Raw genomic sequence first — 60,948 nt, forward strand, 5'->3', positions numbered from 1 at the left:
GATGACGATGATGAAGATAATTTAAGTGAGGATGATGATGACGGTGGTGGTTATGATGACGATGATGGTGATCGTAATAATGGTGGCAGGGGCCGCGGAACAATTTTGAAATGGGGGCTGACCATGCATAAAATCACAATCGGATTGTCGTTTTATACGTATTTGTACACGGTTTTGAAAAAAAGTGAGGGGCTGAAGCCCGCCCCCCCCCCGTTTCCCCGGCCCCTGAGTGGTGGCGGAGATGAACATGATGATCATGGTGATAATGATGATGATGATCATCATCATCATGGTGGTGGTGATGAAGATAATGATAATGATGATGATGAGGATGGTGGTGGTGGTGGTGATGATGATTATGAGGATGGCGGAGGGGTGGTGGTGGTGATGATGATGAGGATGATGATGATGATAATGATGATGATTATGATGATGGTGGTGGTGGTGGTGAAGGAGGAGGATGATATACACTTTTATCCTCGTTCCTCCCTCTCATTACCAGTTCAGTTCATTTTATTTCAAATTCCATATAAAAAATAACATTAAGATAAATACATATATCTATACACAACAGAAAACAAAGATTAAACAATAATTCGGTAAACATGGTATATACGAATAATGTTAACATATTGTAGTTTACATGAATTAGGGGAAAGCCACAAAAGGCCAGATGGCTTGTCGAGCAGGCTACCCTAGTAGGGGGAAATAAATTATTGTCAATATTGAAATAAAACCAGATATAAAACTATATTGAAATTAAATTAACGGAAGAATAGGACAGATACCACACAATCCTATACAAAGCAGCATATCTGAAATATTTAAGATGTCAGCAAATATTTCTTAAGTTTCCTTTTACTTGAACAAGTTATCAGTCATCATCAGGAATGAAATGTCTGCCAATTCATTCAATTCAATTCAAAATTTAATTCAGTCAATCATAAAAATACAGGTATATAAATTAGATAGAAACATGGGATTGGGAGCCCCTGAAAGTTATCATTTAAAAAACTTGTTGGTGGGCACCACCATGATACAATTGAATACAAACAAATATAAGACATACACAAAGAGTGAACAACAAATAACATTGAACTACAATTTTTTTAAGAGAGAAAAAGGAAACAATGGGATAATATATGGGAAATAAACAAACAAACAAACAAGCAAACTAGAAGTAATAATTATAAATCATAGTAACCTACAGTGTGCTATTAAAATGAGTGTCTATACTGAGAGAAAATTTCAACTTTCAAAAGATTTATAAACTTATTTAGGGTTTTACTTTGTTTTAATGTCATTATTTAAATCATTCCACAGCTTGATTCCTCTACAACGTAGATAATTTTTGGTAATTTTAGGTTTTGGAAGATGCTGGTGAAGATCTGCTCAATGACACGTTAAGTATGAATGGTTCATTACTTGAACAAGCTATCATTCATCATCAGGAATAACATTTCTGTCAATTTAATGAAAGACCGATCCCTCAAGACTGTTTCATTACGCCCACACAAATTTGCGTCAAAATCAAATTGAAACTCCATAGACTATTCATGCTCGTAAGATATTTTGCTTTAAACGTTAAAACATTATTGCATCTTTCCGTTTTAAGTGTTTCATGTCTATTGTTTCATTGATTTTAAATGAAGTTTGTCACGGTGCCAAGAGCTTTGTTTTCTTGATATATTATTTCATTTGAAACCGAATGAGACACGATGAAATCATCCTAGTCCATGCTGGGATTCTGGGACGGCCTCAGCGGGTACAACCTCCGTTACCAAACCACATTACATCGCAGTCTGTTCAATACACACACGCAAACACCCTCACCCCACAACCCACCCTATGCACTAATATACACAAACACTCTCTAGAGCTCCCCCTCTCTCCTCCATAGTCCGGCAGCCCAGGAGGTTTATTCAACCGAAAGCCGGACAAGCAAATGACCCCATAGCTGGATGGCATGGACCTTGAAGTTTACAAAAATGCATTGCTGCCGGGTTCTATGCGTGGTCTTCCCTCCGAAATGACGTAATATATGACGTCACTACAAAATGGCCCTATTTCACCATTTTTCAGACATTCTACACATAGCATGAAGTCAAGGGAGAATATCTCAGCCAAATCATGCTTGTTTTGTATGAAACTTTCAAAATATATTGTTCAAGTAGTGCACAAGAGATTTGCAAAATTTCACAAACAGAAATTATTGTTTACATATGCAAATTACGTAATGAAATTTGCATATCATTAGTTTTGGAGATTTCTTGCATAAAAAATTGTCGAAAATCGATTCAGAAATTTATTTTCTTTTTTAGTGTACTTTATTTCATATTTTTCCTCTCAAGCATAATATCATTGTCTTCATCTATATCTCTACTTTAAGAAAATATATGTCAGTAATTGGAAATGACATTATAGACTGTGATTTCAGCCCCCTTTCCAATATGGTGCGCACATAGAAATCGTGCGTTTTGGGCCTATTTTCACCATATGGCTGAGGTGGGCGACCGATATGCCTACTTTATTAGTGCTTCTTGCATTTTGCATGATATTATATCTTCCAAACAACAGATTTTCATCTTCATTTTGATTCTGGTGATATATCAATGATTTCAGCACAGATTGATTGCCCATTGGGCAGTCTATAGGCTACGTTTTCAGCCTAGTTTTCAACAACGAACCTATACCATGTAAGACTGCATCGTTGTAGTCGAGTCGGATAAGAGGTTCCTGTGTACCATCAAAATATTTTCACTCATTTTTTCATCTCAACGTTTTGGTATTTGTCTAAAGTGTCTCGTTAATGAATCTTGATGTTCCCTTCCCAAAATCGTGTCCAACGGGGTTCAAAATTGATATCTTTGGCGGCCCTCTTTGACTTTTTAAAAATGAAAATCAATTATTTTCATATTTTATTGCACAGAGTCTGACAATGGGACAATCTTTTAATCAATACGCATTTCTCTATGATTGGGATAGTAGAAATCGATTTTATTCGTTTTCTGATGATATATTTTGAAATAAAATTTATCCCGAAATGGGCATGATTTTGGGTCAAAAATTTGCATGTGCATTGATATCTATCTGTTCAATCATTAACATCAACAACTATTTCAAAATATCAGCATTCGACACGAAAGAGGATAATATACCGATAATACTGTGAGGCTTCATGACAGTATGTATAGCATTATTACCCATTTTATTGGAAAATATGCCACTTTGGAGCCCATATTAAGGCAAAAAACGTTTCTGATATGGAATAAAGCCACTTTCATTCTTTTTAAACTACATGGAGATAAGAAGTGTAGAGTTCCCTCTATCTGCTACTAGCATACTAAAGCATACCCCCTTCAGGGAGCGTCGAAATCACCCACCCTTTTTCATATTTTACCTATTGGTGGGAAAATATGCTTTTTCAAGCCCCCATTGAGGCAAAAAGTGTTGCTGCTATGTAGTACGGCCACTTTCATTGTTTTTAAACTATGTGGAGACAAGAGTAGAGTTTCCTCTATCTGCTACAAAAAAGGTGCGATGGTACAGCAAAGCCTACCCCCTCTGAGGACTGCTGAAGTTACCCGATAATTATACGTATTTTGCCCATTAATGGGAAAATATGCTATTTTCGAGCCCCCATTGGGGCAAAAAGTGCTTCTGCTATTTAGTAAAACCACGTTAATATTTTCAAACTATATGGAGACAAAAGAGTAGACTTTCCTCTATCTGCTACATATAAAGAAGTGCTGGTACAGTAAAGCCTACCACCTTTGGGAACTGCCAAAGTGACCCGCCCCTTTTACGTAATTTGCAAATTCATGGGAAAATGTGCTATTTTCGAGCCCCCATTGAGGCAAAAGGTGTTTCTGCTATGTAGTAAAACAACTCTTATTGCTTTTAAACTATATGGAGACGAAAGAGTAGAGTTTCCTCTATCTGCTACATATAAAGAGGTGTTGGCATATTGGAACATACCCCCCTTAGGGGGTCACCAAAATCACCTACCCTATTTCATATTTTGATTATTTATGGGAAAATATGCTATTTTCGAGCCCCCATTGAGACAAAAGGTGTTTCTCGCTGTGTAGTAAAACTACTCTTATTGCTTTAAACTATATGGAGACGAAAGAGTAGAGCTTCTTCTATCTGCTAAATATAAGGAGGTGTTGGCATATTGGAACATACCCCCTTAGGGGTCACCAAAATCACCTACCCTATTTCATATTTTAATTATTTATTGGAAAATATGCTATTTTCGAGCCCCCATTGAGGCAAAAGGTGTTTCTGCTATGTGGTTAAACTACTCTTATTGCTTTTAAACTATATGGAGACGAAAGAGTAGACTTTCCTCTATCTGCTACATATAAAGAAGTGTTGGTATATTGGAACATACCCCCCTTGGGGGGTCGCCAAATTCACCTAACCTTTTTCCATATTTACCTATTTATGGGAAAACATGCTATTTTCGAGCCCCCATTGAGGCAAAAGGTGTTTCTGCTATGTAGTAAAACTACTCTTATTGCTTTTAAACTATATGGAGACGAAAGAGTAGACTTTCCTCTATCTGCTACATATAAAGAAGTGCTGGTACAGTAAAGCCTACCCCCTTTTGGAACTGCCAAATTTACCCGCCCCTTTTACGTAATTTGCAAAATCATGGGAAAATGTGCTATTTTCGAGCCCCCATTGAGGCAAAAGGTGTTTCTGCTATGTAGTAAAACTACTCTTATTGCTTTTAAACTATATGGAGACGAAAGAGTAGAGTTTCCTCTATCTGCTACATATAAAGAGGTGTTGGCATATTGGAACGTACCCCCTTAGGGGGTCACCAGAATCACCTACCCTATTTCATAATTTAACTATTTTTGGGGAAAATATGCTATTTTCGAGCCCCCATTGAGGCAAAAGGTGTTTCTGCTATGTAGTAAAACTACTCTTATTGCTTTTAAACTATATGGAGACGAAAAAGTAGTTTGTTCTATGTGCTACATATAAAGAGGTGTTGGCATATTGGAACATACCCCCCTTATGGGGTCGCCGAAATCACCTACCCTTTTTCCATACTTTACCTGTTTATGGGAAAAATTAATGTGCTATTTTCGAGCCCCCATTCAGGCAAAAAGCGTTTCTGCTATATGGTGAAGCCAGTTTCATTCTTTTGAAACTACGTGGAATTAAAGGCGTAGACTTTCTTCAATCTGCTGCTAATAAGTGGTTGCACAGCAAAGTCTATCCCTCCGGGGGTTCCGAAAGTCACCCACCCCTTTTCCATATTTTTTCCAATATGGGGAAAATCTGCCAATCTTGGAGCCTCTGAAGAAGGTAGCAGTCGATGTGCCAGCACTTTTTTTTTACATGTAGCTGATAGAAAAAAATGCCTTTTTTTTATTTCCAAGTGGTTTCCAAAATCAAAGCTAGCTTTACTTTATAGCAGAAATGCCCTCTTGTCTGAATGGGGGCTCAAACATTGCCTTTTTTTCAATAAAGAATGAAAATAGACAAAAGAAGATCCTACTTTGTCATCTTTATGTGGTTACAAAACAAAAACAAGGGCTTTACTGCAAGGCAGAAACACAGTTTGCCTCAAAATGACTAATTTTCCGAGAAACTGGCAAGATACGAAAAAAAGATTGGGTGACTTTGGCAGCCCCCTGAGGGGTAGGCTTTGCTATGCCCCAATTTCTTTATATGTAGCTGATAGAGAAAAGTGATTTAAAGGAAAAAAATACTCAAAACAAAATTTTACCACATTGGGGGCTCCGAAAAGCACGATATCATAATAGTCAAGCTATGGATAATGGTATGGTTCTGTATGTAACATTTTACTGGTTCTTGTGGGACTATGCTTTAAGGTGCCCGAGAGTAATTGCATGCAAAATGAAAATGCAGAGCAATGCCTCGAACTTCTATCTTTTTCAAGAGATTTAATTATCATAAAAATTGCTTTGTGTAGAAAATGCCTTTTACCCTCATACACATGATACAAGTAATACATACCTTTCTATCGATCGCTAAGTACGTTATTTTCTGCATGTTAGGCACATCAACAAAGGCGATCGGATGCAAGATGAAACAGATAGATGTCAATGCACATTAACATTTTGGTTCAAAATTTTTGATGAATTCTTTTTTTAATATATTAACTGGACTTTCAGAAAACAATTTCAACCGATTTCTACTATCCAAATCCTAGTGAAATGCGCATTGATTTAAAATTTCCCATTGTCAGACTTTGTTGTGCAATAAAATATGAAAATAATGATTTTCATTAAAAACAGTCCAAGAGGGCCGCCAAAGATATCAATTTTGAACTCCGTTGGACACGATTTTGGGAAGGAAACATCAAGATTCATTAACTAGACACTTTAGGCAAATGCCAAAACATTGAGTGAAAAATATTTTGATGGTACATGAAACCCCCTCATCCGACTCGACTACAACGATGCAGTCATACATGGTATAGGTTCGTTGTTGAAAACTAGGCTGAAAACGTAGCCTATAGACTGCCCAGTGGGCAATCAATTTTTGCTGAAATCATTGATTGATCACCAGAGACATAATGAAGAAGAAAATATGTTGTTTGGAAGATTTAATATCATGCAAAATGCAGGAAACATCAATAAAGTAGGCATATCGTTCGCACACCTCAGCCATATGGTGAAAATAGGCCAAAAACGCACGATTTCTACGTGCGCACCATATTGAAAAGGGGGCTGAAATCACAGTCTATAATGTCTTTTTCAATTACTGTTATATATTTTATTAAATTAGAGATATAGATGAAGACAATGATATTATGCTTGAGAGGAAAAATATCAAATAAAGTACACTAAAAAAGAAAATAAATTTCTGAATCGATTTTTGACAATTTTTTATGCAAGAAATCTCAAAAACTAATGATATGCAAATTTCATTACGTAATTTGCATATGTAAACAATAATTTCTGTTTGTAAAATTTTGCAAATCTCTTGTGCACTACTTGAACAATATATTTTGAAAGTTTCATACAAAACAAGCATGATTTGGCTGAGATATTCTCCCTTGACTTCATGCTATGTGTACAATGTCTGCAAAATGGTAAAATAGGGCCATTTTGTAGTGACGTCATATATTACGTCATTTCGGAGGGAAGACCACGCATAGAACCCGGCAGCAATGCATTTTTGTATACTTCAAGGTCCATGCCATCCAGCTATGGGGTCATTTGCTTGTCCGGCTTTCGGTTGAATAAACCTCCTGGGCTGCCGGACTACCATCTCTGCACAGTTTCTGTATACTATGTCTCTCACAGTTTCGGTATATCTCTCTCCCTCTCTCTGAAGACCTAGGAAATGGGCCATCTGCAATATTTTTTATGATTTGTTAAATTTGAACACGTATATTTTATCATTTTATACGGAAATAATACAAACAGCCAAACATCTTTTCTCTGCGCTTTGTCCGGGCGTTTTATCACTTGACGTATATACCTCTCTACCCCTGGCCATCCATTTTTTTCTGGCAAATTCCTTTCGTTTTTATAGCTCCCCCCCTCTCTCTCTCTTCCTTTCTTTCTTTCTTTCTTTCATTCTTTATTTATATACTTCTTTCTTCTTTCTTTCTTTCTTTATTTTTATCTTATTTCTTCGTACATTTCTTTCTCTCTCCCTTTCTCCTTATCTCACACCCACCCACACACTCTCTCCCTATACCAGTCTGTATCCCCTTCCTTTCTTTCTATTGCAGTGCATGCATCCGATTTTTTTTCTTCTCAAAGGTGGTGACGATTTAACCGTTGACTATTTATTTTCCTTCAATCGTAAAATAAAATAATTTTAAAAGGGCAATTTTAGAGAGAGTTTTTATCTAAATTCAACCATTTTTTCGAGGTATTAGTTCAATACAGAATAGTGAAAGATGTTTGTTTTTCTGATACAATAAGACCCATACGATATACATTGAAATAAAAGGAGAGTAGCAAACATTTTCACACGGAGTGGAAAACGTGCATTTTACTCTCATTTTGGATAAGCGGCATGCCCGAGTAATCCATAAGGTCATCTCACAAATTAATTCCAAATTCACTCTTATTGTCATTCTTATTTCAAAACTCATTCTATGGGTATATCTTACGATTATTTTGAATAAATATAGTTATGGAATGAAAAGGGAATAGCGACCATTGTTTAAAATGGCCAAAATGTAGAACTTTGTTTATTTGGTAAAGCAGCGTTTATTATACATTCAAATTGTTAAGCTGATGATGTCGTATGCCTAGTTTTGTTTCCTTTTTAATTTTTTTTCAAAGATGAGCACGAATAAGCTTTTCATTACAATCTCGCACCAGAAAGTGACCTACCCATGGATATCATATTTTATATACATGTACTGTATATACTTTCATATCGAAAAAAAATTGTTTCTATTCAAACTTTCAATAATTCACACAAAAGTTGGTTAAAAGATCATGACCTTTGACTGTGTCTCTGCCATTTTCCCTGACCTATTGCATAAATCATATTTAATAATATTTCTCCTATTTTTTATATTTATCATTCTCATTTTGGGGGGATATAGACCCCAAAACGAGGTACGTCGAGTTGGTTGCCGGACTGAATTCTTTGTAGGTCCAAGGACCAACAGAATGATTGGACTTTGTCTGATTTTTCTTTTCTTTATCTCTTAAAATCGTATTATTTCAGCCTGGAGTACCACGTTAAGTACTTGTCCCCACCACTACCCAATTGTCCGATTTCTTTCAAACTTTCACCATTCTGTTCCTACTTATATTTTTGTCCATTCTCACACAACATTTTAAGGCGAAGATTGGATTCTTCTTTAAAACAGAAACAGTGTCCGCCCTATTTCAGTGAAAATGGGGTTCGAATTCCGTTATAGGTTCAGGGATTCCAGTCAATGTTACCGGGAAGAATGGTTCATTCTACCATCAAGCTAAGGACATGGTAATCTTTGCCTATGCATCTCAGTGTGTTTCAAGAATAGCAATGACAAGGAAGACAAGAAATGCTCTTATTTGATGTGGGAACAATGGACGCTCTCTAACCCAAACAATTGAGATAAACTGTCCCTTTGGAAAGTAGAAAACCGGGCAGCTATATAGACACCTGACCCTGGCGTATACAGCTGGGGGATAGGGGCGGGGGCAGAGGCGTCGATTATGGGGGGCAGGGGGGCGATCGCCCCACCAATGAAAATATGGGGGGGGGGGCAAACATATCGTTTTGCCCCCCCCCCCAATAATTCCGCATGTGCTAAAAATAAAATAAGATTGTAATGTTACACAGAAATCAGCAAGCGAGGTTGAAATACACAACTCGTTCTTCGTCTAAAATCGTGCTCAAAATGTCCACTTTTCAGATTGGAATATCAAAAATTTCAGCTCGCGCTTCGCGCTCGCATCATTTCTGTAACAAAAACCCATACTTTCCATGATTAAATAGGTGAATATGGTCCCGTATTCAGTTCTAAACCTCAAAAGAACTCCCACTTCGATTTGCAATAATCTTTTGTTGGATATCTATCTTGTTCTTTATTAAAAACGTCCATTAAACTCATTTTTTTCATATCGAAATATCAAAATTTTCAGCTCGCGCTTCGCGCTCGCATTAATCTGCTGTTGATATTATATATATATTAATGTGTGTGTGTGTGTATATATATATATATATATATATATATATATATATATATATATACACATATATATAGGCATATGTGTGTGTACGTTTGATTGTTTGTTTTGTGTGATCGAGCTCCTTTGGAAAATTGATTCCTGATTTTGCCTCCCCCCATCTGAAAAATGGATCGACGCCCCTGGGCGGGGGAGAGAGAAAAAGAAAGAACATTAACGGAAAAAAATGTGGAAAGAGATTTTATTTATTGGACTATGTGTTATGATTGCACGAAATTAGAATTTTACTTGAAAAAGGTCAGGAATTTTCGCTTGCTCGAGACTTTTTAGAAATTTTCTTTCAGTCGCCATGTTATGTCGCCCTCAATTTTTTTTGGGGGGGCTCATTAATTCCTAAAACCTGACATATTGAATATTCCATACGACATTAATTTTCATTATATATTCAAATTATGCAGTGGAGTATTGTCTCATAATAATCAAGGGCATCAATGCATCAGAACGAGCATATAATATTATAAAAATACAAATAAAAAAATACATCGTAGTATTAGCATCCAATTTAACAATTTTGACACTAAATAGCATGAAGTATCTAGGATGAATTTGCATGTATCTACATATCTAATTGTACCAAATCACTTCGTATAGTTAATGGTAATATCAAATCTACTATCATTTTGAAGGAGAAAAAAATGTTGTTTTTGTGATACATACTGTAATATAACCTTTGACTGAATGTATTCAAACTCTTAACCATTAATGTTAGAAAAAAACAGTAGTATTGAATATGCAGATTGATAAAAAAAATTAAGGTATGTATATATATCTAGCATCCTCTACCATGGACACCAAAAATAACTTTATTCTTAGTGCTGAAATCGAATCCTTTCACTTTATATACATGATAGTCTCCGTTATTTTTAAGTACCAAACCACTCTGTGCCCCAGCGTTTTCGCAAACAAAGAAATCGGATCAAATAGGGAAGAGGTCCTGGGTATATTTGACGAGACTTTATTAGTTCAACATGTTATGAATGGGAACGGGTCACGGAGAGAATTTTGGGTGTACGCCCTTGTCAACTATCGGAGCTCAACCTACCAGCATGACCAACGTGGTTAGTATGGCAGGTCGGAACATCCAGTGAACGGTTTCGTGCCACGGTTTTTCGTATCACCGGGCAAAGTTTCATGGGATGCATGATGCCTATGGACTATTCGATTTGAGGAATCGAGACTGTTAGCACATCGCTGTTGACTAAATAAAAAAAAGAAAGCGTTGAAAATCGGATTGTTTGAGGAGTAAACAAACCTTTTGAAAACACCATTGAGAAGGTGCTATTGTGATTTAGCTAGAATGTTGGAAAGAGACAATTTGGTATAATATCAGTGAATCACAGTACTGGGATAACATCTTTTCATACCAGGTACTGACTGATTGTGATTCTTTGATTCGCCTAACTCTTATTTTTGGATCGTTGTTAAGGTGTTATAGGCTAGAAAGGAAATTGAAATTCTCTTGGTTCATCTGAATGCTAGTTGGAAAAGAGGCAGACGGTTGAATCGGAAGTATGCGATCACATTTCCAAGGAAGTCTTGTCAGATTAATGTAAAGCGATATTCAGAACATCGGACAAACCCCAAACGGAAGAGTGGCGATCTGCGTAGGTTGCAGGAACGACCGGGTCCCGCTGCGCCCATCATCTCAGTTTTAACCGACCCAAATCTGCATCAGGAAGGTTTAACGTGTGGGAATGTATACCAAGCACGCACGATCATGAAAAGTCATGCGGGAAATATCAGCATCAGATGACTAACATCGACTGATGACCATCTAAAATATTAAACAACAAAAATGCAAAAAGCTCACTCGCGGAAACAGAACTTTGCATGATTCTAACGATCCGATTCGTCGCTCTGTGGACGAACATTAGGCCTGCTATTGAATTTATCACCTTTGGTGAAAGTATATTGATCCTAAATAAACCATTCGTTAAATAATTTTTGCATATTCACTTTTGGTGAATGTATAATTTTTCGTTTCTTCGTAAGCCATTTGTCAGATAATTTGTTATATCCTTTTCCTGAAGTTACGATTAAGTGGTGTATAGCGAGAATACACCGAGCTCCTTTCGGGATTGGTCTGCATGCGCACGTCTTGCAATTTAATATTTTGGCATCTTGAGATTTGGAGCCATCACTAATAAAGCGACCTTGGTCATAACCCCGGATCATAATAATTTCTTTGAATGCTGACGTTCGGATTTCCGCTTATGAGATGGATAATTAAATTCGTCAATGAACCGCTTGTCTTGGACGGTTTCATTTCAATTAGAGGGCGACAGAACGTCATACGGAAAAAAAAAAACAAGATTTCCAAGATCTTTCAATCTCAGGTGAGTTTTTAATTAATCAAATAATTTATTAATTTAATTATTTATTCATGTATATTTTCTACCAATTCATGCATGTTTACAATGTCACAATGTGAATGCAATGTATGAGGTTACATAGACAATATGTATAAGTAAAACCTATATAACACGAGTATATAGTTTCATGTGCTATACTGTACGCTGACATAATTCTATCAATTTTAATTAATTTCCTTAAAATCGTGTTTCTCTCTTTCATGTCCCGTGAGACATGACCAATTTTACGATTCGCTTTCATTCTCTTTTTTTAATTCAATCACCAGTAACAACGAATGCGATGGCAGATATTCGAACATAATTATGTCCGATGTTACAATGTGATTATGTGTAAAATATGTTGTTTTTTTTTGCGGTTAGGTTTATTATGAATTGAGGTTAATGTTGATAAATACAGACCGCTGATAATCTCCTCTGGATTTTGGTATTAACCCCTAATTTATTCAAATATAATAATCTTTTCATTAATTTTATAGCAATTGTTATTACTTCAACAAGCCCATGCGTGATACATTCATGAATATGTATATACATTGTGTTTTTCTTTGCACCTGGTTATTATCTGCATTGAAGCTGGTGGTCTGTAATCATCTTTACCAAATTTCCGCCCTTGCCCTAGATAATCAGAGGATACCTGACATATCAACATGCATGATTGCACATACTTAATAATAAAACAATTGCAAACCAAATTGAGCCCAACCAACCCATCTGTTATTTTTGCTGACATTTGGGAAGAGCTTGAACCAAAGAACTTAAAATAATTTCATTTTTTGAAAAAATAAAGAAGCGTCAACGATATACCAACGTGTACGTAATTCGCATACATTCGTAATTCCGAAGCTTCGTTATTCCGAAGGTTCGGATATTCCGACGGTTCGTTATTCCGAAGGTTCGTATTTCCGAAGGTTCGTTGTTTCGAAGGTTCTTTAGTCCGAAAACAAAATGAGTAACGAACGTTATTTCATTTTCGGACTAACGAACCTTATTTCGTTTTCGGATTAACGAACCTTCGGAACATCGAACCTTGTTTCGTCTTCGGATTATCGAATCTTCGGAATTACGAACCTTCGGAATAACGCCACAAATGTTCAGATTAACGAACCCTTTTACGTTTTCGGATTAACGAACATCGAGGTATAGGCAATTTACTTGTTTCGGAATTACGAACCTTCGGAATTACGGAGTGTAACCATGTAACTGATCTTTTCTAAAATAATTATAATTGTTCTGCATAACATAGGTTAGTTACCAAATACGCAAACTTATACATTCTAGACTCTTTGGGAGGGAGTCTCATGCTTAATAAGATTTTTCTTTTTCCATATTGTGCGTTCGATATACGGAAATACATGATGATGATAGCTAGTCGAGTTTCATAGCCCGATTTTATTTATGTTTTATAATTTCAGTGTCAAAATGTGTTTAAAGTGTAATATATGGGCGACTGTTTTGCCCTATTAAAATACTTCTATATAATCATGCCATCTCTTATTATCACTTTTCCTTGTTTGTTTGTTATTTGCTCCATTACGCAAATAGATTTCATCAATATGGACACCAACATATTCATCAAAATCACTTTCTCATGGATCATCACCTTCGTCATTATGACGTCATCAGTACAAGGTAAGATCCGCAATTTAATGCTATTGTTGTGGTGTTTAAGGCGCTTCTTGATAATACTTTGTTAAGCATGAGAACAAAAGACAAGGAAATAGCTGATATTCAGATTCTGATTGGAAAGTGGAAACGATTCTGAAACGAGACGAGATTTGGTTAACCAACAAAACTCAATTCCCTGCTCGGAATGTAAGAATAATCTAGGAAATAATGCAGACATAGGTGAAATATAAGAAAGCATGCCAATTGCAATATGATTTTTAATGACTTATGTCAACGGTATCTGAACTTTTGACATGCATTGTCGCTCTCAATTACTTTATGGGCTTGATTGTTTGTCCCATAGACAATCATTTTGTGATAAAAAAAAAGTTTTTATGTTTTACGTACATACACTGTGTAGTAACATCGATTTAAGGTGCCTAGTCGAGACTTTCGTATAGGTTTTTTTTTCACAACGAACACGGTGATCTAATTTCTGATCAGAACATGGGTGGTTAGCTCGCTCGCGATTTATATTATTCATATTTTTCTAATGTACAGTAAGTATATTCCCACGCCTCTGAGGGTTTATTTTCCTTATCGAATTTCGTTCTCGTTGCCAACAATATCATAGTTTTCTTCTGAGCAACCTGACAAGCCTCTCCCAAAAGTTATTACTTAAAAAAAATCATTATTTTCTTCCCTCCAAGTTTTGAAATGTCCAAAGCCCTGGTTCATAAGACGTATCGGACGATCGGCACAAAACATACGTCAGCATTATATACAGTGCCACCCCTCCTGAGAAAATTTTAACAGATTGGTCTGACCATCAAGCAAATTGTATTACTCCCATGGAAGATTCCATGTTACCTAACTAGATGCAGTAAAAGGGCAAAATGTTTTCTTCGTTTAGACCCTACTAATAAAACCCACCCATTCAATTCACTCCCCAGCCTTTACACAAGCAGGTTGGCTAAGAATACAGCTGTTCACTCTATATACATGTAGTTACTGGTATATGAACACCAGTCAATATTTCTATGAAGGTCAAGTTTACCTCAGAAAAACATTGATTTGAATAAATAGAGAAAATCAAACTAGCATACCACTAAAAAAATCATCAAAATCGGACATAAAAAAAAAAAAAAAATATATATATATACATGATATCAAAGTTTCGCTTGGTTTTCACAAATCAGTGATATGCACAACTCATTGACATGCAAATGAGACAGACGATGATGTCCCTCACTCACAATTTCTTTTGTTTTTATTGTTTTTGAATTATACAATATTTCATTTTTTGCAGATTTGACAATGTAAGGACCAACTTGTCTGAACCATATAATAATAACAATAATAATAGTGTATATTTGTAGAGCGCACACACCGTCAGTAGACGCTAATGGCGCTAGCCGAGCAACAGTTCTCTTTTACAATGGAAAAATTAGATTTTATAGAAATTCATATAAATACTACACAAGAACCATGAACAAGTACAATGTAAGAATAATAGTATTAAACAATGCTAGTTCCACACATTCAGGGAGGAATTAATCAATGTTTCACTTGACAATTGAGAAAATTAGAATATTTTATTTAATGAAATACAAAAAAAATAGTGAATGGATGACGTCATCAGTCTCCTCATTTGCATACCGACCAGGATGAGCATATAAATGTTTTGTTAAATAAAGCGAAACTTTAAAATGTAATAACTTATTTTACATCCGATTTTGATGAAATTTTCAGTGTTATGTTTCTTGGATTTTTATGTTTTTTATTGAAATGGACTTTCTGTTGGGGTGGACTTTTCCTTTAAATTTCGTTAACCCCTGGTGAGATTTATCAAGTGCAGCTATTGCGCACTTGATTATCATGTCTCATAACACTTAAAATACACCTTGTTTAGTAAAGTTAAAATGTAATGGGTACCGGTAGACACCAGTGTACTTGGATGACCTGTGAGTGTGGTCCAAGCTCAATTGAAATACACGTAGATCCTATCCCAGAACCACTGTACTATCAAAGGCCACCATGGCCACCGCACACCTTACGACTGTTCGCGATCCGATTTTGGAACAATTCGCATTTTGCTCATTTTCTGAAAATGCGTATGGAACATATCATTTTATTTGAGGTTAAAATTAATTGCAAGAATACTAATATAAACATTTTGAAAGACTGCAAGCCTTTATTTTGGAGTAAAGGCCAACTTAGTTTCAAATCGTAGCCAATCATACGACTGCTATGACGTCATTACGACTAGATATTAAATTCGCATTTATTTTAAGAAGGATGGTAGCATAGTCACAGATTTGAACATAGGTATTCGCACGATGATTTAGAACATTACACAGTAAGATATTCCAAGTGTAAATATTAGCATCAAATTCTACCACATTTTATTCTGAAATCGGGTCGCAGACCAATCGTAAGGTGTGCGGTCGCCTTAAGTTATGTTTATTCACAACTTCACAGACACGAAGTTGTAATGATCTGTTTCATAAAAAATCTCATAAATACAGAACCTCGAGGGGGGGGGGTTCAAGAAGACATAGAGATGATGTCATATATTTGTCAATTTGAATATAGGGGCATGTGGGAATTAAGACGCCCCAAGTTTCTTCTTTTGTAATCTACTTTTTTTCTTTTCTCATTTTTTTCTCCCATTCCTTTTGCATTTCTTGACAAAAAATAAGGAGGGGGCCCTCATTCCGTTATGTCGATACCATGTCGTGATGTAAAATGATTATGAAAATTATTTTTGTAAGAGGTAATACATTTTCGAATATAATAGAACAACAGTCAACAATATGTATTGTTTTGTTTTACATTTCTGATTTTACCACAGGAAATGGGGCTTTATAAAGGAAGACCGCCACATCCAAAACAAAAAGTTGACGTGGCTAATTTGGATAGAAATGAAGAGAGAAACAAAACATAGAGCCTTCCATACTGAAACCTTCATAAAAAATCGGATGTAAAATAAAAATGTTATGAAATTTCAAAGATGTTCATATTTTTACAGTCATATGCACAAAACGGGTGATAATTAAACAGTCGAAGATGTCATTCTTTGTGTTATCATTATTATTTTGATCATAACAATTAAAGAATATTCAAATTTTTGCATATGACAATAAGGAGACTCTTTATTTTACTACAATGCAGCGGTAATTCTACATGTCCAGAGAAAAATCCAACTTGGTCTCACAAATGAGTATCCTATATTTACTACAAAATTAAATATAAATACATAGCTAGTTAAGTGACGATGACTCCGTCATTTGCAAACTGTGGATATACCGTTTGGAGAAAATGGGGGAAACTTTGAAATGTAGTAATATACTCTTGATTCTACATCAAAATTTTATTTCCCCAGCACTATGATTGCTTGTGTTTTTCACGATTTGTCCAAATCGACGTTTTGGGGTTGGACGTCTGATCCTTTAGGTCCTGTTCGGAGAAGGAAGGGATGAATACTCATCTGCAGGGCGATGATTATTGATTTGTCATTGTTATCATTCAGAGTATATTGACCGCTCATTACTGGAACACTCCCCAGGGAGTGGAAATAGTGCATACATTGTACGCGCGAATGCCAGAATCTCATGACCGGGGGATCAGAGCGCTTTTTAGAGACAATATCGTAATCATCATGTTTTCGTATTTCAAATATATACCATTACCTACAATGCAACGAATGAATTGTGTAGATGTATATGATATTTTGATGAAAATTTTCCCGAACCGAAAGTAAAGAGATAAAGTGAAAGTACAATATAGGCTGTTGCAGTCGTAGAATCTGCTCGACAGTGAGTCACGTCTCTCGCATGGGTGCAATAAAATGTATTTAGATCACCAGACGAAAATTCTTGTAGTCATACATCCATGTTAAGTGCGTAAATCCTAAATATTTTTTTTCGCTTTTTTAAAGCCTTTATTCGGATACTATCACATTTTCCATACATGCAAAGGTAATGAATCAAATACATGTATACAAATTAAAGTGAAGTACACGTATACAGCAATATAACAAATGAAATATTATACATTTTGATATAAATTTTTCGAACAAATATTATCATAACCCATAGTACCAAAAACAAAAACCACATAATTTCACATGTATTTACTTATAATAATACCGTATTGTATGATGAAAAATCAAAAGTAAAGACTTTTTAAGTGAAGAGGTTATCCCATAAAAATAAAAGAAAGTATTTATACATGTATATCCATGCCTCCAACTTTTGTAAGACAATACAAAAAAAGTCTGTTTATTCTTAAAAAATGTAAAAAATTCTGAATAAAGATTTTATATATAAAACACACACGAAAACAAAACACAACATCAACAAAACAAAACCCTTCCACACCCCCAAGCAAAATATTATCTCTTTTTTTACACACACACACACACACCCTCCCTCACGCACGCTTGCCCTCTTACATTATACTAGCCTTAATCATGGGCGGCGTTACCTGAGAGGTAGGGGCCGACCGCGCCCTCTATGATTTTTCAAGTATTAAAAAAGCGAAAGAGGAGACAAAAAGAAGAAAAGATGAAAAGTGAGAAGAAAGAAGAGCATAGAAAATAGAGGTTTATGTACCCTCACTGGCAATGTCCTGTATATTGTCCCACTTACATTGTTTGTACCGTTTTGTTGTGAGTCATTAAAAATTAAAAATTAATATCGGTATATTAAAAGGTGATGGATACTAACTCTTCCATGTCCCCGCCCCCGGTATTCTTAATTCTTATCTCTTAATTCTAACAAAACGAAAAAAAAACGAATCATACAGTACACCATAGTTGATGCAATCAGTTTAGCAAATTAAAATCTGCGCTGATAAATGATCATGATTAATTTCTCTACAAGAGGTGGAATTCAATAAAAATGGGTTTGCCCTTAAGCTCACAATCAAAGACAATTGATTAAGAACACTGTTTATGTTATTAAAACGTGACTTCCTCATTGATATTGCCTTCGAACACATCCCTTCACTGTTTGGACAGGGGGAAACAAAAATCGTTATCAAACGTTATTATTCAATTGTTTTAATAATTCATGTCGGGTTGCTGAGTGCTGTCCAAACAGGATTCCAGACACCATATCAATAGACTGTCATTGTAACACCTCTTTCATCCGTCCACGGCCCCTCCCCTTTTCCAGTTTTTTTTTAAATATATACCGTCATTGTAACATATCTTTTATCCACAACCTGGCACCCCCCTCACCTTTCTCTCTCTCTCTCTCCCTCTCTCTCTCTCTACTCTACTCTCTCCACCAGTGCGCTCTTCTCAGATATATGCTCCTGTGACATTAGCTCCGGTCTTAGAGGTAATAGAAGTTGTTGGGATTTTTGTTCGGAATAATGTCAAGATAAGGATTAGGGTTTGTTTAAATTTGGAGGGTATAGGTTTTATGATTTTCCATCGGAGCAACTGTCGCTGGAGTACATACATTTCAGTATCTAATTGCATTTATGGTTCCATTGCCCTGTTCATCACATGAAAGTTTCCCGTGCCTTGTGCACGTTACAAATTTAATTTGAACACATGCCAACGGCACCATCGGGATTTGTCCTCCCTCAATTCACTAGTTTTTGTAATTGAAACGGAAGTATACTGCGATGATTTTCATCCTAATAAAGTCTCACTAACCGAATACTCTTGCATAATTATCATGCTCCTACGTTTTATAGAAAACTTCCGCATAGTTTTCATGAACAGGCCTATATGCATAAAACAGGAAATATTCAAGTGAGTTTCACCTTGCCAGAAACGTACTCTCCCATTATCTTCATTTTATTTCAAATTGAAGGTCAACATAAATATCCTCAATACAACAAATACAACAATTATTGTTTTCTATGATTTTTAAAGAAATCAACGATTTTAGAAGATGTTTTTAAGTTATCAAAAGAATATAATCGTTGATATATTTCAATTTGTGGCATTTGATGACTCTTTACTTCGTCCATAGTGTTCACTTAGATGCATCTTATATATTCACTTAGTCTACTCTCAGATAATCTGATATCACATGAACTATACCCTTTGGTCTACTCCCTCTACTGTAAATTTGCCGGACTAAATTATTGCAGTTTGGTCAGGGGCCGAACGGTTTTGAAAGTGTGAGGGCTGAGCCTAAATTGGGGAGGAGGGCCATCCAAAAAATCACATTCAGATGGTGATTTTTACGTTTTCATACACAGCTTTTTTGGTTCCGCACCCCCCCCCCCTTAACCTAATCATAATTCTATTCAATGCACCGCAGGCTTCCTTCTTGTTGTTTAACTTATCATGTAATCAAATCACATATGGACGAAGTGGTGGTAGACCAAGACTGGATATTAGACGAAATAGGTACGACCTTACTGGAAATCAGACAAAATGGTAAATGTGCTTAATTGTATTTATAACAAATGGATATGAGACGATTTGATTGTAGACGAATGATGATAACAATTGGCATTTATAAAGCGCTTTGTCAATCCGCGACTGCTCAAGCGCTCCAAAATTATTATTACCGGTCACTAGATTCATAACATTTCAAGCAGCCTGCAACTTGCTAAACCAACCACAATGACGAACTGGGATTAGACCATGTGGGCTGAGACGAAACTAAAAAGTATACGAAATAAGTATGGGTGCCTTAACTAGAAATTAGACGATGTGATGAATGGGATAAATGACAACTCGACCGTTTTCTTTTCTTTTCTACTTCTCTTCTTCTTTCCTAGCCCTTCTTATCTGTGTAGTGTATTTTTGTGTATTGTATATATTTGTCCACAGGCTTATCCCGCCACAAGCATGTGCTTCTAGGGACATACGCCTTCCTCTTTACACATAAGTTGTTTATATTTATATTCTTTATAGAAATTGATTTGAAGTGTATTCTTGTGAACAATAATGAAGTAATTTTGTAAAATGGAGGAAAATAAATGTTTATTTGAATTGAATTGAATTGAATTGACCTTTGACTAATATACTGAATTAGGCCAAACGGAAAATAGGCGAAACGGGTATAGACGAAATGTAAAGTACCAATCGGATATCCGAGTGATCCTTGACACCTTTTAATCATTACCCCGTTATCTTATTGATGGGTATTTCATTGAATTTCATCCAGAAGCCGTGGCTTTCGATTCTCTCAATGCCGATCACATATTAAACATGAATCAAATCGATAGGAAAAATGCGGAATAATCCCGTTGTTTCTTGATTAAAATATTTCTGATATTTTAAGAGTAATACATTATTCGGTTCATTCTACATGTGGATACTGCATGTGCTTTAAGTATAGATGTATTTAACGCAATCGGCGCTATCTTGTCATGTCATTTCTTCTGTGCTTTGCGGTTATGATAATAGTAATAACAATAATGATGATAATAATAACAACAATAATAATGATATTAATAATGATAATGACACTACTAATATACTACTACTACTACTACTACTACTACTACTACTACTACTACTAACTACTACTACTACTACTACTACTACTACTACTACTACTACTACTACTACTACTACTACTACTACTTCTACTACTACTACTACTACTTCTACTACAACTACTACTTCTACTACTACTATTTCTACTACTACTACTACTACCACTACTACTATACTACTACTACCACTACTGCTATTACTACTACTACTACTACTACTACTACTATACTACTACTACTACTTCTACTTCTACTACTACTACTACTACTACTACTAATACTACTACTACTAATATGCTACTAATAATAATAATGATAATAATAATGATAATAGTAATGATAATGATAATAATCACAATAAAAATAATAATGATAATGATGATAGTGATAATAGTAACAAATATAACAATGAAAATAACAACATTATATAATAACAATTATGTTTGTTGTTCTCAATTATTGTTAATATTCTTGTTGTTCTCCTCGTTTTTTTTTTCTTCTTTTTTCATTCCTTATTTGTGGATAGAGTAATTCTTGAAAATTTGTTTGTGCAAATTATGGTACACCGCAAGAATGTATACGGAGAAAACCAAATTTACCTATGACCCAATGTCACAAAGGCTAGACCTACACAGCGAATATCTTGTCAGTTTACATTTTGAACAAAGTATGTTGACTGAGGGGTTCTCACTCAGTCTGGTTGGTGCTCTCTCATCGTGACTTTACATGGCGGAGGCACAGGAATGTATGGGGATGGGGGATTTCAGGTCACAATATTGCATCGTTGGCGCAACGAACCGAAAATTTAAGGGGGCACACCACCGTTTACGTGGAAATCATCTTTATAAGGTCGCGAGCGAGCGAAAAATTTTGCCTTTTTAAAATTGAAAAAATTATGTTTGTGACATAATATCCAACAAATAATAATATATCCCCCTTTTTTTCCAGTTGTTTGGGCTCCATGATCATGAACTTGAGGGCACCTGAGGGATATGTTCCAGAACTACTTTCTATCACCTCAAGCGATTTCATTACTCACCAGAAGGGGCTAGAAGTCAGCTCCCATTAAAAAAAAAAGAAATATAGTACGTCCTAATCATATTAGATTCTAAATAATAGACAATATGCATCGTCTACTCGATCTCACGTTCATGTATGCCAAGCAAATTTTCCAAATATTGCCAAACTTAGTTATCATTTAAGTTCATTGCTGTGAAACGAGGTTATCAATCGAAAAGACTGAAGCTTATCAATCAGGAAATAATTATGAAAAACTCTCAATACCATCATAAATCATTTATTTTCTTTAATATCAATTGATAAATAATGAATAAAACTGAATTTTGGTGAATTGTTTATTTTTTTCCTGAAAAGGCGCATTCATCAAATGATGAATCGAAATTTTCTTTTCCTTTCACTGATGCACATCAGTTTATTCGTGAAACCTTAGTTAATAGACGAACTTCAACATGTTCAAGATCTTGCAAATGACATCTCCGAATCATATACTACGTTCTACCATGGACCCTACCGTAGGGTCCATGATTCTACTGACTCGGCGACCATGTTTTCCTAACATTATGAGTTACACGCAATCGAAATTACTACAGCATGATTTAATGATTGAGACGTCAGTCGTAATCATTACTGTTCCAATGAATTGATATTTACTCCCGTATTAATTTGATAAGAATTCCAAACATTCCTAAGTCAACGGGCGATCGTCTAATGAAGTTGTAAGGAGAACGATTGCGTGCTTTTTTTTCTTTCACAATTTTGGCTGCTTAAAACTGGAGCAAGAAGACTAACCACAGTTTCGTGGAAAGTTAGGACAAACTCAAAATCAAATTTAACATAATTAATGTCATTATGCAGATAGGATGCAGTTTTGTTTTGGTAACTTTATATTCTTTCTGCTTTCCATTTGTCCTTTGAATGAGTTTATTTCATTTTTTTTATTTCAATCTTTATTTCCAATTTCAAAATTACATTTACAAAAACAGCAACTTGCAGCAGTATGAATATAGACCATGGACATCAATACACATATATTCAGATAACTACAAAATGAAGGAAGATAATTTTATTATTTTGATTTATAAATTCAATTTAATCTATAATAAGTGATGGGATGTGATAGAGACATAAATCAACTGCGAGATAATTGGCCTAGTTTGTAGACAAAAACAATTAAATCATACATATCAAGCATTGATACCTACATAAAAAAGCTCTTTAAGTACATTAATGTAAGTTTAAGTCGGGTTGTATAAGAATGATGTATACATGCTGGTTAATTTGGATAAGGATTAGAAAGTAAAAGCAAACGAAATAAAACGTTTAAACTGTTAAGCAACATGATATCATTTTGAACGACAGAGACTACATAATATGGAGAGCCCTACCCCTCTCTACCCGGTAGAGTAGCCTACTATCTGTACCTCATACGCATACAATCCAGGGCGGCGCCTGTGTATTTTGAGGGGGGGGGGGCAAGACGTCCTAAAGATGACATAATACATTTTTTTTCCATTGAATTACAGGGTTATCACCGAGTTAAATATCTATATGGTTAAAATACTTCCTAGGCCACTCTTTTTTATACTCTTCGTCCTTTCTTCTCTTTTCATCCTCTTCCCCTATTTTTTCACCACTTTAAAAATCGGGGGGGGGGGCTGGGGGCTTGCCCCTCTGTGTAAAATGATACCTAGTATATGAGACAGATTCAATATTAAGCGTGTCAATGGATCACTAGGGAATTTTCGCTGAACAACGTAAAGGGGGTCAAGAACAGAGTAAATGTAAATGGAAAAATGCCCGTCAAATGACAAAGAACAACCGGGATGTCTTTGTCGACAATTGGTTAACCGGAAAAGCAGTTTTAATCGTCCTAAGTGTCGGAGCTGACGAAAAAATGCAAATGTGTCTTAACTGCTGTTTTGATTCACCAACTTTGTTTTTGACAAAGACCTCCAAGCTGTTCATTGTCATTTGGCGGACATTTTCAATACGTTTTTTGTGTTCTTGAATCGATCGTACGTCTCTGAGTGAAAACTCAGGGAAAAAATTCAAAACAGACAGGTCAAGGAAACGAAATATACACGCACCCGGGCCCCATCTTACAAAGAGTTACGATTGATCCAATCAATCGTAACTCTATGGAAATCAATCAGTGTCATGTTTTTTTTCTACAGGAAATTTGGACAACGTCCTTTGTAAAACAAAGAGAAGCGTAGTGAATTTTCAAGAAAACAATGAATGCATGAATACAAATCATAGTTAGAAAATATCGTGAACAAACATGCATAATTACATGTTGATGTCGTTGGCCGTCCATAGTTGTGATTGATCGGATCAATCGCAACTCTTTGTAAGACGGGCCCTGAGCCTCCTCCTTAATTAAACGTCTCCATTGGAATTTGAATGTTAGCAGTGTCGTGTTATATCTTGAAATATGTGGTGTTATGTACACAGTAAGCACTTAAAAGACTATAAGGACAAAGACTCGCTTATATAACGCACAGAGCACTACCTCCGCGCTTATGAAAAGACGACCGTCCCCATTTCAAACTCTCAACCTGAAGCTTTCATGGTGTTTAAGAAAATGAACCATGGGGAAAACAAATTGGACTTTACATTAGATTGAATCGTAAAATTAATCGTCGAATAAGACATTTCTTTCATTTGTAAAGAGTGTTGCATTTCCATGCGATAACGTAAGGCAGTTGTCATGGTTGTATTATGAATGTTATGGTTAGTCCTATTATTTTTTTTTTTAGTGATTGACCAGATTTGCATATTCTTTCATAATTTTATGTGAGATGATTTTGGTACCTTCCTATTTCAGCCATTAAAAAATAGATATTTAGTGAACTAAATGACTGTATGTATAGTTGAAATGAATATAAAATGATCTACACTGATTGTATAATTGCATTCTGCCTAACTTATATTTGTTAAATTGAAATGGATTTAGGTATATTGATCCATACTAATATACCATTCTGCCTATAACTCTGACAGAATCCGAAGGAACATGCACAGTTCCCTCCTATTCGTTTCCTCTCAACACGACATCGCCTAACTATTGTGCAGCCGGGTCCGAGGTCGAACCCTTCACCGAGTGCACGTACGACTGCGATCAGACGGGGTATATTCTGGACGGCGAGGCCACGACGACGTGCTTGATCGTCGGAACATTCTCATCGAACCCACCGACATGCAGAGGTATGATTTAGAGGGGAGATAGATAGATAGATAGATAGATAGAAACATAAATAGATAGATAGATAGATATGATGTTGATTGATTTATGGAAAGATGAAATGATGGCTACATAGACATATAGTTTTATTAATATATGGGCATGATTGAACGAAGAGAGAATGTAGATAGATTGATGGATATGCATGGCAGGCACCGACAGAAAGAAAGATGAGCGGGATCGAAAAGAAAAGGGGTGAAAATCTTTCCTCATTCTACCCTCTAAAGGCCTATATTTATGCTTGCAAGCATGTAACATCGGAGATACTCCCTCCCCTGCTCGTACCTGTCCTTTTGCATGTTTTGTCGAATTTGTTCTCGACTACAGTCTCGTAAGACGGACAGAGAACAAGAGGCCAACCCCGCCAATATGGTGCCAAATGAAAATAATTTTCATGATTCGTAATGCATTGTGGGAAATTGTGGTACTTTGAGCTGACAAAAAACGCATGCCTTTCATTCTCCTATTGTATTTGTTGCAAACTGCTTTTCCATGTAATTGCTTCTAGCATAGTGAAGTTTAGAATGAAATTTAGAAATTAGGAAAGGCATGCATGACAGCATGGGAAATTTGTTAAACGGTTATTTTGTTTGATCAAATTTAGATGAAACTGATTTACTGTTATGAAGGTAGTTTAGTTGGTGTAAGACAACACCACAACGCAAATATTTTTTAAGAAACAGGAGGGGGTTGTCATTGTTATCATGACAGTGACAATTTTTTTGTTGCCAAAATATGGATGTATTGAAAACATCAACTTTTCACATTTTCATATCAGTCATATAAATTGAAGGATTTAAAGTTCGTGCTTGAAAGTAGAGTACTAGAAATCATGCTGTTCTTTGCAGTGCAGTTGTGTTATTTAAGCTTGCTTGCGCTCTTTTCTGCTTCCTGGAAGTATCACTTAGAGTTTTGCAAAATAGATGTTGTTGAATGTTTCTATTTATATCACTGTCCGAATGTGTATGATTTGTGGACGTGGTAGCTTGAGCTTTCTATTTTCAATACCCCCCCCACACACACACACTCCTGCAACCCCACTCACCCTCATCGTCGTCATCCAGATATCGAAAGCCCAACGATTTCGTGCCAGGACAACATCACGACGTCGACCGACCCAGGGTTGAACTACGCCACCGTGATCATCGCCGATCCCGTTGTTGCGGATAATTCAGGGGACATCAAACTGAACCTACCCGATTCCTACCGTGTCTTCATCGGGGTGTCGGTCGTTCGCTTCGAGGCCGTGGATGATGGCGGGAATAGTGCTGCATGCTCTGTGTTTGTTACTGTCGAAGGTATTCTTGCATGCAAAAGCATCATTTTTTTTTCTTGTCGCACAGACGATGTTGATGAAAGTAGGTTGCAAACTAAGGAGAGAGAAAGAGAGAGAGAAAAAATACTTTTAGTTTGAGACACTAGGCCAAATACATTAAAAAAAAACAATCGCTTGCAAGATTTTGCTTGGAAACCTATACGCATGAGATCTGCATTTGCTTAAATTTTCTTCAAATAGGTCATGTGAGCTTGAGCTTTAGGCTTATCTTGAGTGTTACATTAAGACAAAACTAGTCACAAATTTAAAGATTCACTGAAGTAGAGATAGACTATACTTTAGTAACTTTAAAGGAAAGTAATAGTTTAACATTTAAAAAAGCAATTCTACCCCAAAATGATTGACGGCTTCCTCCTCCATGGGTGTATACGAAAGCTATTTGATTCTGGTGGGGATCAAAAATAAAATATGTCACTATTTTTTATTTTTTCCTTTAAAAATATTTTTCATATAGGTCACTATGTCTTTGGCTATTAAAAACTGAAATCTATTCGCATTGACATGACCATGGCGACTGCTATTGTCAAATGCAAGGGCAAAGCTAGCTCATGGCAAGGGAAATACCGAAATTTACGAATTTAAATAGATTCTTTACTTCGACTCAGTACTCACTTAGTGCTAGCATTTGCTTTAGATTCTAGTATCAGATAACTTATTTAAAGGTATGCTACCATCTACCGTGGCTAACAGGCGTTTCCCTTTCAAGCAATTACTTATATGGATACCGATTCAAGCAAGAGACGGAAAGGCATGTTGTACTTTTTTCAAAGAATATTCAATTGTTTGCTTTGCACAACTTCCAAAAATCAATTTTATATTGTTGAGAATCTTAAATTTTGTTGCCATTTATAAGATAGGACGGAATCACAAGAATGAAATTTCCGAACTCTTCTATTAAGAGATGAAAAGTCAAATATTGGGGGAAAACCATTCTTTACAAATGTAAATCTGAAGTACTATCGGTGTTCATAAGCGAAAAGCAAATATGGATTGAGAAATCTCAAGTGCTAAAAAAGTTTTGACAAACACAATTAATCTAGGGGCGGCGATCCGGGGGTCGTGGGGTGGGGACGGTGCCCCCACTTTTTGAATCACTGAAAAGGTGCCCTTTTTATGCAAGAAAAATGCCCCACACGAACGTGTACTGTTGAACTGTGCCCCTTTCCCCTGAGAAGGACCCATTCTATATGTCAGCAAGTACGCCTTGCCTTCCTGTAAGTACCCTTCTTGAATCAGAGCCCCTTTATACCCAAGAAAAGTGCCCCTCACGAACATTTTCTCTGCCTCTTTTATCTGAGAATTATGAATTATGTGAGTTGGGTAGATAAGCAGTGGCGTACAGATGGGCCGCTCTTGCCCCCCCCCCCCATAAAAAATCACAACCAAGAAAAAAAAGGAAAGAGAGAAGGGTAAAATATGATATTATTTTCTTAATATTTCAACATTTTTGGGCTCGTTACACCACTGTAGATAATTCATGTTTTTCTTTGTTTTAAGATGCAATTCTTTAAATAAAAGTTCCCCCTTTTCCCTGTACCCCCCCCCCACTTTTAACTTCGCTCCGCCGCCCCTGAATTAATCATTCACAAAAGATTGCATTTTGAGTCTCAACTTGTGACGATCAGTTATTTTAGATTGTATACTTTCTGTTAAGCGTTTGCTTACAGTTTGTTTGATTTCCCTTTATATTTTCTTCTTAATGTGTGTCTTAAAACGAATACTGACAACTGAAATTATCTGTTGTATTTCCTTTTTCATTATTTTTTTCCAAATTTACAAATACCCTTTTCTTCTGTTGTATGTTAAAGAATTACACTTTGTATTTGAGTCATGCCGTTTTGCAGCCGTTTTTGTTTTCTTTTGTCTGTTTCTTTTTTTTGGTTACATATTGCATGTATATACTATTATCCCATCGGATATTTATTTAAACGTCACAAAAATCTAAATGAAAGACTGTGTGGATCATAACATACTTAAATATATGGCTTAAATTATTCATTTCTTGTGTTAGCCTTAGTGATTTTTTTAGGAATCACTGCATGTATTGGAATACAAATCTAATTGCATTTTTGTCTGAAAAGTGACATAAATACTATTTGGCCTATTCAGCATTTCTATCAAGTCGACCAATATCGTTTCATTTGATATTATTAAGAGGTTTTGCCGTATTTATCCAGGGAAAAACACTTTCAAGAAGGAATCGCAATTATTAAGATTTCACACAATAATGTAAACAAGTGGTTAACATTTGACATTTTAATAAATAGTAACAGATGGTATTTTGCCAAGTCCAAAAGCAACATATACAAACTTCCCCGGTAGGGCCTAGGCGTGGTACCCCGCCCCTATCCCCTCACCATCTATCCTTCATAACCTAAAATATATCTATGATTCCTCTTCTTAAAGACACGGAGCCACCCAGCCTCACCTGTCCAGGTACACTTAACGTCACCAACGATCCAGGACTCAACTACGCAGTGGTTACATGGGATGACATCGAGATCGAAGATAATTCCGGACAGTTCGTCAGCAACGGTCCCAGCTACCCTTCGGGGACAAAGTTTCCCATTGGACAGACCACGGTGCAAGTCTCTGCTTCCGACTTGAGTTCCAACATTGGGACCTGCTCCTTCGTCGTCGTTGTTCGTGGTAATGTTTATATTCCTCGGTTATCTAGCTATATATAGCTTCTACGTGAGGAGAGGGCAATATATTTTATTGTCGGCTTAACAACATGACGTGATACATTTATATTAGTGCCAAGTTGATTTAAAAGTTGAGATATTCCCTTACCAGGTAGAATTTATGAAATGTTACATGTCATCATAGGGAGTTACGTTATCTAGTGTATCTTTTCATATCAATTACATACACTGACCCAGCTGGAAAACTGGGCTTCTTTCTTTCAGGAATTTGTCAAAATAACGGCCATTCTTTAGATTAATTACAGGTTTTCACTGTGTACTGTTAATATACATGTATATACATGTAGAACCGAGAACATGACTACCAAGGATCAGGCCGAAAGTATTGATAAAATCTTCAAAGTCATCAGTATTTGTTTCAAACACTTAGGCTTTCCCTTGCAACAACGAAGGGAGAAAAAATGTGTAAAATAAAAAAGTTGTAATTCTTTTAGCTCGAAGAGGCCGTATCAGTTTTTTAGTGACGTGTGTTATACTTTCACGAGTTTCCTCACAAATTAAATTGTGGCATCAGGATGAAAGAAAACAAAAAATAATAAGATCATTAATCTTCAGTGATCCCTTCACTCCCCAGATGTCGAACCTCCTACTCTCATCTGTGCCGAGGACTTCACCACCACCACCGATCCCGGTGCCTTCTACGCTGACGTGATGATCACCCCTCCCACTGTCCAAGACAACTCCAATCCTCTTATAAATCAGAGCGAGGCATACCCAGTCAGACTCGTCATAGGGTCCTCTGCCATCACCTTCAGTGCCAAGGATGGCGCGGGCAACCTGGCCGAGTGTACTGTGGTTATCACAGTCTTAGGTAATTCAGAGAACTCACTGAACGTAACTATTTGCGAATAGTTAAAAATACCTTTGACATCGAAAAATGTAATGTGATATTTTGTGATATTTCCCTCTTTTCGCAGGTCTTTATGGTAACGTAATAAAATGAAATTGAGATTATTTTAAAGTAATCGTTTTATTTCGAATCCACTATTAATATTCATGAAAGAGAAACATTGAATAGGGGTAAAGCAAGGAGAGTTAGAGAAGAGAGAAGGTGAGGGAGGAGACAGAAGAAAAGGAAATAGTGGCTGAAAATTAAGCCGATGTTGCCCTCCTAGTTCAGACACACATTTTGAATCAGTAGAAATTTATTTTCTAGTCTGAATTAGCTTCATATTATACAGCACATTAAAATGACGACTGTTATTTCTTCAACCAGACGTGGAACCTCCCGAGCTGATGTGCCCAGATGACATCGTTGTCAGTGCTCAACCCAATCAAGATACGACAGCGGTGTTGTGGGCGGAACCAACCGCGACCGATAATTCTCAGAACCCCGTCTCCACACCCATAGGTGACTTCCCCTCCGGGTCGATCTTCTCGATCGGGACGACGCCTGTGACGTACACGGCCTCTGATGTCTACGGGAATATCGGGAGCTGCGTCCTACAGGTGACCGTCCGTGGTAAGGGAGTCTTGTAAATTGACTATTATTGCTGCCGAGTCAAATTTGACTCGGAATGGCAACAGCTAGGAGTTAACTCTATTCCGAGTCAAAATGTTTTCAGATTTTGAATGGATTTGACTTGGAATGGTGTGAAATCAGCTGAAAATTCTCTCAATTCCGAGTCAAAGTACATCAGAAACGAGTCATTTTGATTCGGAACAGAGTTGACTCCCGACTGACCCCCAACTGGAGTAATATCTTAGCTACGTTTGAAAAGAGCGCAGAATTTTTTTTTGGCAGATTCGTGTTGTCTAGATACGTTCCATGTGGGGGATATTGCATTTAGAGTAGATTGTCATCCAAAATAATAGGTCCTGATTATTCGTTGAGCTGTTTGAATAAGAGATGGTGTTCAACAATACTTAGTATAAGGTTTCAAACGATAAGAGCGTTTATCATGTACCCCTTCTGAGCAGTGAAGCTTTTATTGAGTACAGTAGGCAATAGTCAGTGAATTACACATAGAACAAGACGTCTGAATGACCATGAGAAACCGTGAAATGTCTGAAACGTACTGGGTCTTTACAATGTCCTTTCAGTGAAATTTCAGTGCTCTCGTATAGGTCTTTGACGCTTCTAGACTGGGCTTTAGTGTTCATCGTGGTCTTTATTGGCTCGCTATTTTTGAAAAGGTTAAAAAAAAAATGGTATTTTAGCGGTCTTTTGCGGGGAAAAATGGCATTTCGTGGTCTTTTTACGGTCTCTCAATGAACTGTCGAAGATCTTCTTTATATGATCATTCGACAGTCTTTCAGTTGTTCTGTGGAAATCACAGAAAGGCGTCTGAGAGATTCTTGAAAGATCATTGAAATACCATCAAATGTTATCTAAAAATTGCCGATAGATCTTTTGTTGCACACAAGATCTCCTTAAAACAATTGAAAGTCTATTGAAGGACTGTATAAGGAACACTGTAGAACGAGTCTAACTCAGCAAGACGAAAAGTATCGGTCAGTCATTATCTAGAGGTGTTTGGCAAGTCTTTCAGTGTTCTTTCATTAGTCTCTATCAGTTTTTCGGAACTCTTGAAGTTCCTTTCAAAGATGTTTGATAGTGTGCCAGATGATCTATCTAATCATTGATCTCTCCAAAGTCTTATTGATTTCATTTTTTTTAAGTCTTTCAGGGGTTTTCATAGCCATTAATTGATTTTAGTGATCTTGAGGGCTTACCAATTTTCGATCTTTCAGTGGTCTTTAAAGGGTCTCCGTCTTATATGAATTGTGTAAATAGGCTACAAAGAGCCGTATATTTTCCATTGCACACTCTTAAAACAAATCAGTCAAATTGACTAGACGAGTAGTCAGCTGGGAGCAACTGATATGGCAATCACCGATATTCACATTTCTGACATATATTCTAGTCAGAAATAACTCTGTTCTAGTAAAATATGACTAGAAAATAGTCAAATATGACTAGAATAACAGTTCCGCACCCAGCTGACCCTAATAACTAGTCTTTTTTTACTGATTTGTTTTTAGAGTGCAAGCTTAATCTACATCAATCTAAGACATTCTGTAAGAACACCTAAATAATGGAAAAGATATTTATTTCTCATGATTTATAGGAACCCTCTATTCGAGTAATTATTTTTACAAACATTTTGTAATCCAATATGAGTATTGAGGCTTGAATAGAGTGTATGCCATCTTTCCTAATACAGATTATGACGAGTGTGAGACTGTGTTTAATCAGTGCAATGGAAATGCCGAATGTACCAATACTCCAGGGGGCTACACGTGCCAGTGTGATGCAGGTTACAGTGGTGACGGGTTCACCTGCCTAGGTATGTAATAAGGAGTTTTCGCCCCGCCACGCACGACGGTTTCAATAACATAGAAAATGTATTGAAAATTCCCGTCAAATGACAATGAACAGTTGGAGGTCTTTGTCGAAAATTATTGGGGATATTGGGGAACAGCAGTTTCGTCCTATCAGTTTCGGAGCTGACGATAAATTGCAAAATGTCGTTTGTTCAAAGTTCAGGATGAAACTGCTGTTTTGATTCAACAATTTTCGACAAAGTCTTCTTGGTTGTTCGTTGTCATGAAGGCATTTGACAATACATTTTCTATGTTCTCGAATCTGTCGTGAGTCGTGGAGCTAAAGCTTCCTAAATGACTTAATATCTAATCTCCCACTTTCCTGGTATACAAGCTGGTATCGTGAATACCCATATGCTCTGCTATCAATTTGATCTTAATGCCGTTGGGAACTACAGGCTAATACTAATTCAATCTAATGCCTAATTGGTTCCATGACATTTGCTCCATCCACCATTGCTCCGCTCTACATTCCACACACTAATTGAATGATCAGATTAAACCCTAGGTTTAATACTATACCCTACCCTAAACCCAACCTTAAACTTAACATAAAATCCTATTGCAACACTAACCCTACATTTTAGACGGAATTAAGCCCGGAGCAATTGTCGAAGGAAAATGTCTCGGCACCGCCTAATTGGCCTAGATTTACAAGGGGAAAAAATACGTAAATTTTGATAAAGAAAACATGATCTAAGCATTTTTATCTATTAAATATTATCTTACGATAAAAAAGAGAGTCATAAGTCTTATTCTACTTAACAATTGAAAATTATAAATATCACATATTCTTTTCCCTTTTTTATAGGAATGGGTGACTTAGTTTGCATTTTTCTGTCATGTTTAATTTCTGGCAACATGAGAGGCTGTTCTAAACATTGTGATGCGCTTTCCGATCAAAATTTATTTCTATTATCTACAAAATGACGATCACAAATTCTACTAAATCTTAATCATTCTCTTTGTAGAAATCGATGAATGTACGACGAACGATCACAACTGCGACTCCAATGCTGGCTGCGTCAACACAGACGGTAGTTTTGAATGTCAGTGTATGGACGGCTACTCGGGTGATGGGTTTACATGCCAAGGTGAGATGAGTAATGATAAAACTATATGCTACTAAATGCCACTACTATTGCTTCTACCACTGCTACTACTACTGCTACTTCTACTGAAGTTACTACTGCTACTAATACTACTACCACAATTACCACCACCACTACTACTACTACTTCTACTATTACTATTACTACTATTATTTCTACTAAGAATAATGATAATTAAAATTATAATCATATTACTAATATGCATTTATGTATTATCATGTATGTATAAATAATCTATTCCTATTATTTTCCATTCATGCCATTAGGACTACTGTTTATGATGTTATTGCGGGTTTTTTTTGGAATTACCAGGATTTCATATATCACATCTATTGATATTCTTAAAAACTGGGGTGAGATCAATGTATCAATCGAGCAAAAACAGAATTTACATTTAGATAGCGTTATTTACTTTAGGAAAAGAATAAGAAGACACCCCTTGCGTCAACCATAAAGTAGTACACAAAATTAAGTTATATTTTAATTTTCTTATTATAGATATCAATGAGTGTGACTTGGACCTATCAGAATGTCATCCACTAGCTGAATGTAATAATACAATAGGATCGTATACATGTACCTGTTTGTCAGGGTATACAGGAAATGGGATACTGTGTACAAGTAAGTTTAATATTGATTGATAGATGGATGTATGGACTGATTGATTGATTGATTGATTAATTTGCTGATTGTCTGATATACTGATTGATTGATTCATTCTTTCATTGATATATTGATTAATTTGCTAATCGATTTATATCTTGATTGGTTGATTAATTGGTCCTTTGACTGATTGATTAATTGATTGCTTATGGCGAACGGTTTTCAACTATCTTTCAAGAAGATAAATTGAAAGTTAAATAAAGTAATTGGTTGAATAATTAGATTCTTTGTGGTCTTTTATCACGTTACTTTTCACGTATATGCTGAATATTTTATTTACATCTAATTGGATCTCATTCTTAAGAATAATTTATACGTAACAATAGAATTATACAGGTTGATAAATGATTGATTATACGTTCATAAGTTGACTGACTGATGATCAATAGTTCATTTATTGGTGGATTGATTTGCTTGATAATAATATACCTGGTCTCCATGCGCGTGTCACAATCATACGGTCATAATCACTTTTTCTTTCCGTTTATCCCTCTTTTAACTTCCCCTAGATATTGACGAATGCACCACGGGCGACCACGGGTGCGACATCAATGCGGATTGCGTCGACTCTGATGGGTCGTTTGAATGTCAGTGTCGAGATGGTTATACAGGAAATGGAACAACGTGTACAGGTAAATTTTGTATTATGGTCTGAAGTCTTGTATATATTGTAGGTAAGTAATTATTTTGTGATTTTTTTTTATATATCACATCTATTGATATTCTTAAAAACTTCGTCAGTGGGGTGAGATCAATGTATCAATCGAGCAAAATGGTTATACAGGAAATGGAACAACGTGCACAGGTAAATTTTGTATTTATTATTATGGTCTGAAGTCTTGTATATATTATTGGTAAGTAATTATTTTGTGATTTTTTTTACTACGATGACATGACAAGTTGGTTATGATGTTATTGTTATTGCTATTATAACTAACTAATACATATTACGTAAAAACAGAAAAAATTAAATTACTGTGGGAAAAGAATGTGAACACGCCCTCTTTCGTCAAAGAGAAAGTAATGCACTAAAATTAGTAATGTTTTTATATCTTGTTTTCTTGACAGACATCAATGAGTGTGACTTGAACCTGTCAAATTGTCATCCACTGGCTGAATGTGATAATACAATAGGATCTTATACATGTACCTGTTTGTCAGGGTATACAGGAAATGGGATACTGTGTACAAGTAAGTTTGGTATTGATTGATTGATTGATTGATTGCTTGATTGATTAATTGATTGGTTGGTTGATTGATTGATTGATTGATTGATTGATTGATTCAATCCATTCATTCATAATTGATAAAGTAACTGATTGATTGCCTGATGACGAACGGTTTTAAACCATCTTTCAAGAAGACACTGATTTATTAATTGGTGGATTGATTTGTTAATCAATGATAATAATAATAATATTCCTGGTCTTCATGCGCATGTCACAATCATATTACGGTCATAATCACTTTTTCGCCCCGTTTATCCTCTTTTAATTTCCTCAAAGATATTGACGAATGCACCACGGGCGACCACGGGTGCGACATCAATGCAGACTGCGTCGACTCTGATGGGTCGTTTGAATGTCAGTGTCGAGATGGTTATACAGGAAATGGAGACACTTGTACAGGTAAATTTTGTATTATGGTCTGAACTCTCATATTTATTGTAGGTAAGTAATTATTTTGTTTTGTTTTTTCAAATTACGATAGCATGACAAGTTTTCAACCATTGTCAGCAGAACAGGATAATAAACCTTTCATTTTTGTTTTGCCAACACCTGTCCTGTCTGTCATTCTTATTTGTTTATCAGCAGATCACTTTGAGTTTTAGAGGGATAATCAATAAAGACATGACAAATTAAAGCATTTTTTTTAGTTAAAAGTGTTTTTAAAGCTAATGAGGGGTGGATTATTGGACATAATAGGGACGAGGGTTGTATTTATTAAAAACACCGCATTATGCGGATAAATCAGGAAAAAAAATCTTTTCTTATTAGCAATGAATGTAAAGGCGCCGTGGTCTAGTGGTTCCGATGCTCGTCTTTCAGTCACATGGTTGTGGGTTAAGCCGCGTATTGCGATTTTTGCAGGAAATTGACCCATTATTATTATTATTAGTAGTAGTAGTAGTAGTAGTAGTAATAATAATATAGTAGTAGTAGTAGTAGTAGTAGTAGTAGTAGTAGTAGTAGAAGTAGTAGTAGTAGTAGTAATATAGTAGTAGTAGTAGTAGTAGTAGTAGTAGCAGCAGCAGTAGGAGTGGTAAGAAGCGGTAGTTGTAGTATATTATCATAATTTCTTCTTATTACTGATGATTATTATGATCATTAATCATTTCTGCTATTTTTATTATCATTATTACAAATTATCATTTACATGTATTGTTATTATTACCATTACGATTAACATTATGATTGTAATTTGATTTGTGGTTCTCTCTAGATATCAACGAATGTACTTCGGGTGATTCTAACTGTGATGAGAATGCAGAATGTACAAACACCGATGGTTCGTTCGTCTGTCAGTGTGTAACAGGATTCTCAGGCGATGGGAATACATGCGATGGTGTGTGTCTTAGGGTCATTTGAGAAATATGATTGTTGGTTTATGACATTATGAATACCATCAGCCAAGGATATTGCATGATTATTATTGTTACATAGTAGTGGTAGTAGATAGGAGAATCCTTCTTCTAGCTAATGCTTCTTCATTAAGATGCTGAGGATAAATGCAGGAGCAGTGGAACTGGGGAAAGGGGCTTGTACAGTGACCCCCCCCCCCCATCTTGCACGGCAGTATTCATGTACTTAAACGTGAAAATCAATGTCAAATTGGGTGTGTAAATGAGGAAGTTTTTACGTATCTTTTCTTTCCTTTTTTGAATTTATTGTATATACTTTTAAATTGCAGGTGAAGATCATATACATGTTTAAACTTGATTGCACTTGCAGAAAATGTACTTACAAGCACAAAGTGGGTATGAAAAATAAGGAAGATATAAAAAAGTAGACGCTTACTTAAGAATTGCAGGTTGGATGGATGTCTCAGAACTCCTCACATTCTATTTAATTTAACTTAAGTTTTCACACGTATTCTTTTTTATTCTTTTCCAGATATTGACGAATGCAGTTTAGTTCAAGATATTTGTGATGAGAATGCCGAGTGTACAAACACAGACGGCTCGTTCGTCTGTGAATGCCTAACAGGATTCACAGGCGATGGGACAACGTGCGACGGTATGTGAGCTTTGTGAGATTTTTCGGAATCATTACATAATTTAATTGATTAAATAGATCTAAATATCAGTCTTTTGGCTGATCGACCGTTCAACAGACATATATTATACAGACAGGAGGTAAACTGAAAGGATAACAGGGAAGGGGATATACAAAAGAGAGAGAAGAGGGAAGAGGGAGAGAGAGAGATGGAGGATTAGAGAGAGGGAAAAGAAAATTGACGGAGGAAAGGAAATAAACTTACATATAAATATAAGATTTGAAAATATTCATTGTTGCTTGGTTTTTCTCGTCAATTTCAGATGATAATGAGTGCATTTCAGACGAGCATGATTGCGATGATAATGCAGAGTGTTTTAACACCGATGGTTCATTCATCTGCGAATGTTTACCAGGGTTCTCAGGAGATGGAATACAATGTGAAGGTAGGTCAATCATGAAATAATATAATCAATATTATCCGAAGATAAACGTTATCCCGAGAGCACAGGTGTCTGACCATTACTATGGTAACTGTAGGACGAAAGAGGTGTTGTCGGATAGAACATCAAACATGTCCTTTTATAGAAAGACTCACCAAAACTCTTCCCCATAATAATGCTGTCGCAAAGTTCACAGAGGGTCTGTCCGTATACTTCGAATTGTTTACAACACAAAAGGAATCAACTATGACTATTAGATTATTTCACCTGTTTTCATATTTACAACTAAAGTATATGTTAACGATGTAATGACTCCACTTTCTTTTCTTTTTTAAATGAAAGAAAACTGAATTTGAACTTTCAAACAAATCTCTTGTACATCGGAAACTTTTCGATCTAAACTTCAGCTTTGCAAAATTTACCTCAATACTCTAAATATATATCACCTCTGATATGATAATGATAAGTGTCTTTTTCTTTTATTTTATCCTTTTTTGTTTTGATATTTTTGTATTTCAGATATTGATGAATGTTCATCAGGTGAGGATGATTGTGATGAGAATGCAGAATGTATAAACACAGATGGATCATTCATATGCGAATGTCTTCCAGGATATTCTGGCAATGGAACTTCTTGTGGAGGTATGTCACTCTCTCCTCAATAAGAAAATTAATCTCCCTTTATTCAATTAAAAACAAAATTAAAAGTAATTTACCGATTTGGAATGTATTCAGTAAACAATTTGATTTTTATTCTTTAAATTTTTCGATTTTATTTGTTCAATCATAATAGAATAGGTTGTTTGAACATTTTTTACTATCAGCTCTTTTGGCCACGATAGACTTCTCGGAACTGAAACATGAAATAACCCTGTTGGTCGATTCCATGTTGTTTCGTAACGGACATTTTGACTTCATTAAAAATCTTTTTGAATTGAAATAGAAGAATAATTTCTTGATTGATGGTGATCCTCAAATAGTACCAGCAAAGAAACAATGACAAAGACTGTTTAACTTTACTCGATTACGTATCCTCTACATTTGAATATTAAAAACAGTATAAAGTACTGGTCGTATACGGGACACAAAATATAAGAGAAAAAATAAAGAGAAAAACACCAAAAGGATAGAATCAGCTCCACCAAAAGCTTCAGCCTCTGTAAAATTGATAGTCCCGCTAACTTTTATCCCCCAGGAAAAATGTTTATTTCAGTCTTGGAATTACTGTATTAAATCTGCAATTCAATTTAGCAAAAACAAAATAACTAAAACAGGATAGATATTACGTTAAGTCTACAATAACCAATAGTAAGTTGTCATGATCATAGAATATCGCTTGTTGTGCTAGAAATTTTGATGAGTTAATTTCATCGACATGATAACTTAGATTATGTTTATTATATATATATATTAGTATCATTTTCCTTTTTTTTTATAACAATTTTCATTGTAGCTTTTGATATCTGCGAAACCCTCACTCCATGCCCCAGCGTTGCTGAGTGCATCAACGAGATCGACAGCTATACATGTCAATGTCGTTCTGGTTACGAGACCGTCACGGTGTCGACCGGCGTTGACGGCTCGGTCGTGTGTGGTGATGTCGATGAATGCAGCTCGTCGATCACGGATTGCGATGTCAATGCTGTCTGTGTAAACACGGTTGGGAGCTACGAGTGCGTGTGCGGCGACGGGTACGCCGGAGATGGCATATCATGCGAAGGTGAGGATTAGAGTTGAAAATGGTTCAGCAATAATAGCAATAATTCTGTCTACTTTCAATTTGCTCTGATTGCCATTTGGTCTACACTACATGTGTTCATATTTCCACTTAGTCTAATTCTCATTTATTCTGATGCCAATTTGGTATGACTTATATTTTGTCTATTTGTAATTTTTGTCTAGCATGCATAGCAGAACGAGACTATAGGCGCCGGTTTTCTGACGGCGTCAACATGGAAATCTTTACCAAGATTAAGGTTGTGATATGTCAAAAAGTATATGGACCTAGTTCATGAAACTTGGATATAAGGGTAATGGTGTATCACCGAACAACCGAACATCCTTCCAAAGTCCAAGGCCAAAGGTTATTTTGGTATAATGAACAAAGGATTTTATTATCATATATTTGTTTTTAAATAATATTGAACATATTAAACTCATTATACCTTTAATTCCCATTTTCCACATTTTGCAATCAGATGAAAGTATTACACGGGGTATGTTAACATGAATCATGAACGATATTTATTATGATATGATTTGACATTATGCAAGCATATATTATGTTTATTATGGTATGGTATATATATAGATTACGTACGCTTAATGCTTTGATTAATGCAGCTGTAGTTAAACTGTATTAGACTTATGTGTTTGTGATGTGTCTACTATTGTGTGTTTTATAAGTGTTTTGTTATGGCTCCTTCCTTATCCCGTGTGTCAATGCAATATTTCTTTTATTCTCTTTAATAAAACTTGAATTTGGAATCATTATTGTTTACCATACACTAATATGATTATTATGTTCATTGAAATGACGTCAGTACTCCCGGATGCAAACACATCAACCATTTTTTCACCACTTCAAATTTCATACGAATGCAGCAGTTCTTTGATAAAGGTTGTTCTTGACAAATGTGCTTGTCTCGATAAACAAATTAGCTTGTCTAAATTGTCAACTGTCATCCTGAAACTAACAATAAAATCATCCCAAAGTGATTTTTGAAATCATTAATGAGCTTATGAGACTATTAATGAGCTGAAATTTGATCAGCAATAAACCACACGAGTACTTGCTCAAATGTAGAAGAAATTTAGCGAAACATAGCGAGAGCTTAAAAAATAAGGAGATAACGAGGTTTGTAGTTTGTAGTTCACTCGATGTGCAAGCAGTCCAGGGGGCCGTTTCATAAAGCTGTTCGTAAGTTAAGAGCGACTTGAAGAACGACTGGTGAACCCTTCTTACGCGCAAAACCATCTCCAAGTCAATATACCATTTACCACAAGAAAGGATCACCAGTCGTTCTTAAAGTCGTTCTTAGCTTACGAACAACTTTATGAAATACCCCCAGGAAAATGGTGTTAAGAACATGTATTTCCATTTTTATTAAACTTTAAACCAAATTTTAACAGTATGAAGAAGAATAATAATAAATCTTTTTACAGTGTTATTTTTAACTTTTTGAAAGCGAAAGTATCCTGGGAGCATTTGCAGAAAACCCTTGCGACTTATTGTTGGTTTTGAGGTGGCTGGTTACATTGATTAAACTTGATTTGCAAATAGGATATTCACAAATATTTGAATAGCTTAGTAAATATGAATTAAACATCACTGTCGGCATTCTCATAGCAATGGTTTAGTTAGCTTTAGGTTTACTTAGACCACCTCTTCATGGAGTGCCAGTTGTTAATTCTTTCACCAAGTAAAAATATTTCTATCGTGCAGCTGCAGCAAACAGTTTTTAAAAAATAGTGTTATGAAATGGGAAGACTATGATATAATGGGTATACAAAGAATTTTTGACAAATTTGGGGGTACATTATCTTTGCCATTAATACGGAAGAAGGTAATATGAGACCTAGCATTCCATAGAAATTTGTACTAAGTTAATGTTTCTTGTTCTTGTTTTTGTTTAGTCTAAGGTTAAACCTACAGTAGATATGATTATTAAAATATATCACCCATTAATCAATCTTAGATAGGTGAAATAAAGACATTCGTTAGTAGTAAGTCATCACTTTATTAACATTCAAATCATTCAAACAAAGGAATAAAAGACATACAAACATAGGAGAAAGGAACGCCCAGGACATATCTGAGTAACAGAACAGGCAGGGCATTTAATTATCATTCTAAAAATCCCTTTCCTTCTTTTCTTCTTCAATAGCTGTTGATTCTTGCCTCTCATCGCCTTGCCAGAACGGAGGGGTTTGTACTTCAGGAGACAATTCATATCAGTGTGAATGCCCATCGGACTTCACTGGAATTAATTGCAATACGGAGGTGGTTCAAAATGGTTAGTACTTACAACATTAGACTAAGAATGTCAACTCATACTGCGTTTCGTCCTTCTTATTTTTATGTAAACTCTTTCCTTGTCATGTGGTGAAGTATATTCGCCAACGCATCGATTTAAAAGTTTAAAAGTTTTTGTTTTAATCCTTTTCTCATTTTTTATTGTTCTCTCGTTTTCAACTCCCTCTTTCCCTCTGTTTCTCTCGTTTTCTTCTTCCCCGTTTTCTCCTCCCCTGCTCTAAATCTCTCACCTTTTCTGTATCTTCACAATATTTCTATTTTGCTTTCTCCTTTGCTCTCCTTTCTTTTTTTATGTGTTTTTCACTATTGCATCTTTGCAGTATATATATCAATTGTGAGGCGACGTTTAATCTAGTTTCCTAGTCAACGGCGCTTCATGGCCTTAGCTCCTGCTCCTTAAAGGCGCTTGGTGCATTCAATAAAGTAATAACTCTGCGTGGTACCAATTAACTTCACCTTGGTTGAGTGCAAGTACAACTTAGATCAATATCTTGCTGAATGACGCCATGTCTTGGATTCGAACCCATGACCCTCTGTTTCAAAGGCGATTAGAACCACCAGACCACATCGCTCAATATCTACCAAAATCTACTAATCTTCATTTCATGACAATGATCCAATCAAAGTTTGAATTCATCTTTTTTCCGTTTTCCTTTATTCAAGAACCCATAGAGGTGATAGAGCACCCATCATCCCAGGAGATTGAATACGGCAATAGCATCAGCCTATCGTGTGCCTTCCAGAACGCTGAGAGCTTCACGTGGAAAAAGTCCGAGCAACTCCTCTTAGACAGTACTGACCGGTCGCCACTTGTCATCTCCCCTGCCCTTCCCCGGGACCAAGGTTACTACTCCTGCATCGGTTACGGAGAAAATGGGGAGGAATTGGAGACAGATGCAGCCTTGGTAACAATGACAGGTATAGTGAATCTAGAAAATAATCAGGTCATGAATGAAAAAGTATTTTTGTATTACTTTAAATAACTATCTAAAAATGTATTCGATACCGGATCCATGTATATATAGAATTGTTTAACATTTGCTCCTGTGACATTTGCTCCTCTTGTAATTTCTCTGAAGATATACCATACAAGAATCTTTTGGCTTAGTTTTAGCTTAGTGTTTGGATTTTCCGGAGGAGCAATTGTCGCATGAGCAAATGTTATAAAATCATAAAATTGACTAGTGTTGTATGTACTCAAAGAATTACTTTTGTCATCAATTAACTTTTTGAAAACCGAAACAAGCTTTCTCTACCATTATTTACACAGAATTATTATCACTGGTTCTAGTAAAAAAAATCAACGATTCACAGGTGTTTCATTTTTCATTGTAGTATCCAGGTCATATGGACTAGCTCTATCAAGCCTGCTCATGTTCCATCACATATTACGTTCTAATTTAATTTCAAGAGACCATCGATATCACTGGCAAGCGTACATTTTGAACGATCCCTCACCAAATATCTGAGATTTAGTTTTTAATCAACATCACTATCTTTTAAATCACCATTTGATTTTTTTTTTGCAGGGGTAACAAATTACATAGTTACCGCTTCATTTGACCTTACATATGAAGATACCTTGGCAGATCCTAACTCTGATCTTTTCGTCGAAACGGCAGCAACAATTCAGAATTTTGTGAGTATAGATATCTGATTTTAACGCACCATTTCCGATGTTAGAATTCACCAATAATAAGAATTTAGTTTTGTTTGGTTGCCCTGACGCTCATTACTCTACTGTAAACCGTTATATTCTTTATGCTAAATATTTCATTTTTTCGACACGTTGTAAGGGTAATCGGTTGTGTTTTAGCTCTTTTAAGAGCGTATTGGAACGCTATTGTGAAATTGAAAGGGTTCTCAGTCAAAAACATCATAATTCTGTCATATCATTAGATAATAGTACACATGTACAGTTGTTGTAAACATGTTCGCTTCATGATTCTTTGTAAATTGAAATGCTTTCGTGTTTGATCTCTGAATAAAATCTTTCTATGAAAGAAAGAAAAAAAAAGAATTCACCAATATAGTTGAATCTAGAACTTTCCATTCAGATGACAATGCATTGCAAATATTGACTGGTGTAAATAACAAAAAATAAAGCAGAATAAACCATTCATTTGCAAAAAGAAATTGATTTTGGCATGCGAACTTGCAATATGTATTGGCATCATAAGATATAAATATAGGCCATTATAGGAATGAATAAATATATTGTAAAACGTACACATCGTACATTAGAGAGAGGGAGAATCTAAAGTAATGAATAAATCTGTACGAGTGTGTTGATAGATGATACTTTTTTCCTATCTAGGTGAATATAGGTCTTCAGAACACTGCCGGATTTTCTTCACCACCAGAGGCAAAGGTTAATGCATTAACTTCCGGTAGTGTCATCGCCGAGATCGTCATATTTGTGACAAACGGAACGAGCGATGAGGTCGGGCAGCTGTCATTGGTAGAGACAGCATTGCTATCACAAGCCGAGAGTTCAGATGGGTTCATGGATCCAAGCTCAGTGTCCGTGATGAGTACAGGTTGGTAATCCCACAGTTGGTACCACTTAAAATCCACCAAAACAAGACCTTACCGTGTGAAAACGGTTGATGCACAGAGAAGATTATTTACAAATATAAAATTATTGTATGAAAATACATGACATTGATGAGAAAGGAAAGAAACAGATTGTCAAAGACCAACAGAACCATCAACAATTAAGATATTTATGAAATGATTTCCTGAAAAACAGCCAGTAGGGTAATGAAATGATTTCATGAATAGACAGCAACAGACAGGGTGACGAAATGATTTCATGAAAAGACAAGCAAAGGGTGACGAAATGATTTTATGAACTGACAACCAATTAGGTGACGAAATGATTTCATGAAAAGACAACCAACAGGGTGACGAAATGATTTCATGAAATGACAACCAATTGGGTGACGAAATGATTTCATGAAAAGACAACCAATAGGGTGAAGAAATGATTTCATGAAATGACAACCAACAGGGAGACGAAATAATTTCATGAAATGACAACCAATAGGGTGACGAAGTGATTTCATGAAATGACAACCAATAGGGTGACGAAAGGATTTCATGAAATGACAACCAATAGGGTGACGAAATGATTTCATGAAATAACAACCAATAGGGTGACGAAAGGATTTCATGAAATGACAACCAATAGGGTGACGAAATGATTTAAGTAAATGACAACCTATTGGGTGACGAAATGATTTCATGAAAAGACAACCAGTAAGGTGAAGAAATGATTTCATGAAATGACAACCAACATGGAGACGAAATGATTTCATGAAATAGGTTGACGAAATGATTTCATGAAAGACAACCAAAAGGTTGACGAAATGATTTAATGAAATGACAACCAATAGGGTGACGAAATGATTTCATGAAATGACAACCAATAGGGTGACGAAATGATTTCATGAAATGACAACCAATAGGGTGACGAAATGATTTCATGAAATGACAACCAATAGGGTGAAGCAATGATTTAATGAAATGACAACCAATAAGGTGATGAAATTATTTCATGAAAAGACAACCAATAGGTTGGCAAAATTATTTCATGAAAAGTCAATCTATAGGGTAACGAAATGATTTCATGAAAATAAAATCATTGGGGTGACGAAATGATTTCAAAGACAACCTGGGGTGGCGAAATTATTTCATGAAAAGGCAACCTATAGGGTGGCGAAGTTATTTCAAAGATAACCAATAGGGTGACGAAATGATTTCATGAAAAGAAAACCAATAGGGTGACGAAATGATTTCATGAAATGACAACCAATAGGGTGACGAAATGATTTCATGAAATAACAACCAATAGGGCGACGAAATGATTTCATGAAATGACAACCAATAGGGTGACGAAAGGATTTCATGAAATAACAACCAATAGGGTGACGAAAGGATTTCATGAAATGACAACCAATAGGGTGACGAAATGATTTCATGAAATGACAACCAATAGGGTGACGAAATGATTTCATGAAATGACAACCAATAGGGTGACGAAATTATTTCATGAAATGACAACCAATAGGGTGACGAAATAATTTCATGAAATGACAACCAATAGCGTGGGTGACGAAGTGATTTCATGAAATGACAACCAATAGGGTGACGAAAGGATTTCATGAAATGACAACCAATAGGGTGACGAAATGATTTCATGAAATAACAACCAATAGGGTGACGAAAGGATTTCATGAAATGACAACCAATAGGGTGACGAAATGATTTAAGGAAATGACAACCTATTGGGTGACGAAATGATTTCATGAAAAGACAACCAACAGGATGACGAAATGATTTCAAAGTCAATCAATTAAGTGACGAAATTATTTCATGAAAAGACATCAACAAACAGGGTGACGAAATATTTGAAATATAACTAATACAGTGACATAATAATTTCATGAAATGACAACCAATAGGGTGACGAAATGATTTAATGAAATGACAACCAATAAGGTGACGAAAATTATTTCATGAAAAGACAACCAATAGGGTGACGAAATAATTTCATGAAAAGACAATCTATAGGGTAAAGAAATGATTTCATGAAAAGAAAATCAATGGGGTGACGAAATGATTTCAAAGATAACCTGGGGTGGCGAAATTATTTCATGAAAAGGCAACCTATAGGGTGGCGAAATTATTTCAAAGATAACCAATAGGGTGACGAAATGATTTCATGAAAAGAAAACCAATAGGATGACGAAGTAATTTTTATAAAAGGGCACCCAATAGGGTGACAAAATGATTTCAATCACAAACAATAGTGTAACAAAATGATTTCAAAAACAAACAATACGGTGACGAAATGATTTTTCGATCAGTCAACAGATTATAGAGTGACAAAATTATTTCATTGATATTCAACAAATAATAAGTGTTTAATATGATTTCATACTATAGTTAACAATCAATACGGTGCCAAATGATTATGAAAGTGCAATAACCAACATATTCACAAATTGATTTTACGAACAGTCAACAACTTATAGGATGACAAAATTATTTCATTGATATTAACTGTTTGATATAAGTGGTTTGATTGATGGTCTACAACCATGAGAATGCGATTATGATTTGTTTTATATCGCATATACATCCTTATTGTCCCGAGATGGTGAATTGTTCTCTTTTATTTATATTTCTAGTAACGTGTCCTTTTCTCACCTGGATGTCTCCATATGGTGCTGTCAACTTTACCACGGGTCCCGTTGACTCCGAAGCTCTCTCCACTGGATTGTGTCCTTCATATAAATTAAATCGTATGTACAAGACTATCATTCCTTATTTCCTTTCTTTTTATACAAACTCAGTAAATCTCTCGTATCCGGTATAGTAGCAGATTCTTTTAAGTTACCTGCTTCCATCAGTGTCTGCATTTAGCGATGAATATAACATGAATATTTTTTCATTAAGCACACTTCCTTTTAACCCTGTCTCAAATTTCAAAGATGATAGCCATGAAGTAAAACCTGATATTCTCCATATTGATAGAAGCATAATTACCCACCCCAAACTTTAAGCTTGTTCCTACACTACTTCGGACTCATAGTAGATCATCAAGGAGGATTTCGTTTAAAAAGATGTGATTCGATATAATTATTCCCTGTTTGTTCTGCCTTGAATTGATATGGCCAAACTCCATTTTGGAATGACAAGGAATCGGTGATTGGATGATCTCTTGTTTGGTTTGATTATATGTCTAGATGGCCAACCGATTGGTAAGGCTCTTTGTGTAGGAGATGGATTATCACCGAGCTACTGGGATCCTGTGGATAACTGTGGAAGAAACTTGACAGCCGACGAACAACTTATTCTACTAGAAGAGGTAGATTTCTCACAAACGTCTTTTATATTATTTCGGCGGTAGTATGTAGTTATACTTTTCAGTTGACATTTAATTATACATAAAATAATTATTAACTTGCTTGCTTCAACTTCCAACGCTTTTGTGATGTATACTGACAGAATGAAGATTGTTTTTTATGACGAATATGTCAATTTATCTTCTTTTTTTCTAGTAATTGTTTTAAGCACATTTACACTAAAGATTTAATTACTTAGGTGCTATCCAGTGGTTCAAAAATCTGACAATATCAGTTACTTCATACATTATTCTAATGCTCAATTTAAAAACTTGTACAATACATGTAGTCTATTGAAAAAAGTGGTATCTTCCCCCCCTCCGCGACCAAAACCTCAAGAAACTGCCGCCTGCGAATAGCAGTGTAAAAATTGGTAGATGACCTTGAACACTCCACAATGTCCTTGACTTTCAAACCGTTATTCACAAAGAGTTATTCATGATATGATTTAATTTACTATGGTGATTTCAATTTTAGACTCCAGTAACGATCGATAACGTTGCCGACATCGCCGAATCTACCTCTGAGCTGACGTCAAGCAGCGAGTCATTGACGTCTGATGGTGTCGCTTCTGTATCAAGGTTGCTTGAAGACATTGCTGAAGCAAGATCACCAGAACCTGCGGTAAGTGTTCCCAAACATGCCTGGTGTTTCTTTAGTTATCTTTTTATTCATTTATTTCCGTTTTCTCTATATAGACTGGGTGGTCTTTTCAGTGCATAAAAACTGTTTTTGAGAGATCCGTGTTATTTGTATTCGTTATAAAAATAAATTGGTTCTGTCTATGGTAATTGGCTGCAGATTGTTTGTTGTGGTACATCTCCATGTGAATATTCATTTAAACAACGCAAAGGAATGTGAAACAATAGAGGATGGAATTTCAAGACGAAAAGAAATACATTCCTTCTAATCTGTGGTCTAATATGCTCCTGTTGCATAACTGAATAAGTTCAATTTTTTCAGTGACAAATACCCATCTTGAGAATTGCTTGACGCTATACCACATTTTAGAAATAGCAGATCAGACTTTATTTGCCAATTATGAGAGCTATTTTTGAAATGCTGATGGATATAGCCATTCAAACTTTCAACATCCCTAATATAATTTTTCCAACTCTTTGTTTTATATGGTCATAATGTACCTTTAAATTTTATATCATTGATTTGTGATATATGTGAAATTTTGTATGCAATTCAGTTATTATTACAAATTAAAGATGCGTTTCTTTTCCAATAAATTTGCTCATTTTCATTTCTTATCGTTTCTTTCCATCGTCCTATATTTCAACAGGTATGTGGTTTTGTGATAGAAACAGTGCAGAATATTTTGAGCGCTTCACCAGACGAGCTTGCCGGTGCCCAGACTGAGAGCGGAGCGACCAGTCGTGCTGTCGCCTCCCTAGAGGAACAGCTCTTCATTGTAGATATCTCCGCTTCAAATGGTACATACAGGAGAGTCGAAGAAAATTTAGCTGTTGAGGTAATCGTAATAATATTGTACACATTTATGAATGAAATATGTAATTTATTAGTTCATGACCTGGCGTATTTCCCTTTTTATTGTATATTCACCTATTTTCCTTTTGTTTGATTTTGAATATTGAATAAAGTGATGATTTGAAAGTGTAAAGCAAATCATGATGCAAGTAAAAAAAAATCTTTTCAACTCACGAGAGAAAATTCGTAGTTTCTTAATGCTTGATTTCTGAGGAGAGTTCCATGAAAGGATCTGCCGGATGTTTTATGCCATCAAGTCACGTAAAATACGACAGTAACCATAGTAACAGTGATTCTCAGCCAATCAAATTCTAGGAAAGTTGTCCGATCTAACAACATGTCAGACGACAAGTGTTGATAAAATGTTCCTCTGCCCTGTATAAATTTTACCTATCTCTTTCCTTAAAAAAAGTATTTTAACAATAAGATGTTGAGTTGTTTTACAAGAAAGAAAAATTTTCTTGTATTTCATAATTTAATAATTTTCATATTTGATCTCAAAAGGTGGTTGAACTGTCTCCTGAAACACTTCGATCTGGCCTATCCGCTTCCCTTACTGTCAGCGGGGGATCTGACAAAATAGCCGCAGACGACTTCAAACTTCTCGTCGGAGAAGAAACCGATGTCGATGACGAGCCCGATGCGCTCCTCGATCTCCCACCCGAAATAGGTGACGTCATCTCTGCGGGTGACAATGTAAGGTGTTCGTTTACCACATTCGCTGATCCTGCGTTGTTCCAATCGCCGAGTCTCGCTGTGAATGAGAATAGTACGGGTCCATATAGGACTGCGAACTCACCGGTTATCTCGGCAACTGTTGGCGGATCAGTCATTAACGGTTTAACTCAACCGGTTGTCGTCTCGTTCAAACCGCTCAACCCGGTAAGGGAGTTTTTTTAGTTCAGTTTACTTCCGCCAATTGTATAAGGATAATTATCAGGCTTTTCTTTTCAAGAATTGTTATGTATGATTATCGTTTTCTTAATTTGATATCATTTTTCTTATAATGAAATCAATAAATGATTTTTTGAAAATAACACTACAAGTATTTTCCATATTCTTATTTAATATTATAACCTACACGTAGAAGCATAATTCAATCAATCAAACATACATAAACACATCACTTGTCAGGAAAGTCCAGAGGATTTGGAGTTTGAAAATGGATATTACATTAACTTTACTCAGCTGAGAGAATTTCTTAGTAAAGTGTGTCTTTAAATAACATAATTCAAATATTTATATCCTTATACCCAGTATAAACAAGTATAGCTTGTCAGAAAATTCTAGAAGGATGTCCTTTGATATTTTGTGCCATAAGTTGAAGAGAGATCAATGAATATGCTGTATTTTGACCAATCCCAGACTATTTTGCTTCTCATTTATGATACTAGAACGCTACCAATGCAACCTGTGTGTTCTGGGATTTTGAAGCGAATAACGGGACCGGTGATTGGTCAACAGAAGGCTGCCGTCTGAGCAATACAAGCACTGATTCTAGACCAGTATGCCAATGCGACCATCTTACTAACTTTGCGGTCCTCATGGTAAGTATGATGGTAATTATATTTAACTGGTAAAATGTACATGTCATTAAGAGGTATTTAGTAGCTAGCCCGATGATCTTAGTACAGGAACAGAGCATTATACTTTATGATGCATTCATACCTTTTCTAAAATCTATTTGTGTTAGGATGTATGAACTCTACAAGGAAGATTTGTTTTGTTATTGAAAGTAACATCAATATATAGGATGTTTTGTTTTTGCCTGATTTATTGTTTACATGTTTGGTGATTGTTGGTTTGTTTCTTTTGATTTTTTTACTTTTTGTTTAATATATTCTTTGATTATATTCTTGCTCAGAATGTTATTGATGCATAAAATTCTGATAAAAAAACATGATAGATTATAGATAATGACTACTGCATAAAATATAAGTCTGATGTATAGGAGGGTATTGACAATATTCTTGACAATTAAATTCTTTCCCCATTGCTACTATTCTTACGCACTTTCCATGCTCTCACTATTTCTGTATGCCTATTTTTTTTCTTTCAATCTGTCAGGATATCTACGGTGGGTCTACATTGTCTGACAGAGAGGATTTCATATTGGAGATTCTCAGCTATGTTGGCTGCTCTATGTCTGTTTTCGGACTCGTGATCACCATTATAACGTACCTGAGTAATAGGTCTGTTGATTTGATTCTCATATAAAATAATTTACATCATCGAGGGCATTATTTAGAAGTATACACACGCGGCACATTACCGGTCAATAGAAGTAGACATTAGTCATAAGCAAAATTTTGCCTGTTAGGACAGTAGTTATAGTATGTGCCTGGTTTTGTGATACATTTCAGCCAATTATTTTGATTAGGTTCTACATCCCCATTTCATAAATGCCTTTCATTCCTTTCTTTATTCAACTCCATACCTTTGATAAATTCAAGAAAAACATCGAAAGACCAGGAAGGCAAAACATGCTGATATCTTTTATTTCATCGCACTCTTCTAAAGTTTCAACCAAGAGTAATTTCGTTTTTGTTTTGGTGTTGTTCTGATGAGAGCCCACCACATCAAAAGCATGCCCTGTTTTATTACTATTCATATACTTAATAATTAATATTCATTAATAATATTAGTCTCCAAAATAGGGGTAAATTTTACAAGCTCATCTACTTTTTTTATGTTCTGTTGCTGACTTTCTATAAATGCAAATGGATCTTGACGTTCTGTTTTTTTTCTATCATGTTCAAAATTATTATCTTAGAAAATTCCGCATGAAGAATCCCAACCAGATCCTACTGTGTCTCTGTTTCTCCTTGCTCGGTCTGTATGTCACGTTCCTGACCATGATCGCTCTCGACGCCGAACGAGGCGTGGTCGAAGTCGGTGTCATTCCTTGTAGCATCGTGGCAGGGTTATTACACTTCTTCACACTCTCTTCGCTGGCCTGGATGTGCGTCGAGGGATTCAACATGTACCTCATGTTCGTGAGGGTCGTGGATAGTTACGTTTCGAATTTCATCCTCAAGGCATCGTTTTGTGCTTGGGGTAAGTAGACGGATCTACCCCCCCCCCCCTTTATTTTTTTCGAAATGTTGAATGGGGGGCATCAGCAATGTGATGACACATAAATGAACTTTACCTTGTGTAAAAAGTCCAACTTGCCTCTTTCAAAGTTAGCCCATGGGAGGTAGATAACTTTGCAGGTGAATTTTTTGTTTCCATCAAATTTCTGATTGACATGATCCAGCATTATGATATGGATGCTCATTATACTGTTGTTGTTTTTTTCAGGTCTACCTGCCGTGGTGGTGTTTATTACAGCAGGGGTAACAAGGGATACATATGCACAGACAGACTTGTAAGTTCTCTATGAGTAGATGATGATGTTGATGATGACGACGATGACGACAACGACGATGATGACGACGACGATGATGATGATAATTATGATGATGATAATGATGATGATGATGATGATGATTATAATGACAATGGGAACAACAGTTATGATGATGAAGATGAAAAAGATGGTAGTGATGGTAGTTGTGGTGGCCAGTGGTAGTGATGATGGAGTTGGTGTTGATGGCTTCAGTGATGATGGTTATGTCGGTGATGGTGGTCGTGTTGATGGTGGTGGTCGTGTTGATGGTTGTAGTATTGGTGGTGGTTGTGGTGACGATGCTGCATGGTTGCAGGTAATTTTCTTAACTGTGTTGCACTGTTAGTGATGATAATATTGATGTTAATGCGGATTGTGGGTAAATTTTTATAGGAAATCAGAATCATTTTATGGTAATAATTTATCACAATGCGTGTGCTTGCTGCAATATAAGCCTATTTACATTTGCTGTACATAGCAAACAGTTTCCACCAAACTTTCATTTCTGCACCATCTTCTTTTCACAGTTGTTTTGTGAGTCTCTGGCCCCAGGTTGGCGGTCTTTTGATACCGATCGGTCTCATTCTCCTCTTCAACATCGTCGTCTTCGCGCTGGTCATGAAACGACTCACCAAGACAGTCAGGGGTAAACAACAGAACGAGAAGGCAGAGCGACGTCAACGAATACGACGATTCCAAAACGCCATAAGCATCCTCCTCCTCATGGGTAGGTGAAGGGCAATTTAGAAACCTTCTCAATCATCATTCTCATGAACTCGATTTTTTTAGAAACCGTCTAAATCATTATTTATATGAAACATATTTTTTTTAAAACGTATGAATATCATTTGTTTTCCTACCCGGTGCATTCATTTAAATACCTTGATAATTAAGAGCCATGAAATCAGGGGGGCTGTTGAACAAGTCCATAACCTCATAAATCCGTTATGAAAATACCTTTATCGTCTTTAATCTTCCTGTATTGTTGAGAAGTGATGCACTTTATTTTGTCTCCTATGACATAGGATTTTGTCTTTTGAGCTTGACTTCTTAAATGCATTACGTACTTGAGAGTACAATCATGTACAAAGCTTTTGTAATTCGCTTTAACTTAGAACCGGTTGGCATGGAGTATTCAATGTTTCCTTATTGGGGTAAAAACAATCATACTTATGCAATCTCCTCTTTTTTTATTCTGTCACACAGGACTAACATGGTCGGTGGGCTATCTTTCGTTGATCCAAGCAACCAGCGTGGTCGTCCAGGGAATCTTCACCGTGCTCAACTCCCTGCAGGGTTATTTCATTTTCATGCTCTACTGCGTGCGTCAACCTCAGGTTCGACGTCAGTGGCGAGCCCAATTCAGCTGCTGTCTGCCCGAGTCCCTGCGGGTCTCGCTCGATTCTTCGACGTCGCGGTTCTCGTCGACTGTGAACACGCGGACGACCACGACGTGGAAACCAAACAACCAACCCTCCAAGAAGGGCTTGAATACCGTCTCCAAGTTCAATCCGAACTCGGTACCGACGTCGACGACGGAAAATCTAGGCAGTCGGATGTACAATGATAGGATCTAACCTCGATATAATACGCAGTCGAGCGAGAAATGCGCAGTATTTTAAGAATGTGCTTTAGGATGACAAAATGGCTTTTTAATGCATTACACGGGATTATTAACAAATCTGACAATCAAGAAATGAATGTTCGTTATCATTTGACTATTTGATCATTCAAATGGATGGTATATTTTACAAAGCTCAATATTCATGCAAAAATGTATTTACCATTTAAGGCTGTATCCAAAAAATGAAGCAATTATTGTGCATATTGTGTAGGAGAGATATTTCAACAAAATGCATCGAAATTGGCATATCTACTTAACAAAATTCAATCATTAGAAAAAATCTGATTTTAGCATAAAGTTGTGTTCTTTTCCGTTCTCTCTTAAAATAAATAATTTAATTTCTTTCCTTATGTTTGTTTGCAAAATAAGACGTATATTAATTACCTGAGCTCTTTCGAAATCACACAAGGGCAGTGAGTAGGTTACAATTATCTATCGTTTTTCATAAACTTATCTCAATCGATATTGGTTTCTTGTGAATCATTTTACCTTCCAGCTGTATGAAATTATTTACCTATTGGTATAATTTAAAACAATCTTAAAACTCCTGAAAGATTGGGTGAAAATGCTAGCAAGGTAATTTTAAGTTCAATGCTGATGTTGGTTTTTGTGTTGAAAGCGCAAACCAGATTTGAGTTACACACATTTATTTGATAATAGCTCAACAACTCGGATTTTCCCACCACCAGTTGCGTTTTGTTATTGAGTTGATGTAAAAATCGGTCCAACACCAACACTAAAAGGTTTAAAAAGGATTTGAAATCATCCAAGTGTCAACATTAGTTATAGTAGTGCCTAATTTTTATTCCTCCTTTTTATGATCTCCTACTACAGACTAAAGACTAGGAAAGAAAAAAACCCCGCTATAACACGAAATAGAATAGTTTCAAGATGAAAGCACATTGTGTTCAGGGGGGCGTTTCATGAAAGGACTTGTCGGACGTTTTATCCGACAGTTACCATAGGAACAGTGCCTCTCAGCCAATCAAAATCATGGAAAGATGTCAGATCTGACAACTTGTCGGATGAAAATATTGATGAAATGCTCCCCAGAACCAAGTCTATACCCGAGAGAAAAAAAAAATGAAAACCGTGTCTTTACTGCCCTACTCATTCATGTAAAATTTTCGCTTGATTAAAAGCTATAATGGACATTTGTGTTGGCAGAACAATTCTACAATATTTTAAGGGTATTCATGATCGAAATCTGTTCCTGGCGATTTCAAACTTGCGAGGCAGATAAGCAATGTTGCATAGAGTGGATTCTCAATTAATCTACATTCATAAGAATATTAGCATGGGTATCTTGTTGCTAAGTTCTAGGATACCAACACAGTCTGTGTTGATATCCTAGAACTACACAGATTTGAAATAAACATACGTAGATAGGAAATGAAAACTTAGATTTGAATATTCTAGTTCACTAGAATTTTAGTGGCTAACTTTAAAGTTTATATTTTTGTTTTCAACTGATGAATTTCTCATTGAAACAATTTAAATGATTCCATTTCTCAGCATTATACAGTGCGTATCAAAAAAAAAGTTTACACTTTGAAAAAATCCTGTAAAATTATGCATTTGTAATATCCTGAAGATTTTTCCACATTTTAACATTGGTACAGGTCCATTAAAGCAAATAACGATATAACTGTCAAAAAATATTTCCGCTTGAGTGAGCACCACTTACTTTTGAAAAGTTAGTGAAAAATGATTTGCGCAGAACATTGAAATAGTTATGCGAATAAAAGTAGACCTTAATCATGAAGAAAACATGGAATTTAGCTAGTAAAATTGATTTGAAGATATCTTCTTCTTTGTTAGACTTGTTTCCTTGCCCAAAACACTTCGAAGAGTGCATTTCGCCCCACCCCACTCCCCCACACACCGAGCCCATCGTGACGATATTTGCTTTACACTGAGGTGTGATTTACATGGAATGGCTTAAACTTGATTTTCATTATGTTTATCATTGCTAAACTTGAGAAAAGTCTGGAGAAACAAGTATTAAATGAGAAATGAAATGTAAACCCACTTTCAATGATAAAAACTTAGTAAAAAAATGCTGGAGATATCTGATATAAACTTTTCTTCAGATTCAGTTATGTCCTCAGATCCAGCTGGCACAAATAGGGTAAAGGTTGTGTTTAATAAGAGTTGAAATTTCACTATGGGTGAAAATAATTGTTACAAAATGCGGGAATGTATCCGTTTTATTTCAATTGACTGAAAGTGCAAGGGAAATGTATGATAAATCTTTCGTAAGGTAAGTTTGATTTTGCCCTTTCCCCTTGACACAGCATGAAAACGAGCATATCTGCGCAAACAGATTTCTGCGAGCTTTACAGAAATGCAGTGCTCACTCAAGTGTAACATTCTGACAAAACTTTTACTTTCATTGGACAGATGAGACCCAAACCCAAGATTATATGTGCAAAAATTGCCCACATGTTGTATATTTTTAAATTCCCAGGGCTTTTTCGAAGTGTAAACTTTTTTTTGATACGCACTGTAGACTTCGCCCGAGTTCGGTGCTTACAATCATTGTTTTATTGATATATCAACTACATCATATAATGACATCTCAAATCTGTATCATAAAAGCATTATTTTTTCAGATTTATCTCTATGAAATAGTTTTGAATAGCAAATGATAACTAAATTGATTGAAATTATTAGGAGTATTGTCATTATTTAAACTGAATATATTTTCAATAATGGATATTTTTGAGAATGTTAATCACATGACCTTTATTATTTGAGGATGTAGCTGGTACTCTTCCTCGTAGTATTAGTATTTAAGTGTTTAATGATTGAAATCAAATTATTTATTAGAGGGGTACTGGAGGCTGAAAATAGTTTGATTTTAACAGATAAAGAGATAAAGTAAAATCGGACAAACAAGACAATGAAAATTTCATCAAAATCGGACAAGGAATAACAAAGTTATGACATTGTAAAGTTTTGCAATATATCGGTGAAACGGTTCTATGCATGTCTCATGAATATTCAACGAGCAAGCTGATGATGTCATTTCCCATCTTATTCTTTAGTAACTTCTTATATGAAATTATGTTTTATTATTCAAATTTGTCCTCCAAGTTTGAAAAAAAACGAATTGACTATTGACTGATTGTGTAAGGTAATCACTGCGGCAATTTGTTTTGTTTAAAGGGAGACATTTCCATAAAGACATGTATGAACATATGAAATAATTATGATTTTATGTAATAAAATAAGAAAAAAGGAAATTAGGGATGTGACATCATCAGCCAACTTATTACATAATCATGACGGTGTGCATATCACTTTTTCACAAAATATTGCTGAACTTCAAAATGCAAAAACTTCGCTATTTGTTATCAAATTTTGATGAAAAATTAAACTCTTTGCTCAATGAATTTTGATCCATTTATTAAAATGATTATTTTCATTCCGTAGCCACGTATTATTTTTAGCTCATTTACCAGTTTACGCTGATTTCAGTATTCAGGAGAGGTGCTCATACCTCGGGTGAAGTAGAAACAAATTGAATTGTAGAGAAAACCAGATAAACATGAAACTGGAAATATCACCAAAAATTTGTTTTAAAGTAAACAGTTACAGCCTTTTCAAGTTTCATTTATTTAAAAAAAGTAACTATGCATTTAACAATATTGATGTGCAAAAATTATGGAAATTAAGTGATAGCTCACTATTTGTTATATTATATTATGCAAAACTATTTAAACAATATTTCAATAATTTTACACTTTGGGCAATTTTATTTTAACAAATATCAAAAGTTTCAAGTAAATAACATCGTTCAAATATTTATAAATGCTTGAACATGCTCCATTTAAATGTAAAGTCTTTTCTTTTCTTCTTTATCTCATAAATGTAGCATTCATCTGAATACTTACTAAGTCTCTATTACCTTCTGTATTTTCGTAAAAATCAGGCAAAATCTTGTTCAGTATCGAGAATGATATTGCACTTTTACTCTGGAACGAATACAATTCAAATCACTATTTCGCTTTTCTTTATAACACAAAATTATTTTATGCAGAGTAGACTTGAGAGTAAACATACGATAAGGTATTCGCTTATCTACCTTACTCCAAATATTTCTACTTAAAGTACACAAAGTAAAAAGTAGTGTTCAACTTTTTTTCCTTTTACAGCATTACAAAATGTATACAGAAATATTATATTGTTGATCTTTAACTTTAAAATGTCACTCATAAAGACAATCGTGTTAGAAGCTTGGAAATATTTTAACCTAATATCAAATTGGAATCGAAAATTCATCCTATTAGAATGGAATATTTTATCATAACATAAAATATGGTTTGATTTTAACATAGTGACATTGTCATTAAACTAACTTATCATGATTTATTCAAGTAATACTTGATAAATCAAAGTAAAACAAATTTAAAAGAATTATTGATAACATTTATATTTAAGTAAGAAAGAAATAGTAAATAACATCATTGGCTTTTCCATTGGCATAGCCCCACGAAGTGAATATGAGGGTTTTTTGTGAAATGAAATAAAATATCAAATTTTCACAATCTCTTTTTATAAAGTATTAATAAATTTAGTAGAATTTTAAGCATTGTGGTTTGTTTGTGCTTTTAATTGAGATATCCACTTTAATACTAAAATTGAGTTCCCTGCTTTTTCTACAACTTTTTTTTTAATAATACATCCTATCAACATGTTAAATCAGTTTGTCAAATTCAAATAGAAATAAATTGTAATTGTATCTGTATGTAATTGTTTTGTAATTTCCAATGACGTTTTTATCGAGATACTCTGTATCATAGCCGAATAGAAAATTAATTTATTGAAAATAAATAGAAATATGTAACAAAAGATATGTGTATCATAAAACTTGTCTCTTATTCGAAGTATTACGATCGTTACTAGCAGACAGAATACTCATCTAGAAAGTCAAGTTGCATTCGAGAAAATTAAAATTGAAAAAAAATGAAAATCTTAAAAAAAAGAGAAAATATACAACAGTGTAAACAGCCATTAAAGATTTGGAACTTGTTTTGACGGGAGCACATAATATATGACGCCAAAATTTAGCATCGGATCACGCTACTACATTGACTATGTATAGCAACTTTTTCTAACAATATGTGAAAATACCCATAAACCAATTTTGGATTGGTCCAGTGGAGGAGGGGGGGGGGGGGTGGTTGTCACTGTACACGGCAACATTTTGTGGTGGGAATGAAAATTAAGAACTAACATTGTTATGTAGTGAAATTGCCCATTTTGAGAAGAACTAAGCATTTTCTTGATAGTTAAATTGCTTTGACAAAGAACATTTTACATTCGCACCTTCCCACACGAACATATTTATAGTGAAATGTCCTCCACGAAACATTATTTCACTGCATAATCAATGACTTTGTGGAATTTACTGTACTTCCGATGACATCTTACATTGCTGCGAATCGAGGATTTTTTTTTCAAATTGCATCCCTATACATGTATTGAATGAAGTACATTCCTCCCTTCTTCACACTTTCAAGGGCTGCTCCGGCATATTTTCCGGAGGGGGGGGGACAAGGTGATCTTATGTTGACTTATATAAAAAAAAATAAAAAAAATCAAAACCTACAAGGGCAGAGGTGTATAAATGAGCGAAAAAACAAAAACAAAACTATCCGGGCTTTTAAGTTAGATCATTCAACCACTTCATTGATTCTATTGTTAACGTATCAACATGGCTCCTTTCCCCCAACGTGCGAAGGCCTATTATGCAACCAGTCAGGCCAGACGCGTAATGTGTACGTCAAGCAATATGGCGGGAAATTCGAATTAAGAGCTCGTGGGGTAGGTGAAATTAAGAATAGCTGTAAAATGACTGTTTATTGCGATTCAGAGGCGTGATTAGACTGACTAGACCACGGAGAAAACCAAGTTTGTACGGTTGCCAAATAGGAAAAAGGATCCAAGAAGAATACAACACATTCTATGGAGGTAACACTTTAAAACGACGCTGTAAATTTTAAGGTGTACGGGAATTCACATCACGTTGCACAGCATCGTGCACATGGTAAGTGAGCTGGGGTCCGTTGCAGAAAGAATTGCAATCAACTGCAACTCTAAAAATCATGCGTAACTTGATTTTCAACCAATCAACAGCGCGCATTTGGGACTTGCAATTGATTTTTTGACTTGCGTTTAAACGCTAACTCTTTCTCCAACAGACCCCTGGTAATCTAACTTTGATTGTCCTATATATATTAATGGCTTCTGAAAATGCCAAATTATTG

General features: G+C 35.5%; 1 protein-coding gene across 1 annotated transcript; it reads left to right on the forward strand.

The window, feature by feature from the left end:
• Positions 1–10,636: 10,636 nt before the first annotated feature.
• On the forward strand, positions 10,637–55,630 carry LOC121411452. The gene is made up of 31 exons (XM_041604199.1): positions 10,637–12,031; positions 13,610–13,696; positions 25,172–25,375; positions 26,477–26,710; positions 29,155–29,397; positions 30,028–30,264; positions 30,670–30,915; positions 32,621–32,743; positions 33,752–33,874; positions 34,391–34,513; positions 35,065–35,187; positions 36,998–37,120; positions 37,669–37,791; positions 38,094–38,216; positions 38,733–38,855; positions 39,667–39,933; positions 42,101–42,229; positions 42,913–43,167; positions 43,779–43,888; positions 44,567–44,789; positions 47,445–47,558; positions 48,003–48,124; positions 48,639–48,785; positions 49,453–49,641; positions 50,163–50,540; positions 51,053–51,205; positions 51,726–51,850; positions 52,432–52,715; positions 52,962–53,028; positions 53,577–53,776; positions 54,256–55,630. Exons 2-31 carry the CDS (start codon positions 13,621–13,623, stop codon positions 54,624–54,626), a joined length of 5,358 nt encoding a protein of 1,785 aa, XP_041460133.1. The 5' UTR covers positions 10,637–12,031; positions 13,610–13,620; the 3' UTR covers positions 54,627–55,630.
• The last annotated feature ends 5,318 nt before the right edge of the window (positions 55,631–60,948 follow it).

Source organism: Lytechinus variegatus, chromosome 3 (genome assembly GCF_018143015.1).
Source record: "Lytechinus variegatus isolate NC3 chromosome 3, Lvar_3.0, whole genome shotgun sequence".
NCBI classification, from domain to species: Eukaryota; Metazoa; Echinodermata; class Echinoidea; order Temnopleuroida; family Toxopneustidae; genus Lytechinus; species Lytechinus variegatus.

Coding starts and splice junctions, on each gene's coding strand:
- LOC121411452 (XM_041604199.1), top strand. CDS start 13,621: ATGGACACCAACATATTCATCAAAATCACTTTCTCATGGATCATCACC. Junction 48,125..48,638: donor AACTTATTCTACTAGAAGAG/GTAGATTTCTCA, acceptor TTTCAATTTTAG/ACTCCAGTAACGATCGATAA. Junction 52,716..52,961: donor GGCATCGTTTTGTGCTTGGG/GTAAGTAGACGG, acceptor TGTTTTTTTCAG/GTCTACCTGCCGTGGTGGTG.